Source organism: Thalia democratica, chromosome 2 (assembly GCF_965202585.1).
Source record: "Thalia democratica chromosome 2, ktThaDemo2.hap1.1, whole genome shotgun sequence".
Classification (NCBI taxonomy): Eukaryota; Metazoa; Chordata; class Thaliacea; order Salpida; family Salpidae; genus Thalia; species Thalia democratica.
The window spans coordinates 49,795,071-49,867,159 of NC_139166.1; the positions used below are offsets into that span (position 1 = coordinate 49,795,071).

Consider the following 72,089-nt stretch of genomic DNA (forward strand, 5'->3'; position numbering starts at 1 on the left):
AGTGTTAATTAAAAAAAGTCAAAATTCTTTGAATATTTAAATATAAAAGTATATTATTTCTCTTTTAAAAAATCTTCTATTCTCGCCGAAAATTCATTGATGATTTTCTGGCAATTTAGGGTATTCTTCAGGGTTAATTTTCTCAATTTGCCACCTAAGAACCAATATAATTTTTTTTTAATAATTTAGTAAAAATGACAAGGAATCTATAAACAAATTTACAGACAAATCTATCATGTGGAATATAACTATTTTTTTAGGTTTTTACAAGCGATATTTCTGTTAAAAAATTGATATAATATCCTATCCCTGGTTTTTCACTATGACAAAAAAGACCATTTTGTATGTTCTAGAAAGTTCTTAATGTGTATAGATTCACTTACTTTTGTTTAAAGATCATTAAAGCTCCAAGAATGATGAAAACAGTTAGTATTGGTCAAAACATGGTAGCTTAGCATATGTTTTAGTTATTGAAATAGTTTATTTTTACTATTTTAGCAAATTTAAGGTTTTGTAGTACTGTTATTGAAGTTATTATAGTAGTTTTTGTAAAAGTAGTGTTTTTATTTATGATACAAGATAGCAAAGATAGCCAGAGTATTGCATTTGATTAAAACTAATATATTTTTTGCAGATTTATCACTATAACTTATTTAAACCTAGCAGTATGGATAGTTTAAGTAACATCGAAATATACGAACTGTTCAAAAACCTTAAACCACCATATCAAACTTAGCCTAACTTTGACGCTGTTGCTGATGAAGTGATAGACAAGCTTAAACTTTCAAAATCTAAAGTTAAAGAAGATCTTTATAAGCTATTCAAAGAATACAAACCTATCCAAAAAAACAATAAAAAATTATATAGCACAGATAGAAATATAGTCGATAAAATAGTTATTAAAAAGTCTTCATATTCTAATTTCTTTTCATATTTCCTTTTCAAGGAAAACTTCTCAGTATGAAAATTTAACAGATTGTTTAAATCGATTATGGGACAAGAGTGACTAAGATGTTAACAACACTTTAGACAGACTGAATTGCACTTATTGTTAAGAAGTTGGACATACTGCGCGAAGTTGTTTGCAGCTAAATGAAAAAATTTCATCATGTAGTTCAGAATGGGAAACGTTGTTACATATGCTTTGTGCTACTGAATAAAGTGTTTTAATTATTTTAGAAACTTAATTTCAAAGAAGTTTTAAGAACTTACTGTTTGACTTATATTTTCTAGTGTATTTAAAGTACTTTTTTTAATCACAGGCTAATTTATTTTGTTTTTTGCACTGTTTTGCAACGAATAATTGTTTTTATTGTTTAAAATGTTTACGGTTTTTTTCTTTTGATAAACTAGTACAAATGTAACGTTATTAATAATACAAACTTTGATATTAGAAGATCAGCCTTAAATTAAAAATAAACTGTATTTAGAGTATAGTTTCACCCGGCTTGATATTGAAAATTCATTCATATTCAAACTAAAATGGGAGTAAAAGTAACTCTCTTGAGGTAGCCAATTATTATTTTTTTTTTATGTTTCTTTCTTTAAAGTTTCATTAGAAATTAAAATTTTAATTATTTTTTAAATAAAAACAAACATTATTCTTATTGTAACACTAAGTGTAATTTTAAATTGTATTATAGTGCTTTTTATGACAGTTTTATGTCAATGGCCGCTTGATCCCCGTTTTCAGCCCACTGTGTAGTACTTAACCATACAAGAAGTTTCCTTTTTTAGCTGATTGGTTTCTAGAAGACATATAAAATTTAAAGGTATAAAAAAACTAAAGTCTTACTGTAATAATGTTGGGTATCAAGCAAAACCTTTTCATAAGAGTTAAAAAAAAATTGTTTATAATAAGAGGTAGGCAGGCTTTTATGAGAAACGGGCTTGATATACCTAAAAAGAATCATATTGATTTTTTGAATTAAAATTTACACAAATAAGAACAAATATGTATATTAATAGTCATAAAATAAGTAACAGTTTACTCAGAACCAAAAAAAAATCATATTTTAAACTTTTGAAGTGTGAAAGCCTAAGCTTGCTTCTACTACATTAGATGTTTCAAACGAACGACGCAGGTCAAAAACTTTGTTTGAATTTTATTAAATGAGTGGAAATTTATAAAACTGTTTCTATTACAACAAGTTAATTTAAAATATAGCTCAACTAGGGATTAGAAGCCTATAATAAACAAATGACCATAAAAACTACATAAATTCGTTGCGGGCCTAGGTACATTATAAAGTAATAAAAGAAAACTTTAAAAAGCAAAGTTTAAAACAAATGCTTATTTATGTAGTAAGCTTTTACTGAAAATCATACTAAATATTTCGCACAATTTTATTTAACTTACAATATATCGCCTGTCAGAGATTTTTGCTAGACGGGTTTTAATTTGCGGACTTAAAACTTGTCATATTTATGAGCTCAAGTAGGTGTACAAGTAAACTAAAAGTTAATTTATCAAACACTGATTTTAAATTTTTACATCATATCGGAAGAACCTTGTTAAGAAAACATATTTCTTAAAACATTGATATAGTCACAATGAACCGTGGTATCAGTTCAAAATAAAGCGATTAGTCGTGACTATATTTACCTGGTGAGTCCTAATGAGGGTAAAACATGGTGAAAGAAAGTCAGAGAAATTGTTTTTGATTGATATAGATTAAACTGATCGAAAAATGTTATATATATTTAATATAATAGTTGTTTTGTAAAATATAAGTTTTGAGTGTTTTTAGAAATTAAGGAAATAACGATTATACAGAATTTTATTTTTAAAACAAATCTGTGGCTTCCTTTTTTAAACAGGCTTTTCACTCTTTTATACTCGGAGTATTTTTTCATTTAAAATAAGATAAATTTAATATTTTTTAAAATGTGCTGAATATTTAATATAATAACTTTTAGTTTAACTTTATTGTTAATAAGTAGTTATTTTCGGTTTGTATTAAAAAATAAAAGTATATAAATATTAAAAATACTTTACATCTGTGTATTATAATTTAACTTAGTTTTAGTCGTATTTTTTAGTCTTTTGTTATATATATACACTTTATGTTTTAGGTAAATATGTAAAACACACTACATATGCTGTTAAAAAGTTAAACTACAAGTTTTATAGTTAGTCAAAAAAGTTTTCTAAATTATTTATTTGCAAAAGTTATTAACGTGTAAAATAAAGACAAAGCTAAAACTTTCAATGTTTGATATAATGCATAGCATTTATTTAGTTATCTTAAATAATCTTGTAATGCATATGAAGAGAATGTACATGTTTAAAGCAAGAAAAAAACAATACTACTTAAAAAATATAATTAGTGAAAAAACACAATACAGTAACCTCTCGCTTATTTACGCACATTGTGTCCACAGAAAAAGTGCGTAAAGATACGAGAGATCGTAAAGATACGAGAGGTACCAAATATACTTACTATAATGGCTTTTTTTTGATATTGCTTCTAGTTAAAAGCAGACTGGGAACTTTCCCCCTTTTTTACAATTTGTTTACTTTATTTAAAAATATGAAAACAAAAGATAAAACTATACGTATACTAAAAAATAGGATAAAAATATATCTAACATAATAAGTAGATTTTATCTCTTTCTATATTTAAATGTCACTTATTTGATACTTAACATTCATATTCTATACTACTTAGCAAATTCAATCTACAATAAAGCGTTTGGTTACAATTAAAAAATGGTGTGGTGTCTATTATAAAATTTGTGTTGCTTTATTCATATATAGTGCAAGAGTGCTGTATTATTTTTTTGTGTTTTTAACTCTCATAATTTCATTATACTTTCATTATTTAAGACAGTCATATTTCTTTCAGAATTTTTATTTAATCTCTTATTGCTAACATAATTAATATAAATGTTTATCAATTAGTCAAGGAACATAAGTTTACTAAGTCTAAAGATATAGAGAGGTGAGATAGCATTTATCAACATATTTTAAGTTAAAAATATACAACAAACCTAACTTGTGTAAAAAAAGCTAAAATTTTTATTTTTTGAATTTTTTAGAATTCTAAAATGCGTAACTAAACGAGAGTGCGTAACGTCACGAGTGCGTAAAGATGCGAGAGGTTACTTTAATTAAATTTTTTTGAAGTATTTACTATGTCTATATTATAGTGATATAAATGCAAAAAGCTGTACATACACAAACATTCTGTTTCAATTGTAGAGTAAACTATTATTTCCTTGTTTTTCTAGACTTTTAAGATCATAATAATAAAAAAATGTAAATCACAAAAAAGTAATTTTAGTTATTTTAAATATTTATTTTGGTATTTTTAAAGAATGCTGTGTTAAAATTTATTTTGTAAATATTTTGACTGCGCTAACTTTTGAAAACTAGAACCACTAGTCTAAACTATGTCATGATTACGTATTGTCGTATCGGAAACTGTTTTTATTTCCTCAATATCAAGATCTACTTTTTTAATACTGTCATCATTAACTTTTACCTCATCTTGTCTTCTCCTGTATTTTGGAGTGAATGCAAAAACGAGGAGAAAGCACAGCAGTACCAGGTAAGCTCCTAAGTATGCTGAAGGCACTGTTTTAAAATAAGCATGTATTAACTACAAAGTTTTTTTTACTTCACTAGTCAGAAATGTTTCATTGTCTAGTTGTAATTGTACTTGCTGTAAAAATACTATTCAAATACATTTAATTTCCTTTTTTTGGTTATTTTCGTACTTCAGGATTAATTTTACGAAGAAAATACGTTGCATGAAAACATAGTTTCTGACAAATTAAAACTAACAGCTCAGGTCTCTACCAGCAAAGTTCGTTTCTTCGTCAATGGGACACACTGATTTGCTAAAAACAGCATCCTCCTTACTCATAGGAGTCCCAAACATAGGAATCAGGATTGCGAGTACTATTCCTTGCAAATTTCTGATAAGAGCAAAAAATTTACGTTAAAAAAGTACTTACAGTAACAGAGTTACCTTAACCTAAGAGAAGGTTCGTTAAGTGTTATAGAACTGAAAAAACGCTAATTACTAACTGTAACATATATGTATGATAAAATAAAATCTTTTTTTTATTTATGAGTGTCCATTTGTAAATTTTTTGGTCATGTTTTAATTTAAGTTTGAATTAAATTTTGCATACTTAATGATGTATTTTAGCTGTTATAAAAACACATTAAGTTATACAAATGATTTTTTTATGCAAAGTAATTTTATTTTAACTATTGTTGTAAACAGTTTTTTTAACGCTTAGCGTTCATATTTTATAAAATAAGATCTCACGGTCTATGAACTACTACTTATATATCAATAAAATACCACTTTTAAGACGTAGTAGTTTTAATCTAAAGTTAGTACTAAAATATTTATACGATATAGGCTCAAAGTATGTACAACAAAAAAAAATTACAGCTTTTTTTACTGCTTAAAAATATAATGTTGTGTTAAATTAATAAATATTTTTAAACTAACCCAATTAATTGAAGAAACCCCGAAACAGTAGAAGATGTGGCAGGATACGTACATTCAATGGCAAGTTCAACACCAAGCGGAAATATTCCTATTGCGAAAAAACCAAACACACTGAAGACTATTATAACGTAGTTTCCTAGGTTTATTCCCCAGATCTACAAAGTTTTTTAAAGTAATAATTTGTAAAAATATAGTAGTAGAGATATAGTCAAAAAAGATATGTAAGTTTTAAAGCTTAAATAAATTACACAACTGACAAAGTTTATTATTTATTTTTTTAGGTTAGGTCTTAAGTAGATTTATCACTTTAAATCCATTTTGTTCTTTGAATTACTCGTTTTTTAAGTTTATGATGTTAAGAAGATGTCAACCCTGATCTTAAATAAAAAATAGCAAAGGTAAGAAAATTACTTTTCTAACTCACACACAGTAAACCAATGTAACCAGAAGTTACAAACAAGAATGCAAATTTAATGATAGAAGACAGCTGTTTCGTTTTGTCACCTATCACGCCCATCACCAATGCCCCTATTATGCCACTCATTGTAAGTGCAGAGGATGCAACGCCTGCTAGTTTCTATAGAAAAATATACTTTAGTTAGTTTTGTAGCCGTATATTCAGCACATCATTTTTAAATTTATAAGTTTATACTCGCTTGAAAAAAAGCTAAAAATTATCTTACATTATCGTAACCGATTGGGCACAACATTTGTTCGATTAATATCGCAATGGCTGAGAGCAGACCCAAACCCCCTCCTACAACAGTCAGAAGAATCATCGTGTTCTTGCTTGTTACTATCAGCTGTTTAAAGTAAGTTTAGTTGTCAGCTAATTGTTTTAAGTTGTTTTTGATTAAAAATGCTAGTTAACACTAACTTTAAGATCATGTGCGAACTTGGATAGTCCACCACTGCTACCACTATCCGAAATAGTCGAGTTCATTTCTTGGAAAGTTTCCTTTTTGCCGTAAAATGCCAGCAAAAGCGTACCAATAACTGCGTTAGTTGTGCTAACCACGAAAGGAATCTGTTCAAAAATAAAAATTGAATGCTTGTATACTTATTGTTTTTTTATATAGATACGTTTAAAAAACTTTTGATTTTACCACTATATTAAAAGAAGTATAACTATACTTAAAAAATAATCTAAAAAATGTTACGAAAATTTTTGTATGCTTGTAAGATGGTATATAAAATTGAAGTAAAGGTTACTAATGAAGATAAGTAGCCTAATACAAAAACTATAAAAGTTGAGTAAAAATTACAAACATTAAAAAAAAAAGAAATATTATACAAATTAAAAATTACTTAAAAACTTTTCATTTGAACTAAACAAAACCTCTATAAAAGATTATTAATACACTTTACAACTTTACTTTAAACGTCAGAAAAACAAGTGTTATAAAATATGTTGTTTAATACCAGTATTCTGTATAAAGAAGAATGATTAAATAGATGTACTTTAAATTTCAGATTAAATTAGTTTCAACACCACAGGTTTTTTAAACTAACAAGTGTTAATAAAAACATTTTTCCACTAGAAACTAGATATGGTGACAAACTTCCAGTTATAATGACTCCAAGAAGTGTAGCTAAAGTTTACATTTGTTTACTTACTAAATTTAGATGTTTTTTTTTTCATTGTTTAATCTTTTAAACAAAATTCCAAACAATAAACAGTAAGAAAAAATAACAGTGTTAAAAACGTTGGACTCGGGCATATTAAAATATTAATGCATCAAAACTTAAATTTTCTAGTAATTGTTTTTCACTTAAAATTATATACAATCCTTTAATATAATTTTTTTATAGACATAAAATAATCTAACATCTAATAAAACACTAAATCTAGCAAAAAAAAAGGAATCTCATAAATAAATTAGTTCATTACCTAAAGTAATAGCAGTGTTCATAATAGTTCGTTGGCTTGCGTCAAAGTAAATTTGAACAGTTTTTGGAGGTGAAAAAATGCTCAGAGGCAAAGCAACTGCCATTATTGACTGACCAACAGCAAGTAATTTAAATCTTGAACTACCCTCAACCATTGTGCTTGCGCTATACATTGACAACTTTTAATAAATAAACAATAGAAGAAGTGCTAAAATAAATCAAATTACTATAAATTTTTTCTAAAAAGAACAAAAGTCCTACGAACAAAAAAAGCAAAAAAGCTTTTTAGAAAAATTTAAGGCAGACTTGAAGTATATCAACAACTGAAACGAACCTTACTGCGCGAAATGCTGATCCTACCACCATTGTCCAAGATGCTACTACAAGAGACTTGTTGAGTCCTAGCTTTTCAAGCAACCATATCGATAATGGTCCGCACAAAATCGTGGAAGCTAAGAAAACGACAGAAAGCATATTGATTTCAAAAATACCGCAGTGAAAAAAAGCAGCACTTTGGTAAGATACAGCAGTAAAAGATAGCCATGACTGTTGATTATTTAATAATTTTTTAAGTTAAAAGTATATTGAATTATTTTATATCAAATGTTAACTAGTTTATGTTACTAAAATAAAGTTATTAACAAACTGTCATTAGTTTGCGCAAACTGCAAATATTTGAAAAAGAAATTATAAACAATAACATTTTAGTTTATACAAATTTTCTTACTTTTAATAAGTGGTTAAAAAGTGACTCACTGAAGTCTGCTTAGTTCATTTTGTTGGTGTTAATTTAAAGAAAAGAAAAAAAAGTAACATAATACTAATTACTAGAACTTTTATTTAATGTTTCTCATTTAGATAAATATTTATAGTAAGCCAATTTATTTAAACGACCAACTTTTTAAAAGTGAAATATATAAGTATAAGGAAAAAAGCTTAATAGAGTAAGTATTAGTATTTTAATTTAGATTTTTTGTCAAATACTTATAACTAAAAATGAGTAGCATTTAATTTTAGTTCTGACACAACCAAAACTAAATTTGTAAAACTCTTGAAAAAAAACTTACTACAGAACCCATTAAAGTTATAGTAAAGTGAAACAATGCAATAGTATATTTTATATAAGATGGACTTCCGCCATAATAAGTTCCTTCATCTGTCATATTTTGTTGGTAAGACTTATCTTTTTTAATTTTTAATACAAACTTCTTTAAAAGAATTTAATTTATTAAAAAACATAAGATTATTCTACAAGTTTATTTGTGCTAACGCAGAGTTTAAAGTGTTTTAAAAAATCTGTTCAAATCACTACTTTAATTAAAAGTAGAAAAAAATCCATCTAAAACAAGAAAATGTTAACATGCTTTTATTTTATAGCTTAAAAGGTCTTATTACATTTTTTTTATCAATGTAGTATATTAGTGTATTGTTTTATATATTTCAAACAGTTTTCTATACTAATGTTTGAAAATGGTTAGTTATAAAAATAACTTGCTATTAAAAGATCCGTGCGAAACAATTTAAATTGAATATAACAATAACAATTTAAAAGTTAACTAGTTTAAAAAAAAATTAAGTACTTTTCAAACTGTTTTTTTTTTTTTTTAATTTTAGTTTTATTACTATAAAAATTTATATTAAAAAAGGTTTTCTAAAAGGAAAGGACTTTGTGCAAAGTACTTGGCTAAAAGTATTACCTAATATGAAAGTAAATAAATACAAGTCTTTACTAACAAAAAAAAGCGTTTTGTGTATAAAAAATATCTCTCTTTGACTTCAGTTGTAAAAACTAATGTAAACCTCTAAAATCGAGCTAAGTCTCTACTCTCTAATAAAGTGTTTTGTTGTATTATTCAAGAAAGTTAAAGCATTGTGAAGTATAAATATCTAAATGAAAAAAATTAGTTTAATTTTTCTGTAAAAACTGTAACTATCAACAGCCGGAAAGTAAACATATTCCAAGTATTTATCATATAAGTATGAAATTTGAATTAATAACATAATAAAAACTTATTTTATAATTACAATTATAAGACTTGTACAAAAATTTTAATTCTAAAAGTTTTATCTATTACGACTTAATTTTTTGAAAATTGCTTTGAAAACAGTGGAAAATGAGTTTTCTTATATTTATGAAGAAGACTTAAAACTTAAGACCTTCGTAAAATATTTCTAATAAGCTTTTAGTAAGCTCAACGAAGAAAGCGAATACACAGTTGTGTTAAACACTTTTAATAGGCGTTTTAGAGTTATTCTTAAATGTTATTTAAATTTATTAATAAAATTAAAAAGTATAAAAACTAAAACAACAAGTGAACAACAGTTGTAATACTAAAAAGTTTTTATCATGATAAATTATTGAAAAGCTTTTTTAAACATTACTCAAATAATTAAATTTTTGATTTTAAAAGCAACATTGTAAACTGTTTCAAATAAAGCAAATGAATTATAGAAATTTTTTTTTTAAGTTTAGTTTTTATTAATTTGGATTGAAAGTTCAGATTTACTAAGATTTTTTCGAAGTAACGATAATAAGTACTACTTATGATTTTTATAGATGTTGTTCATTAACTTATTAAGTTTAGAACTTACAGCTTACATACTAATTTTGGTTATTTTAAAGCTATTAACGTTGTTTAAGTTTTATAATTTAATATAAGTGCTTTAGAATGAACATGCTAAACGTTTTTAAAACAAAACATTCATTTTTTAATTATAAAAATATACTGTCTGATATTAGTAGTTTAGTATGATCTATACTTTTAAACTGGTATAGTCGCAAAAGAAGAAAACTCTTAAGCAAAAACTAAAATTATCAAAAATTTTGTAAACAACAATAAATAGTTTATAAACTTATTACGTATTATTAGATTTTATCAGTGATATTTTCTCTGTTAATTTAAGTAAAAAAAGTTGTTTTGTTCAACTTTTTTCCTATTTAGAAAATTATTACAACGTTATAAGGTAAAAAAAAAGTTCAAATATTTTAACTTCTGTTTGTCAAAGTTTGAAAAATTTTAATTTTTTACCTGAAAAAGGTTTTATCATTTTTAATTAACCAAAACTAGTTTAATATATATAATTTCTAATTATTATTTAGGCTCAACGGGTGGAATTTTTAAAAAAAGATGGTACAACCATATTAGTGACTTTAAAAACTATAAAGAGAAAGGAACAGAATTATCGAAGTATATATGGAAGCTTAAAAATAAGAACATCGAATACAAAATAGATTGGGAAATTATCCACCACATTGGCAAAGCAAAAAACCCACAAAGCATTTGCAGTACTTGCATATTAGAAAAGGTCGCGATCGCTAAAGCAGACAGAAGGGATAATCTAAACAAACGGTACGAACTCTTTTATTCTTGCCCGCACTTCCGAAAACTCCACTCCAAAACTTAAATTAATCGTAATACAGGTTTTATGCATGCTTTTTAATTTTTGTAACTATAATTTTCTTAAAGTTAATTTCCTTTTTTTTTTTTTCTAAATTATTCAAGCAAAATTTTAAAATTTTGGTAACTATTATAAGCACAAAACTACTTAAATTTACAATATTCAAGTCACAATAAAATTCAGCTTGATTAAAATGCATCTTAACTTAAGCCTACTTATTATTATTAACCTTATTCTTATTTATTTGTGTTGTTCTTTGATTTTTAAATTTAACTAGAATTTAAACTTTGCCAAAAATTCAAACTTAGTACCATAATTTAACTTGTTTTGTTTTAAGGTAAAAATTTGTTTTAACTGTAAGCTTTCATATAAAGCATTTGAGCGGAAATTTTAATTTTAATAACGATTAAAAGCACAAAATTGTTCAAATTTTCAATAATTACGTCACAATTAAAATAAGCTACACCAATTTCAATTAAATTTTAGGCTCATCTCATTAATTACACTTTTACTTAAGCAATGTTTAGTCTGTAAATTATCTAGAAGAAAAAAGAAAGCTACATACAGCTTTGATTATTGTTAGTATTGTTGTTATATTGATTTTAAAACTTAGCTAAAAATTTAAACTTCTACTAAAACTCAGTCTTAATATTAAAACTTGATTTGTTTAGTTTCTTAAGTAAAAAATTTTCAGTAATATTTTGTTTTTATCTTAATTTAATTGTTCAATTGCTATTTTCCATGACTGTCACATATCTTTTTTTAGATTTATTTAAGCACTGAAGAGGTCTTTGACCGAAACTTAGTTTGTAAAATAAATTTTTGAAAGAATAAATATAATTTCTAATTACTTTAAGTTAAGTTTAGCAAAACAGAACTAAAAAAACTGATATTGTATTTCAAATAAAGTGTACTGTTTTACATATTATTTGTTTTTTTTAAGTTTTAACAAGCACTTGTATAACTGTATTTTCTAAATAAAATGTTTTGGTATCAACAAAAATTTTATAAATATTAAATAAAATATTTTCAAATGCAAAAGAAACTCATGATTAAAGGTCATGCAAAATATATTAAGTGCTGTGGTCTGAATAATCGTTTTTAAAGTCTTAAATAGATGTAAACTATCATGCTAATAGTTTAAAAATAACTTTAATTTATTTTCCTTGAAATAATGTTTAAAGATAAATTATATCTTAAAATAAAGTTTCTTAAAATAATGAAATTCAAGAAGAAAAAATACATCAAAAATTGGATTTCGTATAATTTTTTAGTACAAAATAACTTTATCAAGTTATATAAGAAAAAAATATTGAAAAGTCTGATTAAAAACTACTTTCAAGCTTTGATAAATAATTAGTATATAGCGTAAACTTATTTTAGTTCGACAATATTTTTTTTTGCAAAAATGGAAATAAAAAGTTATTACGATGTAACAAAAAGTATAGGAGGCACAATTTAAAAAATTAAAGTTAGACTTTTAAAAACAAGTTTAATACAAGTTTTTATTTTTACAAAAATAATTCTAAAACATATCATTATTTTAAAATTTTTAGTTATTTAAGTACAAAGAAATCTTGTAATAAATAAAGTCATTTGAAAAACAACGCTCGTCGTATACATGTTACTACTTATACTTCTAAAAATCATAAGTAGCTATCAAAAATTACCAAAAAGTTTATAAAAAGCAACTTTTATATGGTGATAAAGCATATAGAATGCTTTATTTTTATTTAGAACAACTCGTTATCTCGAGAGTTTTTTATGAACATATAAGCAAATTATTTAATTATACTAATTATAATTGACCAAAAACTAGGCTAAATTTTGAAAATAAAAGAGGTTAAGCAAAAAGAAAAACAAATAGTAACAGTTAAAAATCAATAAAAATAATTTAATTTCCTACAAAGTCTACAATTGGTTTGAAAATAAACATCCACTAGTGGCGTTTATCATGACCAAGCCGATTTGACATGATTTAAATGTTGAAGACGAGTTTTATTTTTGTTTTTGATGTAATACCATATAACAAACGCAAGTATTCCAAACAATAAAGGGACTACTGCGATTAGGATTGTTGTTATCAATGGAATAGGTTTTGCTGGAGGGTATATACCTATAAAATCATAAAAGTTAATATCTAATGTAAATCAGTAATGAAACTTTTTTAAGGAAGCTAACAATTTATAAGATAATGTTCTACTAGCTTATAAAAAATATTTTAGTTAATGTATGTACGTAACTAAATTTTCTTAAGATTTTTCTTAAGATCTGGAGAGTGGATACCTATAAAATAGTTTATATTTTTACTGATGTAATCAAGTAAAAATATTTTTAAGAAAACTAAAGATTTTTCAAAACAATTTTTTACTAGCTTAAAAAAATAACAGTTAGTATATGTACGTAAATTAATATTTATTTAGATTTTTGCTATTTATTCAACTTCATTTTACTCTGATCAATAAAATAACTTTTTGTTTTTATCTGCTATCTCAAAATTTTAGCTTTAAGTTATTTTATATTTCTAAAAAACTTTTCATTTACTTTTATTAATATAAGTAAAACAAAATTTTAGAATAGAAAAAAAACTGTTGTCGGTTTAATATATTGATAACTTACATTCCGTTTTTAGTTTAGCTCCATCTGTCAACGTTATCATTCCATCAGGGCATGGCAAACAATACGATTTCATCGCCTCACTTTGGAAGGTGTTAGCAGGACATTTGTCACAACCGCCAGTTTCGTCATTGTTAAACTCTCCAGGCTGACATTTCACTAAAGAAATTTTAAGTTTGATGTAGTTTGAATTATTCAGACAACTTACATGTAGATAACATGATTTTACACTCTAGCATCATTATGAATTTTGAAAAAAATTTGAAACAACTGTAAATTTACTTTAATTAACAAACTTTTGCTTAAACATATGTTTTTTTGTAAAAAAGTTTGTTTATAGCTAGTGTGATTTATTTAATTTTTAAATAGTTATACATGTTTATTTACTTAATATAACTACATAATAAGACTATTCTTAAGTTTTAAGTTTATAATATAAAACAATCTTTGCTAATAATTTATAGAGTTTTTACAGCTAGCAGTATATTGTTTAGTAACTAATAAACTTTGAGAAAACTTTTAAGGTTTTTTTTTTTAAAAACTTTTTGCTCTGAATTAAACAAAAAAAAAACTTAGTTATTATTTTTTAACTTTTACATTACACAGTGTTTTGTTATAAGTAAATTTATGTATGGTAAATAGTACAATACTATACGATAGCAAAAACAATTGCTTTCTCAAAAATTAAAACTTGCAAGCTTAAAGATTTAATAACTTTAAAATATTTTACAATCGTAAAATAATGATTGTTTTGTTATAAATGATTTTTTTTTTAGATTTTCTTGGTTATTTTCTCTTTAATTCTTAGTTTAAAATCTACATAACTTTTTGTTTATTTTTTTTAAGGACACTTTTTCCACTTTTACAAAATAGTTTCATCAAATCATGATTATCCACTTTATAAACTTTGTATTTGTTAAAGTATATTACAAAAAGTTCTACCAACTTTCGCAGTACTTTCCTGTAAAGCCATTTTTGCAAAGGCATTTGTATCCATCAACCAAATCGTAGCACTGAGATTCGTTTTCACACTTATTTTCCTTGCAATCATCTATATCTGAAGTTAGTTGTTTTTTAAAAGTCTTATCACAAAAAGAACTAGCTATTTGTATGGTTTGTATGTATTGTAATCTTAATAAAAAACTGTTATGTTCTTTCGTGTAAAGAAATGTAAAATAGTCTAGTTAAAGTAGATAAGTTTAGTTTATTTTTACTGTATTACGATAGATTTTAATATCGCTTTATCTATCATATTTAGTATATTAGGAAACTATATTATATACATACTAAACATTTATAAATTTACCAATTTCACAATTTGGTCCAGTAAATCCACGGATACAAGAACAATCATATTTTAAAGGTCCTGTATCCGTACAAGTTCCGTTGTTCAAGCATGGAATATTGACACAGTCATCCAGATCTATTTAAAAATTTGTTTGAAATTAAAAAAAAGAATCAATAAACTACTGCAATTAACACGAATTGTATAACCATAAAATAAATTATACGATGGCATGCCATACCACGCTTATTTTTTTTATATTTGTACGTGTGAACAGTTGCTTGTTAGTCACTTATTTATCAAAGGTTAAACTGTAACTTTAAATAAATATATCTATAAAACAAATATCTATAACTAACTATAATTATAACCTCGTTAAGTGACTAAACTAATATAATTTAGAAATCGAATTATTTTTTACAACTATTGATAAGTACACCAAATAGTATCAAATTCAACATTTAGACATTTAAACTTGGTAGTATTCTATATTTTAACAATTATAAACTTTAATTTAACCTTTTTCACAGAAATCACCAGAAACACCATCCGGGCAGTGACATTTGAAAGATAGAATTTCGTCGTGGCAAGTTCCACCTAGCTTGCACGGTGATGAAAAACACTCGTCTATTGCATCTGTCTAAAACGTTATGCATGTTTATTTAAAAGTTTAAAAGCAAAGCAAAAAACTCTATGCTTTCAAAGACTTTATGTTTTATGGTACGTAATATTTGAAATGTATGCTAAAATTAGTGTAACTGAACTAAATGTCGTGAGACCTTAAAATATTTTTTTTAAATCTTATGTTCTCTTAGTATGACTTTTTGAAATTAACGCGGCCTTTAAAATCTTTATCTCATAAATATGACCTGATAGTTATTAAAGGCTGTCGACTACTAATTAAGATGTTATAAATACTATTAAAATGCTCGTTTCTAGTCATATTTTTTATGATATCTACGAAATAAATTGAAAAACTTATATTACTTTTTTAAAGACAAACTTTTACTTAAATTTAAATTTAAAAAGTATATATATATCTCTCAAATAAAAAAATAGTTTAAACTTTTGTTGTTAAATATATCAAATTCAATAAAACTTAATTGTATGTAATACTTTGTTTTTGTTAAAATACCGGATAAAATGTTTAAGAATAATTTTATCGTCTGTAATTATAAAAAAAATTTAAGCTAAAAACTATTTCATTATTACTAAAATCTAACGTTTTATGTAAAACTTACTTGGCAGTTTATTCCTTTATAAGGGTGAGCACACCGACCATTGGGGCACTTTCCACTGAATATGTCACATGGAGCCCCTTCATAACAGTTACAATCGTTCGCGCAACCATCCCCCCACTTGCCATCCTTGCATGCTGTAAGTGTTAATTATTACTAAAATCTTAGTTTTGTTCAGATTAAAGTTTAGATAAAAAAAATTGTATTTACGAATGGCATAAAAAATATTTTATATAAAATCAACTTTTTATATTTAAAATTTAATGTATGTGCGTACATATACTGGATTTCAAAAAAAAACTTTAACAAGCGATTATAAAAATGAGCAACGAGTTCATGTGATAAGAGTTAACCAATTTATTTAAAATAAAATATCTCACGTTCCTGGCAAGAAGGTCCAGTCCAACCACTTGCACAACCCATCGTGCACGAGCCTGTGAATCGATTGCAAAGGTCAGGTCGCTTGCAATGACAGTCTAACTTGCAGTTTGGACCGTATCTTCCTCTTGAACAACCTGGTTTTAAATTTAAACACATTCTTTAATTCAAACTTTTATCTTTTACAGATATTAGCTTTCTGTAATTATAGTGTTGACGACTGCATTTTGTTTTTGGTATTAAACTAGTTTTACCTTAATGTTTTGATTATTTTTTACAGTTTTGGTTTAAAAAGTGAATAAGTATTGTGAATTTCAAACAGGTATTAATTCTGTTAAATTTATCTCAAACACAAGTAAAAAAACTAAAGAACACTCTATACGTAAACTTTACTTCGTTTAAACAAAATAAATAGAAAGCTTGAACCAGTTTTTGAAAAAAAAGTAACTGGATAATAATGTAATAACTACTTTTACATAAAAAAAAAAGATAAACCATTTTTATATTCAAAAAATAAAAACAAACCATCACTGCATGATACTCCTTGGAATCCGGTGGTACAAGAACAACCGTATGGATCGGGAAGACAAAAATGTCTTCCTTTGCATCCTTCTTTGTCATTATGCGATTTACACTTAAATTGACATTTTGCTCCAAACCTGTGGTTTTAAAAACAGTTTACTATCCTTTCTATCTTAAAGTTGTTTTACTTTTATTTAGCTTAGTTTAAAAATTTAAGTAAACCCAATTAAAAGCTCATTCAAAAAACTAAAGTATGAAAAATTTTGGAATGTACTAAAACATTAGTAATAATAAACAGCAACAACAAGGTTCTACTTCTGTACCGAAATTTTAGTTTTATTATAAATAAAGTTCTCATTATATAAAACCTTGAATATAAAACTTTTATTTAAAAACTATTTTTACTAAAAACAATTTTACTTATTGCCACCACACCCCTTTTCACAGTTAGTTCCAGTGAAACCAGGTGGACAGATACATTGACCGGTAATATGATTGCATTCTCCCGCGTTTGTGCAGTTACAGCTCTTATCACAGTCGGGGACTCCCCATTTGTTTTCGGGGCAGCCCCGAACCAAAAGTCTGAAGAAAGCCTGGTTCCCTGCGAACCTAACAAACAAACGATTGATTTAAACTTATTTTCTAACGACTTCTAATAATGCGTTTTACTCGTTTATACTTCAAAAGTCTATGTTGTGCGTTGTTTGAGCAACTTATAATATTTACGAAGTAGTGTATGGCTATGTTTGTAAGAAAACGAAGTCATATTTTAAAAATATAACCAAAACAATGATTACAACTTTTAATTATAGAATAAAATTGTACAGTATAAATAATTTTATAAACTAATAAGTAACCACTATTCTCGACTAATTTTCTGTTTTTTGTCCATCAATGCTAAAGTAACTATTAAGTTACTATAAAAAATTCCTAAATGTTAATAAATGTTTAGTAGTTTCATTACAAAAAACAGCTTATAACATAAGTTACTTTTTGTTGAATAATATTGTGTAGATTTAAAGTAAGTTTCTGCGTTTCTAACAAGTTAAAAACTTTCAGCTACATTTTGTACGGTAATAATTATTTTGTACTTATCACCTTAGACGTACATAGTCTTCTAATCTGAAAGAAAAAAGTAAAAATACCACCATAAAAGCTAATACCCAAAAAATGGTCAAAGCTATATTTTACAGTAATCTCATTAAATATAGTACTTTTAGTTGGTTAGGTTCACTTCTGACTCACACTGTTTTACCTGACACATTTCAATATCTTTTGTATTTTTACTTCCACGGTCCTAACATTTATCAACGATATAGTAATTAAACTTTACTTAGTTTTTGTAACTGTTATGAAGGTTATACTTAACATACAAAGTGTTAGCAAGTAAGTGAACAATTTTGCTGTTGTAGTTATTTCAAAGTTTTGGCGTTCTAGACTTGTTTGTGCAAAAAAAAGCTGTTATAGAAAGTTGTAGTAGTTAAAAATAAACAACAATAGTTATCTTCTAAATCTAAATTTAGTGATTTTTAGAGAAACAAATTTAAAAAAAAAGTATTCTAAGAAAAGGATATAATGTCTCAGATACGTACAAAATAATTAGTTCTATACTTTATCTATATACAGATTTTTTACCTAAGAATGAATTTCAATGTTTCATTCTTTTTTTGTACATAAAAATCTTAAATTTAGTAATAACTAACTTTTGATCACCACCAGCTTTAGATGCTATTTCATAAAATCCAGCATCTCGACTTTTAACTTTTTTGAATTCTTTTACCAGGCTAAATTCGTTTGTCAACTGTCTTCCATTCTGTCTCCATTCATACTTTTGGTTCGGCTCAAAAGAATTGAACCTAATTTTCGTATCTGTGTCGTCCACACTGACTGTTTTAGTCAGAAAATCTGGCCAAATTCCTGCTGAAGCTCCTATATTTTTTAGGAACTTTAGAAATGGTAAACATGATTAGAAAAAATGGAAAACAGAAAATATGAATACATTTATATTCATCTTAGATTTAGCATAATAAAATATGTAGGGTACGTAAACAAAACAAAAAAATATTGAAAACTTGTAAGAATCTAATAGTACTAGATATAAGATAAGTAGTAAAAATGTTATAAAAGAATAACAAAACTATTAAAAAAAACTTCTTGCCTCTGAAACGGAACTTAAAAATACTTTTTTAGTTTCTAGCTAAAATCCTTTAAAACTATTCATTAATACACTTATAAATTATATTTCTTAAAACTAACCTATTTTTAATGTCACTACTTTTGTGACTACGTGGGTCTTGGGATCTTTCGCTTGGCATGAAAAAAAGCCATTTCTCTGTTTTCCTGCTTCAGCGAACATTTCAACCTGCTTTCCAGGCCACTGCTCGGGAGTTATTTTTCTTGTCATCACCTGAGCAGGAAGCCTCCTACCAGTACCTTAAAGTTTAAAAGCGTAATAAATACATGTTTTAGCTGGATCTGCTACTAAAAAAAAACAGTTAAACTTAAGGGCGCGTACAATTTCAGATGCACAAAAACTACAAATAAATAACAATAGATAAAAATAAAATTGTTAGCATCTTATCAAAAATGAATAAATAAAAAAAGCCTACATAACTACAAAAAATACAAAAAACAATAAAGGTTTAAAAGTATATGCATTAGATCTTAATCAAGGTATCAACTTAAGCAAGTACACATTTATTTTTTAATATGGTTAAAACTATATTAAATAGTTGACGTCTCTTAAATTTTTTTGTTTATTTAGGCTTTATGTTTCTTAAGTTTAACTTCCACTTGTTTTTGACTTTAAAAATAGAAAAATGCTTGTGAGTGCTGTGTAATATATACTAAAAAAAGAACATTTCTTTTTCAGATCGTATATTGAAGAAGTCTTAAAGAAATTAAAAAAACACTTAATTTATCTTATTTATTTTAACTTATTTATTTAACTTATTTAACTTAGTTATTTAAAAAGAATTTTCTATATATCAAGTTTTAACATTGTTTATTTTTATTTAACTCGTGTAATTGTTTACGTTTTAGTGTTTAAGTTTGATTTAAAAAATTAATAAATTTTCAGTTTTAGTTTCTTCTTTATTAAATTTACTTTTTCGATACCATTTTAAAATATTGATAATTAAAACAATGTGTGTCAAAGTAAACAGTATATTAGAACTTTTATTTGTGTCACCTGAAGATACGCTACTTTATTAGTAAAAAATTAAAAAAAAATTATAGACATAAAATGAATTAGTTGTCCAAATACTAATAAACAAACTCGCAAACAACGCAAAAAAATTGTGTATTTTCACATAAAAAAGTCTGTTTACTAACTAAGGCTAAGCAGATTCAACAGATGCGACTATAAACTTATAAATAGTTTGTAAAATAAGTTACTAAAAGTATTTATACCATTTAAATAGCTAGGTATAAATTAATTGCTAGGTTTAAAACTAAAAATAACTAAACTTTAGTTTCAACGTATTTTTTTCAAGGCATGATTTACATTGACCACTAGTTCTTAAGAAGGATAAAAACATCACTAGAATATATAAATTTATGGGTTACTTATAACCAACCTGTATCAAATACTCTTTTAAAAGGGTCATAGCCAAGATCTACATCTTTAATAACACATTTTAAATACGTTTTGCTGCCTTCTCTGACTGTTGACACCTCATTTACTAATGTAATATCCAGTGACTCAGATCGTACTAAAAAATTATTTGTTCATGCTAAAAACACTACTTAATACTTTGATTAAAAACAGTTATATAATTTTTTGTTGAAGTTAAAAGTTCTTAACTATTCAGCTTAGTACTGTTCACATTTTGAGAAATACAAAAAAGCTCAATCGAAGTCAAAAACGAACAAACTGTTCAAAAATTAAGTTTTCAACTAACCGTTTTCAGCTATTAAAACAACATTTAGCACCAAACATAAACTAAACATCATAAAAATAAATAATTTGTTTGTGAATGAAGCTAGCTGTTATAATCTATAATTTAGCTTTGATGGTGCTATTATTGATCAAGCACTTCTTTTTATTATGTCAAGTGTTGTCGAGTGCAATACAATGTTCTTGTGACAAAAAAAATTGGCTGGTTTGGACAAGTAGATTAATAAAGTAAGTTGTAGTTTTATTAGGGGTATTTGAGTGTGTTAAAACTTTATTTAAATAAAAGTTTTTTTAACGTAATACGTAAGACATCTGTGACAGCATAATAACTGCGTGATTCTATAACCGTAATAAGACTTACTACAAATGCTAACTTAATTAGAATATTAAAGTGCGTGATTATAAAAATAAAACTTTAAAATCCTTTTTCAGTTAAATCTATTATTTTCTAGATTAAAAAACAGTTAATAATTTTATTTTTATATGTTCAAAATAAGTTAAATACCATATGTAAGAACGTTGCCTTTTGCTTTTTTAATTTTAGTAGTTTGTAATCCAGCTTAAAATAGTAAAAAAGCTACTATATTCAATGTAAAATTGTTAAAAGATGTATTTTTTCAAGATATAACTAATCCAAATTAAAATTTAAAAAAATGTTTCTGAAAACGAATAAACGACACTATGTATTAAGGGTCGGCAGCATTTTAAAAGTCACGGGCAAATTTTTCTTATAAAAACTTGCTCGCGGACTGCACTGTATAAAAAAGGTATTCCGCGGGCCGCAGTTATTTCAAAATATTTGTAGTAACCATCAAAAAACACCACTTAAAACTATAAGTGTGATAAAATAAGCAATATTACACCATTAATAATGAGAAATTGTTATATTAAGAGCCTAACTGTAAGCTTTTACAACAAAAACTTATGTTATTACTGTTTTTAAAAAGGTATATTTTGAGCTTAAAAGTACCTCGCGGGTCGCAGATTTTGGCTTTGAGGGCCGCAGTTTGCCGACCCCTGCTATATAACTACACAGTGTAAGACGACAGTATGGGACATTGTAAAAAAAAATTGTCCTAATCTTATTCTTAAATCGTCCTAGTATGATCTAATCATTATATTTGGTTGTTTTTGTTAGTGGAAATTTATATCAAGTTCTAGCACTACATAAGCAGCACACATTGTTTTGTTAACCAAACAATATTTTTTTTCAATCTAATCACATTATTAAACCTTTTCATGAGTTATTATGAATTCTAATCGTGTTTGAAGCAATCTTTTTATAACAAAGGTTTTGTATTAATACTTTACTAAACAATAAACTATACATAAACTAGATTAAACTTTACGTAAAATTTCAAATACTAGTAAAAAAATGTTCGTTTTGAAAATATCAGAGAAAAATTAACTTTTAACTGACTTTTTTCATAAAATTAAAGATAATTGATAATTTATAAAATACTTGCAAAACTATGTGTACTATATAACCAATGCACAATATTAGAAAAAAAAATTGGTTATATTTTACATGATAAACACCAGTCAGAAAACTTGATTTAATTTTTATATAATAAGTTTATCCTTTAAGTAGTCGGTAAAAAGTCGATTAAAAATAATAGCTTGTTATAAAATTTATCTACGAGAATTTGTAAAAATTGCCTAAGTGTTAGTCCAGTAGTTTAATTGTCACAACATGTACAATGATCATTTAAACAGAAAAAAATTAACCAACTTATTAACTTATGATAAATTTTGAAATAATTTTTAGCAAGTAAAAACTGTAAATATAATAGTTTATGTCATGGATTGGTGCTACACTTTTTAATGAGGTGGTTTCTATGATTGATATTACTTAAATTAATTTATGAACTATCATCAATTTAAACTAAGCTCTACACTCTTTTTTTTTTGCTTTTGACTGTTGTTAACAGTACTATATTTCAAAATAAAATTTTATGGAGAAAATTAACTTTAATAGTAAAATTAAGCAAAATATCTAATCTGTTGAAGCTTAGCAAATAGAAGTTATACAAAGTAAAAACTTAACTATAGTTCACGATGTTTATTCACGAAATAACTAAGTTTACAATATATTTTTATAACTAGCAGAAAAATATTGTTACTATGTAGCTTTTAAATTTAGTAAACATTTTTGTTAAAGTCCAAAATTTTAGATTTTCTTATTTTATTTGTGTATGTTTATAAAGTTTTTCAAATTTATCGGTTTTTTTACTTACTATTACTACATTAATTAACATAAAATGTTGAAGCTTGAACAAAGTGCACAACTCTTTTCTATTTTTAACTTTATAGTTTTATTATTTGTTTTAATATCATCCAAACGTTTAAACAGTGTCTTCTTAAGTTATTAAACTTAAACATTTAGTTATTTCGATACATTTAATGTGAAGGTTATCTATAAAAAAATATATATAAAAAGTTGTTTACTTATTTTTTACTTTACTTAATTTACTCTACTTTATTTATTTTCTTAATTTTTCCAAAAAAAAAAATCGAGTGCAAATTAAAAGGCTAAAATATCTGAAGAGTTAATAAAAGTATTTAAGTTTTATTTTTTTATAAAATTTTATTAAAAACTCTGAACTTATTAACTCTGAAATTCTGATTTGAATTATATGAGGTTTTTTTTTGAGTCTAAAGAACAAATGAAAACTGTATTTGAAAAAGTTTACCCAAAAAAAGTATTCTATTAATGTTTTATATAATGATAAACTCAAAAAAGACCATAGTTTTGAAAGTAATAGTTCTCGGTTGTATTTTTGCTTTGAAATGTTCAAAAAATTGTTTTACTTGTTTGATTTTTATAAACTCATTATTTTTAACATCATTAATTTAAAGTTTGATGTTTATGTCATCTAGCAAGCTTTATTGTACATGTAAAACAAAATAATACAATTGAACAAAAAATTAACTGCATTAAGCATTTATATCTATACAAAAATTTATTATTAATTAGTTTATTCAACTAAATTATAACATTTTAAAAGTTTTTATAACAGAATAAATACTATTTTAAAATTAAACAAAATCAGTATACATGGGATTATTAATACGTTTTAAAATAAAACAGGGGAACTATAAATAGGTAATTTAATTTTCCCGCAAATACACCTAGAAAATTTCAGTCTCATCTACATGGTGATAGAAAAACTTTGCAGATTTGCATGACTGGTTTTTAACATTGGTAGTTACTGAAGCATTAGCAACTTTATTTGTTTTAGGTAAACAGCAGAAAATTTGTGTTTTTTACCAAAGAGTCAAGTTGAACTTCAGCATTTATACTTTCATAAGTTTATTTTTATACATGTTTTACATCTTTTAGCACTTTAAGCTGTTGCTAACTTTTTAAGTTGTTGCTAGTGAAGTTTTTTTTTTTGTTAAGGTTAAGAAAAGTAATATTTTACATTTTTGCGTTTAGAATCTGAGTTTTGTTTTTTAAGCTTCAACTATTTTCAATCAATTTATACATTTTCAACTATTTTGAGATTTATTTTTAAATTGTGTATTTGTTCAAAATTCCAATTTAGTTAAGCAAAAAATTTTGTTAATATGAAAAATTAAGATAATTAAAATATAAGTAATTTTTGTTAAAAATAAAAGCTTAAGAAACGCCTTTATAAATATTAAACAGTTAATTAACACTTGAATTTGCAAAACTGATAGTATAACACGTCGTTTTTTGTTCTTGAAAGTATGCTTGTTAGAAATATAATCACCAATAAAGAAAATTATACATTAAATATATTATACTGTTTAAAACATTTTTTATTAATGACACCAAAAATAAGTTAAAAAATATTAAGTCTTAGCGACTTATTATAGAGTGAATAATAAAAACTACACTACTTTATTGTTTAACTTTTATTGCGTTACGCCGTTTTCCTACAGAGCAGTTCATTAGACACAAACAAAAGCTGTAAAATAAAATACAGAGCGATGAACTAAAATAAAAATAGACAAAAAATTAGAATATGACTATCCACTAATATTTTGTTGATAAAAATAGTATGCTATTTACTATACATTATCTATATCCGTAATAATAATTAAACTATGATCTTTTTACACTAAGCTTTAAAAACTAATAAAAATAAAAAATAACGTAAAGCACTTCTAATTTCTATAAATATTCTTAAAATAGTTGAAAAGCAATATATTATATAAAGAAACATTAAAAAGTTAAACTTAATTGAAACTTGTTAAACCTGTTTTTTATAAATTTTAAGCACAAGCTTAAAATAATTATTACATGGTATCTATATAAGAAACAGACAGCAAGCACTAATATAAAGTATAACTATGTTGTTTTTTATTAATAGTATGATTTTATTTTACTTATAGCTTTTTCTATAGTCAGAAAGCTAAACATATCCTGAAAATACAAAACTAAACCAATTAAAGTGGTTAAATAAAAACTTTGATTGACAGTTTTCCAATACTTTATTAACTTTATAACTTTTGAACGTTACGCCAAAAACAGCTTTTTCTATAAATTTAAAACTAAACATTTAAAAATGTAAACTATCAGCACTATATTCATAAAACTGTAACCGCAGCTATTAAAGTAAAAATAATTAACTCAAAACCAAAACACAGATACGATATAACAAGCAAACTGACATGTTCAGCAGAAATGGTCACCTAGCAACGCTGACGCTTATCATCATAGCAACGACTGCCAACGCTAACGATGCCGGTCAAAAACACCCGATGCTCTACTTCGGCTGGGACGACGTGGCAGTTTTGCAGCAGAAAGCCGCCACCACTCACCTGAAGATAAGCAGGCAGATCACGGAGGCGGGGGCGGCGCTGAAAGCCAAGCCGGAGTACTACTTGCCGCCGGAGACAGCGGAGAAGTTCAACAGCCGGTGGAACGAAGTTTACGGAAATAATTTGTGCGCGTTCGCCATGTACTGCCTGCTCAACCCGACCGACAAGAAGGCGTTTGAACTAGTAAGCTGTTTCAACTGTGTGTTTAAACACCCTAAGAGAGCGTTTTATGTCTTTTTTTTTTGTTATAAAGAAAAACGTTAATTTTTAAATTAAAATCGTTTTTTATTAAGTTTTGAATTATACTAGTACGCTGTATTTTTAATATTAAAAGAAAAAAAATTAAAGGTCAAAGTCTTCATGGCGAGGCTGGCCAGCTACGAAACGTGGTACGTAACCTCCTCCCCGAATGACGAAGTGCCCATCGGGCACACTCTGACGGGCCTGGTCACCGCCTACGACTTCCTGCACGACCGACTCGGCGTGAAAGCTAGAGCAAAGTACCTGGAAAAGATAAGAAAGGAGGCGGACAACTTAATGGTGCTGTACAAGAAGGGCAGGGTCGGTTGGACCCACCAGCACGTCCACAATCACGCGCCCACCGTCCTGCTGGGAATGCTGCTGTCCGCTCTGGTGTACGAACCTGTAGATAAGCAGATCGGTTCGTAAATTAGTTATATAGTTTGTTTGTTATATATAGAAATAAAACATGATATTTTGTGTTTTTAAAAAGACTATTGCTTTTTTTTTGAGATGTTGACAGAAACAAAAACATCCAAGTTTAAATAAATAAAAATTTCATAATAAATTTACTTTTTAGTTTTCGTTTTAATTTTGTTCTATATATGTGTTGATTTAATTAAAGTACTTAACACTTAAAACATTTATGTAGCTGCCCCATGGAAAGAGGCATCGACGAAGCTGTTTGAGCGAACCCTCTACATGTTCTCGTTTGTTACCGACGGCTCAATAGACGAGGGGGTCGCTTACGGCAGCTACACGACCAGGGGCCTGTTCCAGTATGTGTACCTGGCCAAGCGCCACCTGAGCAAGGACCATACCGACAACCCGTGGCTGCGCGAGCAATTGATGTTCAACTACGCCACCGTGCTGCCCGGCTTCCAGCGAACCGTTGGCATCGCCGATTCCAACCACAACTGGTTCTACGGCCCCGAGTGCCAGCTGGTCTTCTTGGACGCGTATGTTTTACGGAATGGGTGGGGCAACTGGCTGGCGGACCGCGTCCGCGAGAGCCGCGCCAAGAACCAGCCGCTGGCGCCGTCGTCCAGTCAAAAGTGGTCGCTGACGCACCTGGAACTTGTTTTCTACGACGACGAGATCGCCCCCGTGAAGCCCCCCACTTCCCGCCTGCATCTCTTTCACGACTGGGGCGTTGTCACGTACGGCGGCGGGGAGCAGATAGGGGCGAAGGCGTCCACTTTCCTCTCGTTTAAGTCGGGGGTGATCAACGGCGAGGCGGCGTCGCAGTTCGTGCGCGACGGCATAAAGTTTCCCGACGGTGAAACCGCTCAGCCGGGCTGGTGGCACTTCAACGCAGGGCACGAGCACCCCGACCAGAACTCGCTCGTGTTCGCCCCGAACGGGCGCTACTTCGTCGCCGAGTCGCTGTACGGCACCAAGCTGACCAGCATGAACGCCGCGCTGATGTTCTCGCCTCACGTGACCGAGGACGCGTGCGAGGCGCCGTGGGAGGGGCAGGTGGGCGAGTGCGGCAAGTGGCTGACCTACAAGCAGGACGATGTTGTGAGGGGACAGGTCGTCACGGTGACTGAGCACGAGGGGATGGTGCACATTGGTGGAGACGCCACTCTGGCTTATAAGTTTGTGAAGTTTTGGGTGTTGTTCAAACAAGTAAAAAATATGTGTTGAGAATAAGCGAATTTTAATTTAAGCTAATTAATGCTTGTCATTGAAAAACCAGAAATTATTTTAAGTTAAGTTCTAAATTTGATTAAAAATGCTTCAATAGCTTTTTTTGGATATTTTATTTAAATTCTGTCAAATTCATACCCAATTAGTTTTAAAGAACTAAAATTTAATTCTTATTAAAATTATTTAACTATTATCTTATTTATGTGTTTGATAGCATAAGTATAAGTTGTATTATTTTTAAATTAGATTAAACATTCAGTGAAAAATTACAAAGGATGTAAAAAAAGTTCTGTTAAACTTTAGAAACAATTTTTTTTTTAAGTTTAAAATTAAATCCTAAGTTTTAGCTTTTTAGACTTATGTTCTACTTTTTGTTATTTTTCAGAGAATCATTGGGTCTTAAATCAGTGGAAAGGTCGATGGTTCTTCTTAAACCAGATCTACTAGTCGTAGTAGATACAGTTTATTTTAAATCGGATAGCAAAGTTAAGAAAATGAGTTCCTATTTTCAAAATGTCATGCAGCCATTCAAAGCCTATAAACACCGGTCGTACAACGGTAAGTTTAACTCTACATTAAAAAAAAATACACATAAATAAAAATTTTGATATACATTGAATTTTAAATGCTATGTATAAATAGTCAATACAATTAACAATAAAAACGTGCTAACTAACAAATGACGTCTTAAATTATTTTAATACGTAAATTTCATTCAGAAATTCTTTTCTCGCGTCATAGTTGTTTTGTTTCAATGTGCGTAGTTTGTCCTATAAAACTTAAATAAAATAAAATCAAAGAAAAAAAAAACGTGACAATTACAAAAACAACGCACTTATACAATCATAAACATAACAAGTAACTAATAAACAACTAAACACGAGCCGTCTATTTATAGCAGGTATTAAAATACAACAAAAACAAAATGTTTTATTAAATATCAGGAGTGCAAGTAAAGTACCCGGAAGGGGCCTACTCGTTCTTCTGGTTCACCTCCCACCAGCACCAATCTCCCATGGCAACCACCTCATCCATAAACAACAGCCCGAGCTTCCGCGCCAAATCCATCAACCTCGTCAACGTCACATTCGAAGGCGTGCACCAGCAGGGAGCCGATGACGTCATCAACGTGGCTTACGTGTTTCACGGCCCACGGCGAAAAGTAGGAGCGGCCAAGTTCGACGCCAACTCGTCACCGCACACGGCCAGGCTCAGCGTCAGCTCTGACGACGTGACCTACCGGCTCGAGATGACGTCGCTGAGCGCGGTTCCAGAGCGCCGCGTAGCGGACATCGGTTTCAGGGGCTACCTGAGGCTAACGTCGAAGGGTGTGACGACAAAGTTCGGCATGGCCCCGGCGCCCGTGGTGAACAGATGCAGTGTGAGGGAGGGAAACAGAGCGGACGGGGACAATTTGGTCAGGGCCATGATGACCAGCTGCGATGCTGCGCAAAACGAAGTTGAAAAATACAAGAAGTCAGAGGAATCTGACTCGGATGGCAGCAGTGAGTCGATTACGATGAACTTGTTTGAGTTTTTGGTGCTCAACCCGCTGCCGTTCTGGTGTTTGCTGGCAGTCGTTGTTTTGTTGACCGGAATAACGCATAGAACATCTGTTAACAAGTTTGTTTTATTTATTTATTTGTTTTTTGTTTTTCTCAAATTTGCATATTTTTTCAACATCTTTTGTACAAATAATAATTGTATATGAACAGTGTCATACTTATGTGCACAACTATAGAAGCCCTAGCTAAATAAAAAAAATTGTTTAACTATAAAAATAACAATATAAACTTTTTATTTAATTCATATTTAAAAAACCTACATAGTTTTATAAATACCATGTAGAAAAACTAAAATTAAAACAGTGTAAACTAATACATTTTTGTATAAACTGATGTAAATTATTCAACAGAAAGTTTTACATAAACTTGGTGATCATACTACTTATATGGTGCTTTCTTGGTCTGATCTTTTCGTGCTCAACTCCAAAATATTCTGTAGAGAAGAATGAAAAATCAATTGAATGTAATAAGTAATAACTTGTTTATTTTACACCTTTAAAATTTAGTCTTAAACCTTATAGAGTCCTCAAACTTAAGTACTATAATTTTTACACTACCTCTAACGCTAAACTGTAGATAAAAGGTTTAGTTACATACTTCTCTAAAATATTTATGAATTACTGCGTTTTATAAGTAACAAAACTATCGCTATCTCAAAAACAAAAGTTATACTTTGTTAAACAGTAATACTATTGTTTTTTTAGATTCGTTTCAAACTTTAAATTAGTTAGTTTTAAAGTTTAAAATAAGCTTGGTTTATAATTACAAACCGTTATGTTAAGTAAATTTAAAAAAACCGAGCAGTGAAAACTACGAGTTGGAGAAAACTTCCACTATCGTCATCACGGGTCTACCGTTCACAGGAGCCGATCTCCTCAGGTTTGCCTTCGCCAACGTCAGTGACTTCCTGTACGTCCCGGAAGGAGGCGAGACCGGCCTCGGTATCCCATCTCCGACCCACTCCCTCTACGACACGAGCAAGTTCGATATGTGCGTGTGGCCTGCTTGGACTTCCGACGTCAGTTTGAACTTGAGATAAAATAAAATGGACGACTAAATTTAGTTATGAGTTTGAATCAAAAGCTTTACTTGCTGAATATGTTTGATAGCAGTTAAAATTTTGTAAAAACTAAAGTCTGTTTGAAACTGTGCTAAACTTTGTTTTTTTTTTCTATGAACAAGCTGTGAAATTTAATTTCATTTATTCGATTAACCCTTAAGACAGTTAAAAAAATAAAATAAGATGTTATATTAGTTTTTATTCTTGTAACTCTACAGAAGTTTTTTAAACGTTTTTTAAGGGTTAAAATATATTACTAAGTTTGATAAAGTTGTTTTATTCAGACTGACTCATTTTTGAGAACTCATGGTTGGTTTCAATCAATAAAAACTGAACCTTCTTTACTTCTTAACAACTTGCCAAATTCAGTATTCAATATTCAAAATATCAGAAAAAGGTACAGAAAAATGAAGCGAAAGGGGACTTTTGTACTAAATTTTTCTACTGGTTTTTGGAACACAAAGGTTGATTTTAGAATGAAGTTTGTACTCTTATAAAAAGTATTAAAAAAAAGTAAATTACTTTCTAGATTTTATTCTTTTTAGTTGTTAACAAGGCTTTTTAGTAAAATAAAATATTACAAAACATCAGTATAATATTTTCTAAAGCTCCACTACTATCACTCATTGTTTAACAACGTTTTAATTTTTTGAAAATAAAATAGTAGATCAATTAGCTAAAGCTTTCTTAAATTTAAAACAATGATAAATTAAAACAAATGTATACGAATTTGTTTAATAAAAATTAACTAAGTTTTATAAAAAAATTAACAGCTCTCTTGGTTAAGGGAGGCATTAGGAGTTGATATGAGACCAATATTAGTGGTCAGAGATCCTAGAGATTGGATATATGCGCTTACAAACGAAAACATAAATCACAAGAATTCATACAGGTTATTAATTCTTTGCTTTAGTCTTTAAGTTCAACGTAAATTCTAAAACATAACCATGAAAGTTATAGTTAAAATCTATTTTTAATAAAATATACGTATAAAGATTATGTTTAAAAATAACTGGTAAAATTTGAGTTAGCCTTTAAGCCAGAAGGCTGCCTTTTGTAAGTAACGGGCAAAAGTTAGTACAATACTCTTAATAGGTCGAGTTTGTTAGAAAAATGCTTTTACGGGCCGTCATAGTTTATAAAAACTGTAATTAAGTTTTGTTTAAAATAATGAACAACAAATTAGTAATGAAATGACCAATAAAATAATACGAATGTTTACTCATAATTAAATTAAAAAAACATTAGCAAATACTTATCATAAAAAATATCAAACTTGCTTGGCAGAAAAAGTTCTTTTTAAAGTAAAGTCTACGCTGCCGGCTAGAATTTTCTGCTTGACGGGATGGATCTTGCCGAAGGGTATTAGTTTGCCTACTCCTGTTTAAGCTGTGTATTGTACATTATTTTGTGCTTTTTTAATTGCTTGTAGAAATAATTTGTAAATGTATTATTTATATGCAATCAAACTTAAACTAGTATACTATTACTTATTTTAAAAATTATCATTCAATGATAAAACTAAAATTATATATTTAGTTTAACTTGTTTGTTTTTTTTAATTGCTTATTAATTCATGGAAACCTTAGATTATCTCGGATTGTAGACATGTTCCTTCTGCAAGGTACCAAATCGTGCGCGAAACCAGCTCAAGCCCCAAGGTCCCACGAGCAGGCAAGTTTCAAACGGAAAAGTGTCATCGAACAATTGGCTCGGGTTTGGGCGATTGCCGTGTCAGAGGCCGTAAGTCAGGGACGTTCAATGCAAATTGTCAGGTATGAAGACATGCTTTTGGACCCTGTCAAAACTTTCCAGAAAATCGTTTCCTTGTACGGAGTAACGCTTTCCCTTCCGCAAATAAACAAAGTTTCGAGGTATGCAACAATTTATAATGTAAACTGAAGTTTATAGAGCTTTTTAACTTTAAATAAAAATTTTAACCTTTTTTTAAGTATAATTGTTTTAGATATAAATTTTGACCGTTTAAGAAACACTCTTAATAAACATGCTAAAAAACTACTTCATTTTAGTATTTGTATTGTTTATGAGGATTTCTAAATATAGATAAACGGTTAACTAAATAAGGTTTAAACCCAAAAAGTTTCAAGTATTTTTAGTAAAGAAATTAAAAACTGAGTTTTTGTAGTTAAATAGTTTAATTAAAAGGTTTTTTGTTAAGAATTTTTAACTTGTTCTTTTGTTTAAAATGCGAACTTATAAAAGTAATTCAAGCTCTAAAAACAAAATAAACTAGTAGAAATATATATTATTTTGTAAATTTCTCAGACACATACATAGCGGTCATTTCAACCAGCGTGTCGGAGGTCCACTGAAAAAACAAACATCTGGTAAGTGGCGAGACAAAATGTCAATTGATGATGTGAGAAAAATAGAAAATATTTGCGGTCCTTTAATGCAGGCACTTATGTACACATATAGATGAAAACGACCAAACAAAATTAAAATGCCTCAGAAGTGCACGGAGTGATATTTTACATTTTTTTAGGACAAGGTGTTTAAAGTTTGAATTTTAATTATAGGTTAGTGTAAAAGGCTAGAAGTCATCATTTAGATAGTTTCAACCCTTGTAGGTCTGATTTTTTTCTAAATAGAATACCTCTATTCTTCAACTAGGAAGTTGTGTTACTAGAAAAAAGTATTTTTAATTTCTGTTTTATAAAACAAAAACAATATTTTAATGCTTTCTACGCTGTTTAAAAGTGCTTAACAAAATTTTATCTATTTAAAAACTCTTTTATTAAACTACTAAGTTTAAAATTGTTTTAACCAATGGTAATTCTAACTATTTTAAATTGATGACAGTATGTCTCAACCATGTTTTACTCATGTTTGCTTATACAAGTTTTTATAAGATACTTCAAATATATAGAAAACACTTACTATAACTATTTTATTAATTTTATTTGTTAAACTTTTGTTATACTAACTATTGAACGTTTAAACTACTTAATTTTTAACTTTAATATTTTATTTAATTATGTTGACAACTTTTCTTTTTGGCCTATAAAAAAATATCTAATGTTTTTTTCTATTTGTTTAGAGCTAAATGATAAAAATTAAAATATATTAAAGTAACATTAAACATTTTAAACAATGATAAATGATAAAAAACAAGTTTAGATAAAGATATTTTCAATACTAAAGTTATCTATATTTTCATTTACAATTTTGTTTATAGTCTTTCTTGCCAACAGATTAGAGAAAAAAACCTTTAAAGTTTCAGACTGCTTTTTTTCAAATATATAACAAGCCTTTTCTCTTAAGCAGATATATATTTGTTTTATTTCGAAAACTTTAAAAGTTTACTTTATGTTTTTTTTAAACATTTGAAAATATATTACACTCAATCTGCTAACCTATTTTTAGGTTAAAAGTAAAAAATATTTTGAGTCACAACAAAACAAAACTAGCATTAAATTTAAAAATGAATTATAATTTATAACACTTTTATAAAAATAAAACAAAAGCAGTTTTTATCGTATAGTTTTTTTTAGTTTATATTAATACTTTTGTGAATCAAAACTACATTACCTTAATAAAGTATGTATGGTAGTTCTAAAGTCAGTGTATTTTGTAATCAGTAAAGTTATCCTGTTTTTTTACTATTTTATTTTTATGTTTTTGTTTTTAGAAAGAATACCTTTACGTAAATTGAGTTTATGTCTTTTAATAATCTTCTAAACTATAAATTGGAACATTATATATTTTTAAGCTTAGCTTCAAAAATTGCTTGTTTTAATTTTTCATTAACATTTTTGTTTCCAAGTAATAATTTCTTTTTATGGTTAAATTTGTTTCCAAGTTCAACAAAAACAATCTGGCTAATTTCCTCACAATTTTTTTTTATTCATTAAAAAGAAAACAACTATAATACAGTTACAACTCAATGGCATTTTAATTATACTATTTAAATACTAAATTGCTAAAAATAACTTCATTTTACAATGTACTTGCTTTATTAAACTGACGGACGTATATCTGTCTTATTTCATAACACAGTTTTAACGAGTTTTTTATAAAGCTTTTCTTTTCGTGAAATAAAAAATATCAAAGTTTGTCTTGTTTAGCTGTTATTCTTAATTAAATTGTAATTTTGTAGCGTAAATCTATTGACTCAGATGTATAGTGTCTAATGTAATTGCACGTATAAAAATTTAATTAACTTTATTTTAAATATTAAATGGGTTTACAAAACCCAACTTAATAACACATACACTAACTTGATAATAAAGAGAAAAAATATAACTAAACTATGAGAGTTTTAATTAAATATGAAAAAGAATATTAAGTCCCTAACAAACTAAAAAATATACTGTTCCAATTGTAATAGCACTAAAGAAAATAGCTTTAGTTTTGAGAAAAATTGCTTTTAATTTTTTTAGACTGTTTTTAATACATATGTGTAAATAATGAGTATTGGTTAAGTGCTTGACGTGCTTGGGATAAAAAGCAAGTCTTCCAGGTCAGCTGAAAAACGCTGTAAAAATATCTAAATGAATTGTTTAAACAAAATGTTTCAAAACAACAATAGAATCTTGCTTAATCCAAACATATTTTTTGATATGTTCTCTAGTATGTTAAACTCAACTTTTTAATCTTTAAAAAATTACCTCACCAAGTTTAAACATAAATAATTAACTCAACCATCCCCCAAAAATACTAAACTAACTACCGGAAACAATAAAGCCGAAGACTTTAAAAAAATTCTAATAATGAAGAATGGTTTTAGTGTAAAAAATGTATACCAAAAACTAAAAAAACATTAATTTTAGCAAACTATAAACATAATATAAAATGTTACAAGATCCGTTTATCAAAAAATAACAAATGAAAATGAGATGTATTATATTTAAACCCACATTTAGCTTTACTGAGGTTCTAAAATAGGCAAGTAATTTTTTAATTTAACTAGTACTTTTTTAAAGAAAACCTTCCATAATAAAAATTCAATCTCAATAGTATTAAACTATCAAACAGTTCCACAAGTAATTTTAAAAGCAAAAACAATATTACTTAATAACAAAATTTTAATTTAATCAACAAAAACGGTAAAAATAGCACAGAAGAAAAACTTTGTAATTGCTGTAAGGAACCCTGCCCTTTAGAAAATCAGTACCTAATTTTCAACATAATCTATAGAGAGATAATAACATACAATAAGACAATATGACATTACGCCGGACCAAAATTAACAAAATGTTAATGAACTATGAATCTTCATTTAACAATATAAACAAAAGACATATAACAGAAATAGTAAATTACATCTGGGATTTTAAAGACTATAATACAAACTTTACGAAAAAATGGGAAACATCAAACAAAACTAAACTTAAATTTAACACTCATTTTGGTTGCAGACATTGTAACTCAAAAAAAAAATCAAATTCATAAAAAAAAATCACTAAACAATTAAAGCGAAAGCAAAATATAAGTTTCCTTTTCCAAAAATTATTTTAAAACTAAATTTACCACACTAAACTTTAAGTAAAATAAGCCGCGTACACGAGCATTTTAAGATAATTTTCTATTATCATTTTTACACAATTTACTTAATATTTTTTGTAAGTATAATATTAAGATAAAGTAATTTTGTTTAGCTGCTAAGAAATACTTAAAAAAAATTTATTGTAAAACTTTTAATAAAACGAAATACAGCGTAAATTCAATTTCAACTAACTGTACAAAAAATCTTAATATAAAAACTGTTACTACGTCATAGTGATTTTGATATTCTAAAAGTTCTAAAGTTTAACAATTTGCACTAATAGTCTAAAGTTTTTCTGATGATCAAATTATGTTAAAAAAAACTGAAAAAATGAAACATATGTGAAAAACTATGTTTTTTATATAACTATATTTTTATCTCCAAATTTAGTCTACCACTATTGAATAACATTTTATAAAAAACTACAAAAGTATCGATAGATTTTTAGACTAAAAAGGTTTTTTTTTGATAACCTTATTTTAAAAGTTTTCCTTATTTTAAATAATGTATTATTATTAAGCTTATATTACCTGCTAAATATTTTAAACAAGTTCTTTGTTTTCTGTTTTACTTTTATAAGGAATTCAAAGTATAAATAAACTTTAGATAATATTTAAAATTCCAAATAAAAATAACTCAATTTAATAATTTAAATTAATCGAGTACAAAAGCTACATATAAAAAAATTAAATGCTTCTTGTGAAATTCTAAAGCAATGTTTCTATCAGTCGGGATTTTGTAATGTTTACAAAAAGTTTAAAACCGAATTAGATTTAACCTAAAAGTTTAAGACTAAAAGTCAAATGAGCTATTAAGACATTTTTAAAGACTTGAACACCATTTATTTTTTAACGCTTTAACATATTTTAGAAAAATTAGTTATTAATGCCTTCAAAAATGTAACAATAAACTAAAATGTTTTACTAAGTTATTTTAATTACGACAGACTGTAGATACAAAAAAATTAAAACATACTATATTTACAAAAGTTAAAAGAAACCTTTTTTATTTCTCTATTCAAATCAGTTTAATGAAAAAAATTATGACGAAATTTCTAAAAAGAACTTATAAAGTTAATACGAAAATTTTGAATTCTTGTATCTTTTAAGAATGTATATCCTACAATCTACATCGTTTTTCTCACAAAACTAGTTATTATAAAAGTATACTACTTTTATTTGAAAACTTGGTAATACTTTAAAATGCTTCTACTTTGTTTAAGATTTTTTATGAAATTGTGTTGTATTACGAAAAAATTTGTTATGTAAAAAAATAATCAAATGAGTGTTTTATATGAATTGTTTTATTATAAGCTGCTTATAGATGCTAGTAAACTCTGCCTGTAACTGTTTAACGTATAAAGCATTCTTATAAAATAACCGAAAATGAATACTGTAATTTTTGTGGTTTAGTACAGATTGGCTTATGCACACTGTGGCATCGGCTATTGTAAAAATAAGATTTTGTATCTTCAAAGATATAACTCAAAAAAAATTAAAATATATTGTTTTGATAGTATTTGAAAATAAGCAAAGTTTACATGATTACTAATAGTTAAGTTTTTTGTGATGGTAAGTAGTTTAGCCCTGGTAGCTAAAAAAATAGTTACATTTAACTATCTCAGCAAAAAACCCCCTAAAAAGACCAATAAAACACCATTAAAATGTGTCTTCTATTAGTTTGATAAACTATTGGTTTCTTATTGAAATAGTGAACATTGATGATATATGAATATTTATATATATATACCCCTTATTTTCTTTTAGTTGAAATTAAATAGTAGATTTACTGTTATGGTTAATTTTTTAAAAATTATTAAAGTAGAACTAAAGAGTGTCTAGTAGTAGTTTCAATGACAATCTTATTTAAAATCTTTATATAGGTTTACCTTAATAAAATATTTCACAAATTGTTGTTTTAAAACAACTTTTTAGTTTTACAGAATTACCAAATGCTCAATTTCTGTTGAAAATCACAGAAAATTTTGAGTTTTTTTGAAAAAACTCTTCTTGACTTTGGCTAGATTTTTTTTACTCAGACTGTCTTTTTTGACTTAAATGAGTTGCTACCTTGGTTTTAGCTAAATTATGTTCATATAAATTATAGGATTATTTAAAAATCAGACGTGTTAGTCCTGAACAAGACATTAAAAGGTATTATGTTGTGAGTGACTCAATAACCGATAAGTTATTTGTGCACCAGGTCCTGGAACTAAATATTTTGAGCATTTTTTTTTGATGTTTAATAAACTAATAACATCATTTAACAAAACTTAATAATATTTATAGATGTTTTTAATAACTACTGCTTATCAAAAATGTTCAGTATTTTTGAATATTTAGCAAATATCATGGTAGCCACTAAACCTAGGGTCCTCGAGTATGACAATTTAGGCTTAAAAACATGGAAAAACCTGGTTTGAGAAGTTTTGAAAACAACTTGGAATTTTGAACAAAATTCACTAAAAACTTAGAATAAACCTGGAATTTTAAAACTATTTTTACATGTTAAGTAGTAAAATTATGACTTGTCCAAAAAAATTACCATAAAAATATTTTTTTTTCATTATCAAAATTTTTTATATAATAACACATTTAAAGTAGCTTTACAGTATCTTTTTAATGTTGTTATATTTAATTTTAATTATTACCTTAAACTTCAGTTTAAACTAAAAATATTCTCAAAAACCTCGAAGAAATTTCTTAAAAATAAGTGGCACCCTGTAATATGTGCTTTACTCCGTATCATAGTTGCCAGATTTAAGCAGTTAAAAGCCAAATAAGTTTAAACAAGCAGATATTTGGTATAGCAACATTATCATTCTGGTAACTCAGCTTCTTAGTGACATAATACTACTTTTGTACCCATATCCATAACAACTCTATCTAAATTTTATCATTTTACTTTAATTATGTATATTAAATTTTTGATTAAATATTTTAAGTTAAAAAAAATAATATTTGTAGGGATAACTTAAAGTACCAGTTAAGTCCATAGGGAGTAAGGAGCATTTCTATATTTTGATTGCATTAAAGGCATAAGGGGGGGGGGGTAAAACACTTTTTTTGAAATGAGATCTTATTTTATACAGTTTTTACTAAGCTACAAGATGCTTTTTACAGATTATAAAAATTGAAATAATTTTTGAGATATAGCCGGTCAAAGTCGGAAGCAACAGTAGGTTCCTTATGGGAGGCGCAAACTAAAAAAAAAAAAAAAAGACTATTTCACTAAAAATCTATCTCCCCTACGTTTTTTGAGATAGCTACCTAAAAATTTCAGGAAGTGTTCCTTGATGTAAATTAAAATAGTTCTGTCAGAAAGAATTTCTAAAAAAATAAAATAATAAAAATTTTATATGAAGATAAACAAAAAAAACAATTTTTTCTTTGTTTTATGGTTATAGAATTATTATTTTTATTTTTTTTTAATTTTTATTACAAATTTACTAATAATCAAGCTTCAATACTTCAACTTTCATAATAATAAATGTAATATTGAATTAGTATAGTTTGGAACTATTGATAAAATAAAATTGAATTACTGATGAAAATATTATAAAAAAAAACAATTTCAAGTCATAAAAACTAGCTTGAGACTTCTAAAAGAAAACTCAACCCAGCCTAAGTTTTGGTAAAAACACTGGTAAGCCATATTAGCCTGAGTGTTTAAAAATTTTTAAACTAGCTTGAGTAAACTTGGTGTGTGGTAATTGTGATTAACTGTCCAAACTTTTTTTTTGTGTTTCGTAATATAAAGCATTTTTTAAAAATAGGTCAAGTCAAAGAATATTTATCTTTAAGTTTTAATAAAAGCGAAGGAGGTAAATTTTTTTTACAATAATTGAACTACAATCTTAGATTGAAGCTTAAAGTATTGATCATACAATTTAACAAGTCTTACAAATAATTTACATAATAAATACATATTCAAAATTTTAAGTTAACTGTTTGCTAATAGAGATCCTAGGGGAACAAGTTCACTGGAATATATAATAACCAACACCAGGGTTGCCACACGCTCAGAGAATTTTCAAGTTATAGAAAATATCAGGGAAACTCAAGGAATTTTGGTTTTTTTTAAGCGCAGGGAAACTCCTGGCAGTTTTGATTTTTTCAAAAAATTTCAGAATTTTTTTTTCTAGATCTAGAATAAGATTTAGTTAGTCCAGTTTGAATATTTTGTTCAAAAAAATTAATTTTATTAAATTTTAAGTGCTTATTTAGAGTTTTTGAGCCTAGCGGCTAGTTGTCCCATATTCTTAGTATTAACATTATAATTTTTTTTTAAAGTTTAAAACTTATATTTATCATGACTGAAGTTAAACAATAACAAACAGTTAAGAGATATAAAAGTTATGGTTAACTATGCATTGAAAAGTTCTTATAAACTTTTTATTTTTAGTTACTTATGTAGTTTAATAAAACTATGTTGTGCTATAAGTCCTTATTAAAAAAAAAAATTGTTTACAACTACTTGTTTTCAGTAAAAAAAATAAAAAAGGAGTATAGATTAGTGTTGTCTTACTTTTACATTAGAGGTTAAATTTTTATTTGTAATTAATTACAAAAGTAGCTATAATGGTAATTAATTTTTTAATGTGAATATTTTAATATATTTTACAGTTTATTTTTTGCAGATTTAATTAAGAAACTTTCTAAAATATGACTAAAAATCAGTTTAAAACCTTTAAAAAAAAGTTGGCTGCATAAAGTTTGCAAAATGTGGAATTTATTATTATAGAATAATTAAAGTTTGTCAAGTACAATTTTCTATTATGTATAAAGTTAACTAACAAGTTTACACAAAATTGTGCACAAATTTTGTTCTTTAATCTCAATTGATTTAACCTTTTAACATTGAATTTTTGAAAACAGTTTTTTTTCTTCATAAGTTTAGTAAGCATCTAATGCAGAAGCATACAAATACAACCTTCCTTTTATTATTAGATAAGAAAAGTAAGCATGAGGTATTAGAAATTTGCGCCAGACGCAAAATAAAAAAAAGTTTAAGGATTTAGAAGAAACTCAGGAAAACTCAGAGAAGTTTAAGGTTACACAAGAAAGATTTTTAGACTCACAGAGTGGCAGCCCTGTAACACATGTTTCTGAAGTAACTTTATCATGTTTCTGTAGTAATTATTCTATTTTTAATAAACACATTTTTATATATACTTACTTAATCCTTCTATTCTTTCCTTACAATATTTTTATTTTAACAGAGCTCTGTTGAAGCATTAGGGTATAAACATTAGGGTGCTTATTTTTACAGCTACTTTTGTAGGTGGAAAAATTTTATGTTTTGGAAATATCATAAAACAGTTTAAAAAAACTGGAAATTTAATAAAATATAAAAAAAGTGATAAAAATTACATAAAATCAAGAAGTTACACCATAAAACTTTCTTTAAACTGTTTTAAATTGTTCACCGTGTGTTTGTGTGACAATTAGCCCAATTTGAAAAGTATTTGAGCTTAAAAATCCAAGGTGTCAATTTTTGGATTCCATGCATTTTAAATTAAGAAGGTTTTTGGAAAATTGGTTGGTGCAAAGGTGAAAGTTTCTTCAAATCATCTAAAATTTTGTACATAGTGGTTTTATAATATTTCCAAAACATAAAAAAATTCCAGCTGGAAGACCAATAGTAGTTGTAAAAATAAACACCCTAATAAACATGTTTAAATAAAAATAAAAAATGGTTAGGAACCATTAAAAAACTACTGTCTCAGTCTTTTACAAAACACAAAATTGAAAAGATCTTTCGTTTATTAGTTAAATATTATCAAATCTTATTCAAATAGAATGTTCTTTTTGAATAAGAATTTATTATATTTAAATTAAGAATTATATTTGAAATTCTAATTGATAAAGATTTGCTAATGTTTATTTAATAAACGAAAGATATTATAAATTTTGTGTTTTGTAAAAGACTGAGACAGTGGTTTTTTAATGGTTCCTAACCATTTTTTATTTTTATTTAGTCAAATTTTCAAAAATTGTCCAGTTTTCAAAACCAAAAGAAGCAGACTACCTTCATTCCAACATTTTAATTGCTAATAAACATGTGTTAGTTTAATAAAGAAATAGTAAATGTGTAGATTTGTTATTATCATTATAAATGTCTTTAGTTTTGTAGATATATTGAATTAAGAAAAAAGTTAAACATAACTAAGGATTGCTTTGTTATATGTAAACTCCTTAAAAACATGGTAAAAATAATATAGTTTTAAAGGTTTAGGTAAAAAACAAAGAAAAAAATGTATTTATGAATAAATTTTTATGTGTAAAATAGTTAAAACTACATTAGACAATAAATAAATATTATATAAAATATAAAAAAATAATATTTTCTAAAGGTGAATTTATTATAACTAGATTTAAAGTAGAGTTACAGTAACTTTTCAGATATTTTGTGCTATTTGAAACATTTTTTATCTTAAATTTTTTTTTCTATTAAAAAGTGACAAGGAAATTTCAGTTTGAAAGAAAATCCAAAAACCTTGAAATAAATTTATAAAAAAAATTTGAAAATAAAAAAAAGAGGTTAAAAACCCTAATTCAACAATTAAAAAAAAAATTGTTCACTAGATAATTGTGTTATAAAACTTTCAAAACTGTTATAAAAGCAGCTATGTTGGTCACAGCTCAATATAAACTTGAATATAACAGGATATTTTGAAATCTTCTTAAGAGTTGCATTTAAAATCCATCAACAACTGTAACCATTAGTACTCTAGCATTTAAAACATATTCCTTATAATAATGGAGCATCTTGTTAATAATCTGAGCTGTGCAAAGAATTGAAATAGTTATTGTTTTAGTATCCTTTAAAAGTGTACAAATGTTTGTTAAGATTATAGCACTTTTTATACATATTTATAAACCTAAGCTTTGCAAACAAAAATATTTTGATTAAACACTTATACAATTAAATTAATTAAAAAATGTTTATATTTTGTTAAAAAGTGGTTGCATTTGACATAAAATAAGTATATTAGTTTTATTTTGTGATAAATGACAAGAATGCCACACACTAAGGCTACTTATTCTAACTCGGTAGACCAGTTTTAATTTATACTCAGGCCAACTCCAGTGTGATATATTTTGAGGTTATTTAAGAAAAGTTTGTTGATTTTTACCTATCCTTGGTTTTTTTAGACCTTTTCTTTTCTAATTAAAAATAGTGTTATTGATTTGTTTTGTTGTTGTTTTATATTATGAAGCTAAATAAACTTTTTTTTTGTTTTTTGCTGAAAGTTTATATTTTTTAATTTTCTTATAAACTCAGTCCAACTTAGGCTATTTGCAGGCTAACTTTTGGTCACTTAAGCTGTTTTTTTGTATAAAAGAGTGTTCTTTGTTATAAAAAAAACTATTATAATAGCCAAGACAGTATGCTTATGATAAAAATAGTTTGTTATGTAAAACAAAAATGTGACACTGTGCAATCTTATTGTTTAGTGTAAAAACTTTGTTTGTGATTTTTGAAAACCATTAAAACAGTGTATAAGTAACATAAGTGATTAACCATTAAAACAGTGTATGAGTAACTAAAGCCAAGTTCAAATATTTTTTTACTATTTTTGTATTGGTGCAAGATTGTAATTATTTTAAAGTGTAAGCTATATTTTTAGTTTATTTTTAATGCAGGGTTGCCAAAAAACCTAGGATCCTTGAAAAACCTGGAATTTGACAATTAGGAAAAAAATCTGTATAAACCTGAAGTTTGAGAAATTGAAAAAAAAATCTGGAAAAACCTTTATTTTGAACAAAAAAAACTAAAAAACCTCAAAAACTACGAAGTTTAAACTATATTTACATGTTAAGTTACAAAATTTTATTAGATAAGAAAAATCTATCATAATGATGAAAATAGTTTTTTTTTCTATATAAATCACGTTTAAGTAACTTTACAGTATCTTTTTGATGTTGTTTTAAGCTCTTTTTAGTTGGATTTTAAAGTTACTACGGACTTTTTAAACAAATCCATATATTTTTGAAAAGTTAAATGGGAATCATCTTTTTAACTCAGGGGTCAGCAGCCTTTTATAAGTTTCTGACCTTTTTTTTATTGAAAAAAGTTGCATGCTGGCCACAATCTTTAAAAAAAACAAGCTAGACAAGATGATTTAAAATAATTGTAGTAATCAACAGGGTGGTTACTAATCCTGGAAAATCTAGATATTGACAATTTAGACTATAAAAACCTGGAATTTGAGAAGTTTTGAAAAAATCTGGAAAACCTAGAATTTTAAACAACTTTTACGTGTTTAGTTGTAAAATTTCGGTTTTACACAAAAAACTGTCATGTAGATAGATTAAAGATAAAAAAGAATTGTCATCACCAAATTTTTTTTTTATAAAAAAAAATATTTAAAGTAATCAAACAATATCTTTTCAATGTTATTATTCTATTTAACACAATTTTTTACTTTAAACTTGATTTCTAAAAGTAGACTCAAAAACGTGTACTTACAAAACCTCAAAGAAATTTCTAAAAAACCAGTGGCCACCCTGATTCAATAAAAAAATGCTATTTAAAACTTTTAATTTGATAAATTACTGCAATAATAGCTCTCTTATATAAAATGTTATTATAATAGCCATAACAGTATGCTTATGATTAGAATAGTTTGCTTTGAAAAACAAAAGTTTAACACTGTGCATGTTTATTGTTTAGTGTAAAGTTTTGTTTGTGATTTATGAAATCCATCAAAACAGTGTATAAATAACAAGAGTGTTTAACCATACTTACTGTCAAATTATAGCGCAATTGTAAGTTTTTCCTAAAAAGTAAATCCTGGGCTAAGTTTGCTGACCTAAACCCTCTTAAAGCTTAATGCAACGTTTATTTTCTAGTTGTAAAGGTCTACATGATTTTGATATGTAAAACAAAATTATTACAATTTTGTAGAAAAAAGTGCTAAGCTGAATCAAATCAACATCTATCAACAACAATATAATGATATTTTAAAATAGGATTTTAAATATACATTTTAAAATTTTCAAATTATTTTATATCTGTTTAGGAGCTTACTTATAGAGGGCGTTGATAAAAGATTAACAAGTTTTGAATACCATTTTAACTTGAAAGTACTTTTATTTTGCAGATTATCATACTAACTAGTAAGCAAACAAAATTTAAAATAAAACAAAATATGGATAATGTTACTGACAAAGGTAAAATCATTGAAGCTGAATTAGAGTTTAAAACTAACTGGAAGTTGTGGAGATGTCAATTTCAACCAGGTAAATCATGGAATTCCTGTTTACAGCCATTGAATATGTGTATAAATGACAAATCTAGTTTTGACAATGTTTGTAATTTGTTAAAGAGAGACTTTGAAGATACAGAATCAAAAATTGATTATTTTTTCTTTTTCAAGTCTGGAATAAAACCAATGTGGGAAGATCCCAACAACAAAGGTGGGGGCAGATGGAAAGTTGCAGTGGACACTTCTGAAAAATTACAATCAAAATGGTTTGATGTTTTAAAGTTGTTAGTTGATGAAGCTTTTGGAGATTTAGTAAATGGAGCAACAATAACTAAATGTAAAAATGAAAGAAAATTGTCTATCTGGGTGTCAAAAGATGCTGATAAGATAAACACTTTTATGTTAGGTGATCAGATGAAAATTAAACTAGATCTCCCTAAATTTCAAACACTTATATTTGAAAAATTTTATTAGATTGTAGAGTAAGAAATATTTAAGGTATTTTTGTTTATAAACTATGTTCTTTGTAATTACTATACTTTTTTGTTTATATACTATATTGCTCAATATTTCAAAATATACTCCTTACTAGTTATACCCCCTAACTTTCTAGAATTGCTTAAAAAGGGCAATATACCTGTGACTAGCATACTCTATGAATTCAAATTATATGTACTTTTTTCATTATTTTTTAAATTTATCTTTGGACATAAAGATTAAAAAGCCTTCATAAGTTTTAAAAATAGTACTTATTTTATCTTTTCATACAAAATCTTTTTAATTTTAATTTTGCTTTTTTTTGTACAAAATGATTTACCTCCTATGGTTTTATGCTTTAAGCTAGTTTTTAGCAAAACATTATATCCATTTCTGAAAATCATGATTGTTTAGATTAACTAAAAACAAGTTTTACAGTAATCTTCCTTTATTGTACTAACATATGTTTCTGTGTGTTAACGAATCAACACACTTCAACTGGGTTGTTAATTGGAAAGAAAACCGCTTAAGAACATGTTTAGATTAACTAAATTTATGTTGTATAGAACTATGCATTTTGCAATATTGAAGCTTTTTTATCTGTTAATTTTTTAGCATTGAAACTGCCACTAACTAATCAGTTTGTACCCGATATGAGTATTTTCTATCAAACTTAGGACTAAGAAAGTTAATCTTTATAAAGTTAGGTATTTTCTGCAAAAACAGCTCTACTATTAGGAGCCAATTAAATTGATAATAGTAAGTTAGAGTATACACTATAGATACAGGGTTGCCACTTTACCTGGAAACCTGGAAAAACCTGAAATAACCTGGAATTCGACAATTTAGGCAACAATAACCTGGAAAAACCTGGAATTTGAGAAATTTTGAAAAAAACCTGGAATTTTGATCAAAAATCCTGGAAAAACCTGGAATTTTAATTAATTTTAACATCTTCAGTGGTAAAATTTTGATTTGACACAAAAAATCTATCATATAAATAAGATTTTTTTGTCATCATCAAAAATGTTTTTTATTATAAAACACATTTAAAGTAATTTTACAGTATCTTTTCGATGTTTTTTTACTATTTAACACAGTTTTTTATAATGAAATTAATTAAAAATAAAGATAGACTTAAAAATGTGTACCTTTAAAAACCTGGAAGAAATATGGAAAACCTGGAAAAATTTTTGAAAAAACGAGTGGCAACTCTGTAGATAACTACTTTTTTTCACTAATTTTATTAATATACAAGTTTATTTATCTGGTTTTTGCAGTTATATTATAATAAAAATATATTTCTTAATATAAGAAAATTAAAAGTTTAAGAAATTTTACACATGTTATGCTTATGTGTGTATATATTTTAATATTTTATTTTTGTTTGATTATTTTAAATAATTTTTTTTATAAATATTACTGTTTGTTATTAGATTTATAAAAAAAAGTTAATCCAAGACAATTTAAAAAATCAAAAATTAATTATTATTTTTTTTATAGTTTATATCAACAACTATTTTACATTTTCAGTTTTACTTAGTAGTTCTTTCAATATTTATAAATTGTGTCAAGATGCCACCAAAAAAGAACAAGGAAAGTAAAAAAACTGAAAATAAAAGAAAAGACAAAGTAGTTCAGGTAAAGTTTTTTTAAATTAATTTTATTTAGTATTTAGACTTTGTAACCTATCTGTTTTACTTTAACTTTTAAAAACAAGTACAAAAAAGTTAATGTTTAGTTTAAGACCCACAGAATGTATTTTACTTTTATATTTTCAAGCTTTAATAAATATATGGTGTTTCTGCTTTATACATATTGACTTTTGATAATTAAACTAGATAAAATCACAAACATAACTTTTTTTATCTCTAAATCTCGATTAAAAATAATACAGCTCAGTTAGTAATAAACTTACTGCTTTGGGTAAATAAAAAAATTAATTCAAAAATTATGTTACATTTTTGAAAATTAGATGAATTAGGGAGTAATGCACATTTTTATATGTAGAATTAATTTTAAAGACCTCAAGCTTACCTTATAGAATTGTCTCTATTAATTGAAAGTATTGCACTTTCCAACTCTGTAATCTTTTATATTTAAAACTAGTATGAATTATAAGAAGTGGTGAAAATCATAGTTCAATAATTTTCTTTACAAAAAAAAAATAAGAAAAGATTTAAAAAAGCTATACAATTTTACAGTTTTTAAGCAATTGCTTTCAAACTCTGACGGTTTGACCTAACTTTATAGTTAACAATGGTTTTACAAAAAAGGTTATACTTTAAGCAATATAAATTTTTATTTGAAAAAATTAGCAATATTTTGATGTTTATACTACAGTTCTTCCTTGCTAATCTGGCTATGTTGGGTAAGATTTTTTTGTAGTTATGACGGGATTAGCTTTTGGCTGGATAAGAAGAAAACATTGCTTTTATATAGAAAATATACCTCTTTTGTATAATGCAATGCATATAAAAAAAAGGCAATAAATTTTAATGTTAGTTGTTGTTATTTTTTCAATGAACCAAATAATTATAAGAAACAAAAAATAAACTAAACACAAATTTTATAAGTTTTGTAATTAATTTAACAAAATCAAATCACACTATAAACCATCAATTTGTATCAGTTTTAAGTTTTACAGTGAAATTATTTAGTTTTGTTGAATTAATTAAATAAAATTCTCTACTGAAAATGACAGGATTAGCTAGAAATTGGATAAGCAAGGAAGCACTTTACTAATTTTCAATATAAAGTTGTCTTAAGAATCTAAAGTTAAAATGGTAATCCACATAGTTTATATTGAAACATAAAAAATAGATGAAAAGACAACTAAAAAATGTAATTAAGTTTAGCAAGGTTCACATATTATGACACTGGAAATATATAAACTTTATGAAAATAGTTTTTAACAATAGTTTTATTATCTATATCAGGGGTTGGCAAACTGCGGCCCGCGGGCCACTTTGATTTTTTTTTAATCTAGTTTAATATATTAATATTCTCAAAAAACAAAAATAAAAAATTAGTGTTATCTTTAAAGGATAATCTATCGCCTAAATATTTTTTTGGTCGAAAAAAAAATCTTTAAATATGTTTTTTAAAGCACATAAAAATGTTCCTTTTTGACCTGCCGACCCCTGTCTTATATTATAGTGTGCACAGCTTCTAAAAAGTTTGAAAACCACTGGACTGAATCACCTATACTACTTTTTAAAATATATAATTTTTAAAATGTATTACAAATACTATCAAGCAAAATTTATTACAATAACCTTAATGGCAAAAACTAGTTGGTAAACTTAAATGAAGCATATGAGTATATGACATTTAAAGAGAAAACCATGCTTTAAAAATCAATTATTAATGTTAAATATATGATTTATTAGTGTTAAAACAAAATTGTTGAATTTTAGTTAATGTTTTAGCATTAAAAAAAAACACTTGAATAGTTTTAATAAATTAAAGATTTTTCAAACTTATTACTTACATTTTTATGTTCTGTATTTCTTATATTTACTGACTAAATTTAAGTTTTAATATTAAGTATCAACTAATGAAAAAAGTATTAGTATTAAAATGCAACAGTTTCTTTATTTCGTAACTTTTATTTATTTATTTTATGACTCTAAAATAAATAATATTGTACAAATTTGGTAAGAAAAATAAATTGTGAATATTAAAAACTAAAATGTTTTGAATCAGTTTAGACTTAATATTCACTGCTTATTTTTCAGTATATTATCATGCAAAATAGCATTACTGACTTATATTTTTTAAATACTAACAGTTATGTTGCAGGACAAAACTTTTGGTTTGAAAAACAAGAAAGGCGCAAAGCAGCAGAGGTTTGTTAAGCAAATTGAGCAGCAGGTTAAAAACTCTGGTGATCCTCGCAATAGGAAGGTTAGTTAAACTTTTTTGTTAGTATATATATGTATATATATTAAAGGTTTTATAAAAAGTTCTGGTCGATTTCAGACTAGGTATTTAAAATTCAGCTAACAGTACAATAAACTGTATCATTACTATGTCACAATTATATAAAAATTTTCAAAATATAAATTTCTGTTTACTATTGTAATAAATTGTAGCTTACTGAGGAGTACATGAAATTTTATATTTCATGTATGAAACAGCTGTATAAATTTTAGTTTTTATATAATTAGATAAATATATATATATATATATATAAAGTTTATTTCAAGATGCAAAAACTTGCAGGACTCGAGTTTTGTGCCTATGCACTCCTCAACTGCAAAGCTCAAAATAAAGCACAAAACAAAATACTCAAATGAAAGTTTGAAAATTAAGCATAACTAGATTATAAAGTAATTTTGAAACTGTCAAAAATCATGCAAAACGGCTTTTGCAAAAATTAACTTACCATTGGACAATAAACTGGCACGAATTCTTAAAACTTCAGTGAGTGACTACATATTTGAACAGAAAGTTGAATAATATAAAAATAAGATAAAAAGTTAAATAAAATAAAATTTAAATTCTTATAAGGTGAAATTAAAACTTATTAAACTTCAAAAGCGATTTTTTTGTATGTCTACAAGACGATACAAACTCGCTTTTTTTGTTTAAGCATCTCTTATCTTTCAGTGCATATACAACGGCTGTTGCTTCTTTGAGACACAGCCTACAAAGTAGAATATAAGTATTAAAATTTTATCTTATTTTTTTATTATTCAATTTTCTGTTTAAATATGTAGTCAAACACTGAATTTTTATGAATTTGTGCTAGTTTATTGTCTATTGGTAAGTTAATTTTTGCACAAGCCGTTTTGCATGATTTTTTACAGTTTTAAAATTACGCCATAATCTAATTATGCTTAATTTTCAAACTTTCATTTGAGTATTTTGTTTTGTGCTTTATTTTGAGCTTTGCAGTTGAGGAGTGCATAATAGGCACGAAACTCGAGTCCTGCAAGTTTTTGCATCTTGAAATAAACTTTTTATTAAAAAAGCCTTAAGGTGGGCTCTGTGTTGAAGAATTTAATTTATTAAGTTAATCAACTTATTTCTATTTTTATACATATATATATATCAATACTACACTACCTTTTACTAATACAAATGTTTCACTCTTCTGTTAGACAGAACAGATCCTCAGTTAGTTTATTACAATAGTATCTTAAAACATAAATCAAAATGTACATGAAATTAAGCAAAAAAACTTTAAGGATTGTTACGTCACTAAATAAGTCATTAAAAAATATAATACACACTAAGTTTTCATAAACGTTCAAAAATACTAAAAATGAAAACTTTAAAAATGTTAACAATTACTAAAAAGTTCATTTCGTTTATTTAAAGCTAGATTTGAGTTTAATTTTGATATCTCATGTTTTTCCATATTGCACAGAGTGCAGCCATGTTTTAAATTGAATTTGTTTTTTGTTCGTGCTAAAATTTCCCATTTAATGCTAAAATTATTATTTCTATCTTTCAAATCCCAAATATATTTTGAAAGCGTTGTTTTTAGTCTGTACTAACTGTTGTTAAAAGAATATTTATGCCGTGTGTTACTTTTAAACGATAAATCTGATGACCCAACATATTTCTGATATAGTTTAAAACATTTTTCTAATACAACCTTTTCCAAACTTTTCAAAATGCATAAATTCTTAAATTATGGCCTTAACAAGAACAGCGTATTTTTTTAAACTCTGCTTACTGTATAATAAACTTTATTATTGCTACGTCATAATAATTATATAAATTTTCAAATTCTAAATTTCTGTTTTACATTGTAATAAATAAACTTTAGCTTACTGATGAGTATATGAGGTTATATATCTCATATACGAAACGGCCGTATAAACTATTGTTTTTTATGTAATCAAATAAATAAATATATATATGAAATAAATTAACTGAGTTAAACTTCACTGAGCCCATATAAAGGGCTATAATAATTTATTGCAAGATGTAAATTTAAAGTTAACAGTATATATTTATATATTTTAATGCTTTAAATAAATTAAGAGTTTTGCTATTGCTGTAAAATCTTTTTTTTTTCAACTTAGCTTAAACTTTTTTCACTTAAACTTGTTTTTAGGTTATAAATTGTTAAAATTAATTTTTTGATTTAAAAAGTGTATTATTATACAAATAAGGATGTAAAATTTTAGAAGGAGGAGGAAAGGCGCGCAGAAAAGAAAAAGAAGGAAGAAGAAAAGAAGAGGCAAGCTGAAATCGATGCTCTTTTCAAGCAAACCATCATTCAGCCTAAACTGGCCCCAGGTATAGATTTTTATGTAAATAAGGATTTCGGCTAAGATTTGATTATTCTGAGTAAAGTGTTTTAGTTTTAAAACATATTTGAAGTATTTTAGTTTTTGTAATGGGCATAAGTAAAAAATGAAACCCTAATTATAAATTTTTTATAGAAATTCATTCATCTTAATGGTGTTTAGCTTAGTAAAAATTATTAGTGGGATATTTGATGTATAGTTTATTTAGCTATAAATGTATAAAAAAACCTTAAGTAATTATTCAATAGTAATTTGCATCATAACGAAATATTAAAAACTTCTGTTCTACTAATACTATGGTTTGGATATGATTTCTCAGTAAAAAAGTAATAGATCTTTCATTAGAAACATTCCATTTCCCATCAATTTTACAACCAAGAATAGATTCAAAATGAAAGTTCAATAAATCACGTTTAGGTGGGTGTTTTCTTTTCGAATTTCTTCCACTTTCACTCTCATGAGGTTGTCCATCTTGTTAGTCTCATCATAATTTTTACCTTCAAAAGTAGCAATATACCATGTGTCTGATGACCCTTCCCTAGTTAATGTGGCATAACAATGCCCTACAACAACTTATTCAATTTTCTTTCTGTGTGTTAAGGGAGGAAGCCTCGACAATCAATCGTTTGTAGGTAAAAATCTCAGAAAGTACTCATCATCTTCTGAAACAACAGCTCACAAGTTCAGAAGTCTTTCCTCGTGAGTATTACCATTTACTTTAAAAAAATCAGGATTGTATAACACTCAAGGTTTGTGTGACTCTCCAAAGTAAATTAACTTATTATGAACAATAACTTAATTTTGATCAGGATGAGATTTAAAAGTAGAATACAGCTCTTCAACGCTCTTTACAGGCCCACCCCAACTTTTACACAGTTTGAGACGCTTCTAACCGTATTGATCCCTTTTCTTCCTTTTTCCTATTTTTATTTTATCTGTTCGAGCTGTAGAGTTATAATTTAGTGTACAACCATACTAAAAACCATAATTAAGTTTATACATAACTTTACTAAATGCTGTTATTGAATAACGGCGACTCTATATAAAACTAGGCATGAAAATGAATGAACTTATTGTATTAATAAAAAAATTGCTAACACTAACAAATATATAAAAAACATCATATTTTAAGAAATACTTTAAATCTGGCCAAAACTTCTACACAACAATTAAATCTAAGAGGAATATATTTTAAAATGTATAAATTAAATGGAGAGCTATTTACTTAGATTTTAAATCAAAAAATTGCTTATAAGAAATAACAATATTTAAAAAAGAACTTTATAATAAACAACAAAAAATACAAATGTCTTCATGTTAGCAGCAGCAAGGTCGTCTAGAATACCCCTACTTCTCTATGTGGCTGGTTTATATAGCAATGTTCTTAACTTTATTCAAAATTACATCAGGAATTTCTTATCTACTCTTTATTTTCTCCTTATCTTAACTGTATTAAAATTACTGCAGTATTTTCATGTGTTTCTCTCTGATATTCCCCCTTAAACACAAAACGGTTTCAAATACAATTTGCTGTACCGTTACAGAGTTTTAAATTATTTTGTTCTGCTACCCACCTTTACTCCATATCATTTAGAAATTAAAAAAAACTTAATTAAAACTTTTTTCTTGTTTAGTTTGAAATGAATCAGATATAATTAATATACAATTCTTATAAATACTTTTGCTGTGAAGCATTGGTTCCTAATTTTTGCCACTGCTGCTCGCTTTCCAAATCCAGCAAAGTGCCTTTCAGATTCTTTGAGATTGATTGGGAGCCTGCTAGTTCTTCATTAGTTAATAAGTTAAGCTCAGTAGCACGTGTGGACTTGACAAACAAAACTTACCAATTCCATATCTCTACCTGTTTGGCGATCAAAAATTGGGCGGCATGAAGACACATCTATTATAGAACTTTACAATACTTATGTTTATTTAACTATGTATTATGTTTACCTAGTTATTTCAAACGGATAGTCCATTAGATTTTATTTGTCATGTGACAGTTTTTTATAATATTATTTTTAAAAGTATCAGTCATTTTGCAGAAATTATAAGTAATGATACAGTGTTTGTTTTATTTTGCAATGTTCTTTATTTCTATATTATAGTCTTTATTTTGCAATCAGTAACTTTATGTTTAATGCCATACAACATTATCTTGCATAGAATAAATTAAATTTTTTTAAATATTTCGTTATTTTGTTGTAATGCAAATTGGATAGTTACTTAAGGTTTTCTTAAACATTTATAGCTAAATAAATTATGACATCAAATATCCCATTAATATACATACCACATCACCTAAATTCTAAAGATAAGTAAGTATACCTACAAAGATTCATTTTACAATAAAAATTTTTAATTAGAATAAACAGCTGTGCTTTTTAAATTTTTTAAAAAGAACCATTTTACAGACAAAATTTGCATATGTTGTGTGACTATGACGTCATAGTACATCAATAACAAATTAAATTTCTTAAAATGTATTTCTTTAAGTATGAGCTTTCATTAAAAATTTAAATTATATGTCTAGGACATGTATAAGTGATTATTACTATTTAAGTCGTAAAATCAAAAAATATGTTATTTTAAAGGTGCAAATTTTTTTGATTTTAAAATTCTTAATTATAAAGCCTAAACACATTCGAAACATATGTTTACATTTTACAACATTGTAATTTACGGGGGAGTGCCCCGGAGTGGTGGACACATTAGTTGCCATGCTAAACCATGGGGAAGGTTTTCTAGAGGGTAGCTTTTCTACATCTAGACTAGAGGGAGGTTTATAATTAGGGTCTATTTTAGCTATACTTTTGAGTCAATTAATAAATAAAATCAAGATAAGGCAATGTAAAATAATGAATTTATAAAACATTAAAAGCAATACAAACAAATACAAATCTAGAGAAGGCAAATTAGTCGAATATAAAAACTTAGCAGTGAATAGTTTAAATTAGTATCAGCCCTAATAAAATTGTAGACATCACAAGTTCAAATCTAATGAGCTAGAAGTGAACTAATTTCACTTACTCAATGCCAAATACAGAACTTGAGTTCCAACAGGCAACAAGTTCAAATCAAATGAGCTGTAATAAACTGATTTCACTCACTCAAAACCCAAGTACAATATTTGTAGACTGTCAACGTTGAAGTGACTGCAAACCAGTTGTATGTGTAAATCAATTTGTTTTTCTTTTTTAATTGCTTAATGACAATGCAGTTTTATACATAACTATAAGTGATTTGCAATTAGCAGTTTGTTGATTATGATTGGCTGTACAATTTCATTTTGATATTCAAGATTAATATCAGGGATGCATTACAACATGACCAAAAAAGTGTGCTGTACTCCCTACCACTAAACGATACTATATTTGTTTTATTTTCAAAAAGGGTTGTCGAAACAAAAATATTTACTATAACAGCTTAATATAAAATACATAAAACTATAAGAAATAATGTTGCCTAAATACTTTCCACAGGAGTCGATCCCAAGTCGGTGTTGTGTCAGTTTTTCAAGATGGGCAAGTGCGCTAAGCCTGCCAACAAGTGCAAGTACAGCCACGACCTCGCCGTGGAAAGAAAATCCGGAAAGAGAAACATATACCAGGCCGAAGAAGACGAGGATAAGGAAAATGGTTTAAACATGAAACCAAATTATTTCTCGACATAAGATATTACATATACTTTTTTACACTTTATTGTTGTTTTTTCTAATTAAATAACTTAACTTTTTGTATCTATCTAACAAAAGTTTTTTTTTTAATCTATATTTTTAACTACCATTAAAATGTTCAAATAGTATACAATATTTACTTATGAAATTATTTTTTTTAAGTTTTAGAATTGTTATAAGATAAACAAAACATGTAAAAACATTATTTTACACCACTCTATATATGCAATGCATTTTATAAGTTTGTAAAATTACTTTTTTTTTATTCAGACAAAATGGAAGATTGGGACGAAAAAAAGTTGGCTGAAGTTGTGCAAAAAAAGCACGGAGCTCACAACACCAAAATAAAAAAGAAAAACAAAACTGCAATTGTAATTTTAATGCTTTTTTGTACTCTTATTCATTTGTAAAAAAGTAAAATATGTATAGTTTAGGCAAAAAAAAAAAAACTATTAAAGAAATGATATTATAGGTTTTAAGAGTTGTGTGATTTAAAAATTATTCAATAATAAAACTTAGGTCTGCAAACACTTTTTACGGGCAATTGAAAAGAAAAAGTACGGATGGTTTTGGCAATGTCCAAATAAAGATATGTGTATTTACAAGTGGGTTTTGCTTAAAGCAATAATTTAAAACTGAAACTAAATATTTTTTCCGTTATATACATAATGTCATCAAACATTTATTTAAGTGAGATTAGTTGTAAAGTTGTATAATATTTTTTATCGTCTTAATGCTAAACACTATTTTTAATCTAAAAAACTTAAGTCTGTACAAGACTCGGGTCAAAAATACATGCGGTGTTCATTTTGAAAGTCTTAAAACTATGTTTTTTTTTGTTCTGACAGACACGCTCTTCCACCTGGTTACGTGCTCAAGAGCGAATTAAAGAAGAAGGACGACGAAGAGAACAAGATCTCCATCGAAGAACTCATCGAAAAAGAAAGAGCCGCCCTCGGTTCAAACACCACCAAGGTTTAAATTTTCATTTTATTTATTTCAGTACGGGTTCATTTTGAACATATTATAAGGAGTAAGTTGAAGTTGTAGTATTTTATTGAAAGATATTTTCAAAAAGATTTCAATAAAGTTAAAGTATAACAATGTCATTATAAACTTTTGAACCCGCAAAGAGCTATTTTTATATTTTCAATCCTCTGAGAAAGAATTTCTTAAAATAGCAAAGTTTTCGAATGTAGATTGTCACATCATTTACTACTTTGACAGGTCACTTTACAAACCTTCCTCGCTTGGAAGGAGAAAAAGCGCGCGGAAAAAATAAAATCAAGAGAACAGCTAAAGAAAAAGAGGAAGAACGACTTCAAATCTGGCAAAGCTTTGGTAAGATTATTTTTATTAAGGGGTTTTATTGTGTACATCGTTAGTACAATTTAGTAGTTTGTTATAATAATTATGTAAACTGATATCATAATTTTTTTTTATTATCTAGTATAAGTTAATTTAAAATAGCTTAGAATAGCAAATCTATAAAAGGACCATTTTAGTATTCAGTAAAAAATATGCTTTTACTGTTACAAGTAACAATTCATCTAATCAATTTTTTAACATTTATTTTATTAAAGTCTTCAAAGTAATGCTGCTGCTTAATTTATAAAATCGTCCAAGTATATAATATAAAAACTCGATTAGAAAATACTTTTTTTCTTAAATTACCCAAGGTTATACATAGGTTGCAAAAAGATATATACTAAACTTACTATTACTTAAATATTAATACAGTTAGTCTCATACCAAACAAACTTTCACAGGTGTATTAAAATTTGTATTTACTCTACTGCAGTCTCTACAGCTATGCTGATTATTATATATAAAATTAAAATCGAAAGTTCTTTTTCTCACACAAAACAAACTGTCACAGGTGAGCGGAAGGGAAGTGTTCGAGTTCGGGGGTGACGTGGGAGGTGACGACGCGACGGAGGGAGGGGACGTGGTGGATTACAAGCGTGTGGAGGATGAGGAGGGCAAGAAGGTGAACACGAGCATGTTCGTGCCCATGGAGGTGGACGCCAAGCTGGCGAAAGTGGACAGGTTCGTGCTCAACCCCAACATGAAGAAGCTTCAGGGACAGGCTGCTGATGTAACGACCGGTATTTGTTTTTTTATAATGGTTTAATGTGAGTAATTTAATTGCTAACAACTTTTTACATGTAAAATGTACAAGGAAGAGAGTAAATAGTCTATAAGTATTTAATTTGTTTTTGATAGTAAGTATAAAAACTATATAAGCTCTGATGAACCTTGTTTAGGTTAAACTTAAATTTGTGACATACTATTAAATGAATTAATATTTATTTTTAACTGTATGTAAATTTTACTTTTAGACGCAGCTGACGGCGACAAACCCGCCCAAGACGCCCCCGTCACAGAGAGCGATACCCAGCAACAAAACTCCGACGACAGAGGGGAAGGCCCCGAAACGAAAGCAGCCGACGACCTGACGGACGTTCCGGTGGACGAGAGCCTCTTCGCGGAAGAATTTGGCGATGAGTTTGACGACCTGGAAATATAAAAACAATTAAGTATTTATTCTCTCTGCTTTTGGTTAAAGTATTTTAATGCATTTTTGTTAGAAAATAATTGTTTTTATCTGAATTTCAAATAATTTATTTTATCTAGGTATGAATTTTCATTTAGTCAATATTTTGTGGCTAAGATTTAAAAGTTTTTACCAAGTTGAAAAACAAATCTTTTAATTTTTCGTTCATACGCTAACTATAATTTTATAAATCGATTATGTTTTAAAAAAAATCCTAACTCTAAATAAAAACTAACAGTTTCTTGGCTTTTGAATTTCGACTATAAAAATAGTTATCTGGTTGTGTTCTACTTTAAGTAACGGTATTACTAAACTTAGTATCTGGTGTTTTGTGAATTTTTTTAAAACTTCAAAGTGTGTTTCGGAACTTTTGTGAAATTCTCATCATTTTCAGTAGGTTGCACAAAATAAATATAGCTAAAAAACGTCACTTCGTTACGACCTTAAACAAATAATGTTTGCAAACTGTATGCTAAGTCAGATAAATCAACGGATTTTAAAATATTCAACTAGCTTTTTTTTCAAGTAGTTAGTAAATTTTTGGTTTTGTGCTGGTTAACTGGTGTTTCACGTAATCTTGACTTTTATGATTTGTATTTGATTTCATTTGTTTAACATCTTTTCCTTTTCTCGGGTATCAAGCGCGTCAGGCTAAATCTTTTTACTTTTGTAAAAATTTCAGTTTTTTCAGTTCAAATTATTGAAAGTTTAAGAATTTTTTCGGGTGTATAATTAATTAGTGGTTCTCTTTTTAAACAATATTAGGCTTTTGAAGGCAAATTGTTTTTAATTGTCAATACAATTGCTTGAAAACTTCTTTAAAAAATTGAAAGTTGTTTTTTATTTTGTCTTAAGTAGGTTATACGAAGATGTTAATTTATTTCTTGATAAACGTTAAGTTTTTGAAGGCTAAATGATTATTTACATAGAGGTGAGTACATTTATCAGTTAGAGGAAATTACCACAAAGTGAATGTATCTGTGATCAGATCATTTTTATCTGTATTTGGATGTTAATTACATGAACATATTTTTTACCTATATAAATAACAATCAATGTTTTTCATAAAAGTTATAATAATATATTCTCTGCAACTCATCAGAAACTTACTGCAGACATTTAAAATAGAACATAAGCTTTTTAAGTAAAAACAATAAACTTTAGAAAACTACTTGAGTAATTAGATTGCTGTAAAAAAAACAATCAACAAAAATCAATAATGTAAAATAGTAATCAACGCAAAAAAGAAATATTTTAAACTACATAACAGAAATGTTTAACACAAACAAAGAAACTTTAAAGTAAAGAAATAACTAAGGAAACTTTTAAACAAATTAACCAAAGACACTTTTAAACAAATTTTTTACTGCCTTTACTAAACCAGAGAAAAACTTGATGTCAGATACGAATGAAATGTCAGAAGTCATTAAAAAGAATGATAAAATCGTCTTAGTGGCGCCTGACAAAACAGAGTATTTGAGAAAAATGTTTGAAATAATGGATGATAAATCAAGATTTGTTAAAATCGGCCAGCGAGTGATTTTGAAAATCTAAATAAAATTGAAAATGAGATAGTTGATATACTAAAAGAATTGTTATCCAAGAAATAAATAAGCCAAGAAACGTTTAATGAGATTAAACCTATAGGCTCAATAAGACCAAGGTTATATGGTTTACCAAAACTGCATAAAACGGTAGTTCATTTGAGACCAATTTTATCAATTACGAAGTCTCCTCAACACAAGCTAGTAAAGTTTCTTCACTGAATACTTGAACCAGTACTAAATCATTATTCCCGCTTTGTTGTCAAATATTCCTTTGAAGTAATTGAGCGGATTAGGAATATCAATCCGGAAAACATTATCTTCCTTTGACGTGATTTTACCTATTTTTTATTTATATAGGTAATAAATTATAGTAGACTTATGTTTTTAATGTTAAGAAAAATTATTTATAACATTTTTGCACTGACACTTAATTTTGCCATGTTTTATTAACTTTATAAATTAAATTTTGTGCTTTCCGAGATTTTTAGGATGGATGTTTAAATTTTTTCCGTAACACTATCATATTTTCGTTAATTTACAAACTAGGGATTTAAAACTATACTTATGATTAAAGAAAAAAATTGTCACGAGGCGTTATCAATTAACTTAAAATTTTCGGAAAGTTTTGCTAGTTTTGTTTATTTTGTTTAACTTAAGTATCAAGTAAGCTTTATTTTTATGAAACTCTTATTAATCTTCTTTTTGATGTATTAAAACTATGTTGTTTTAAAGAAAGTTCAAATTATATAAAAATAAATCTCGGCTATGTGTATTGTGCTCCAAAAGTTTCCGAGCCCAAGGCCAGGCCGTAAAATTCTAGTTGTTGCCCAGCACAAAATCTCACTTTTAAAAGAGTTCAGTGGCTCAACAGAACAACTAGGCTGGTAAAACTGATATTATTTATTGCATGTAACTTTGTTGCATGGCCTGAATAGCAATTAATGTCAGACCTCCTACTCGGCTATTTGATTACAGTTTTGTATCTCCTATAATAAGGTTTCCCAAAATGCTTTTGGCTACCTGGGGGGAATTAATAAGTAAGACTTGGAAAATTTATATGGGTAATTTATTAGTAAAGGGGTGATATCTAACAATAGGGGCAATTATGTTTTAAGTTTCTGTCAGGGGGCGCTTATAAAATTGAGTTTAGGAAACGCTGTGCTAGAAGGACCTAAATAAGGAGTTTTTTCTACTTAGGTGTTTTGGTCTTATCCTTAACTGATTTTCCCAAAAGGTTTACTCCCATGTTTTAACTGTAAGAATTTTCAAGGCAGTGTAGGCTGGCAAAGTTTTACAGTGATGGTGCCAATCAGCTCCAACCCATCAGAAATAAAATAGTTGAAGTTTTAAAATTTGGTTTTTGTTTATTATGTAATTTAAGAACTAAACTAAAAGTAAATTAATTTTCAACCACTACTACCTGAATGAGTTAGATTGAAAATTAAGACCTATTAACTCAGTATGTTTTGTTAGATGTTTAAAATAGCGGAAACCCAAATAACAGGAAGGATTAATAATATTTCTTGAGTTTCTCTCATTATACCAATTCTATATTCCACGTGGTCGGTTTATATATTATTTGTACAATATTTTTTTAAATTTTTTTAAAGAGGGTCTTATGAAATAAAAACTCTGGTCTAGGACTTAATTTTTCAGTAAGTATTATCTAATAAAAAGTACTTTTTTGGACAACCTAGTTTTAAAGAGTTGTACTGAAGAGTTATAAAAAAATATTTGAAAGTATAGATGTGAGTGATGAATAATTGTGTCAGGCCCAAGTACCTTATACAAAATTAAGTTTAATTGAAATTTGTGCTTTAAAACATTTGTCTATGGGTTTCAAGTAAAGCCATTTCAAACCAATAAGTCCCTCAAGATACTTTTTGTTTTTAATTCGGGCCATAAGTGATTTTTTTTTTAAATTTATCTAAACCGTGGCCTACCCCTCTACTAGATGAATAACGGTCTTAGTACAAAACCAATAGTATACATGTTAGAAACGCTAGATTCAGAGAAGCATTAAATTGTGGTAACTCTGCTTAAAAGAATTTCTGCTAAATAAGTGTTTTTTTTTTATACTTACTTTTTTAAGAAATGTTTAATTTTTTCTTTTAGTTTATGTTACTTAATCTAAAATACTAAAGTAAAAAACTATACTTTGTATGACTATACGAATCATGACTTTGCAAAGGTTTAGTTAAAATATATTTAAAGTTCAAAAATTTTGTTTGAAACAACCAATTCAAAAGTCTTAAGGTTCAGCGTTTTTGTAGTAAATAGCTACAGTTTTTTATTTTTTCTTGCCTTCGCCAAAACTAACACAAATGCAATTTTTTATTGTTATTAAACTTGTTACTAAAACCCGATTGTTGCATTGAAAAATTAATTATCTTATGAAAAAAACGCTCTTAAATAGTTCCAGACTACTAAGATAAGGCAATTTATATTTTAAATAGCAACAATTAACAAACTTCAAACCTGCAAAGCAAAACTAGCCAAGACATGTACTTTATAGTAACAATTAAAGTTAGCCCTGATTTATGGTACATATAACTTTAGAAATAGTTAAGACTTTTTATTTGAATTTTATTTTTTGACTTTAATCTTAAGACTTTGTACTTGAACAAAAAACTTTTATCTTAAGCACTGACAAGCTCTTTGAGCAAAACTTAGCTTGCCAAATAAAACAATTATATTTGTTCTCACTTTATAAAGTAGAGACTTTCAATTGTTCTCTCTAGCAATTAAACCTAAAATAGTTTTTAAGTATTTAAAAAAGTTAATTTTATGTCATTCATAAAATTATGTTTCAAAAACTCAAATTTAAAACTTAACAGCAATTCTAGTTGTAGAGTGTTAAGAGCAAAACATCAACGCCAAAAATATTTCAAAGTGGGTCAAATTAATGTAGTCTTAAAAGTATATAAAATAAATGTTAGTTAGGCACTAAATCAAAGTTTTATTTATTATACAAACTAACTTATCGTAGTTTTTTGTACACTGTATAATTTCCTTAATCCTAATAAAAGTATAAAAGTTTAGCTTTTTTATTATAACTTCGTACAATGTTTCTTAAATTTAGTCCTCCAAAATTAATAATACACAACTAATTTTTTTTGAATAGTTGAATCCTATAACTCTTTTAAACATATTTACTTCTAATGTACGACAAGCTTAAGTGTGTTTATTAGAGATAATACGCATCATTTAGCAATATCATCATCAATATAGTTTTGTTTAAAATTAAAACAAAAAATAATTTAAATTGTTTTTATTTGCATATTATACTAATTTTTTTTTTAATTTTTATGTTTATTTCATTAATGTTTAGTTTCGAATAAATAAAGTAATTGCAGTAACCTCTCGATTATTTACGCACATTGTGTCCACTGTCCACATAAAAAATGCTAAAAATACGAGAGGTATCAAATATATTTACTTTAATTGCTGTTTTTTGATATTGCTTCTAGTTAAAAGCAGACTGGGGATTGTCCTACTTTTAACAATTTGTTTACTTTATTTATAAATATGAAAACAAAAGATAAAACTATACATTTATCAAAATAAAAAGGATTTAAATTTATGTAAAATAATAATACTTTTAGAAAAATTTTACTGATTTCAATAATAAGTAGATTTTATCTTTATTTTTATGTGACTTATTTGATACTTAATATTTATATTTTATTCTACTTAGCAAATTCAATTTATAATTAAACATTTGTTTACAACTAAAAAATAGTGCGGTGTCTATATAATAATTTGTTTCTATAGCCTTTTACAAAAATATGCATTTGGTGCTGTAATGGATTTCTTCTTTTGAACAAAAATGTTTAAAATATAAGAAAAATTTTTAATGAAAATTGTTTATGTTACTACAACTTGTCTTAATTTGACCTTTGCCCCCATAACGATAAACTTTTCTTGCATTGTATTACAGATATATTAATGTAATTTTTGAGTAGGAATAAAATTTCATACCATAAGAATTTGAGGAAATGATTTTTTTTATTTATTTAAAGGTATATAAGGATGGTGTTAAGACACAATCTAAATAAAGTACAATCGGCTCCTTAGGGAGGGCACAAACTAAAAATGCATAAATATTAACTTCATTAAAGATCATCCCTTGTGTTTTTCAAAATATTCACTTAAAATTTTTGAAAATTCTTCCTAATATTATTTGGGAAATTCCTATTGTAAGTACTTAAAAGTAAGAAAAACTAAATAGTCTAAAGATATAGAGAGGTGAGTTAGCATTTAAAAACATATTTTAAATTAAAAATATTCAAAAAACCTATTTTGTGCAATATTCAAGAAAAAAAAAATTATTGAATTTTTAAGGATTCTAAAATGCGTAACTAAACGAGACTGCGTAACGTCACGAGTGCGTAAAGATGCGAGAGGTTACTGTAAACACTAGACATAGCTACAATAGACTTGTTTAAACTATAGTTCAACATACTAGTATTAGTAAAGCACAACTATGTATCTTAGACGGTGTAAAGACAAAAGTTTGTTGAACGCGAGAAAAAACTCAACACTAAATCATTTTTGGCAAAGGACCTGGTGTATAGAGAGACCTTTCATTCATCGAGCTACTCACCAACTACTTTCTTCATCTATATTGTTTTAAACGAAAAAAAAGTAGTATTTTATATTTGAAATTTTGTGGTTTTATAAATTTTATAAGAAGAAAAAACACACATTGAAAGAGAATAAAAAGATATTTTTGTCAGAAAAACTGATGATGAAAAAGAAAGTATTTAGATGGAAGAAAATAATTTTGTTTACAACAATAAGTTACACCTCTTTACTTGTAAAAATCTGTAAATATAATTTTATACCTATAGATTTAATTATAACAGAATAATCCACGTAAGCAAACAGTAAAAGAAATACAATAAAGTTGTTTATTTCAATAATTTCGTTATAAGAACTAAGTAAATACCAAACTAAGATACTTCAATTTAAATTTAGTTGTTAAATTAACTATTAAGCATTTTCAAAATAATTATACCAAGGACTTTGTAAATGTATTTATACAAAGAAATACTAATTCAAATTTTAGTATTAATCAAGTATAATTAAATTAAAACAGTAATGTGTTCAAAAAAAAAAAAACTGTAATGTATAAAGTTTAACTACCAAACCTTATAAAATAACTTGGTACAAAATTTAAGGAGTTACAATAAATTAAACATTTAATTATACAGTTTTTATAATTTTTTCAGTATAGTTAAATTTGTTTATTTTTTTCATTTGTTTTTATTTTTATTAAAAGTATAATTATTACTTCACTAGCTCTGATCTAGCATGGTTAAACAAATAAATACTTTCTTGTTTCTCACTGATATAACAAAACAATTTTAGAAACTTATCTTACTTATAATAATTTTCAGAAAAGCAGGTTTTATTGCTATTTAAGTTTTAAAGAAAAAACATTATCTTATCATGTAAAAAACTTACTCTATTTTTTTTTGTGAATTAAAAACTAATAATATCTAATTAAATCTAAGTTAGTAGTTGTCTTTATCCAAATTATTTGCAATAAAATTATGAGTTGTTTACATTTTGATGAAGAAATAACACTTCTTAAAAAAAAAAACAAAAAAATATTTTGAGAGTTATATAGAAAATGTACTTATTAAAGCTTATAAACATAAGTTAAACAAAATTTGGATATTTTTTTTAGAAAGCTTTGTTGTAGTTTTTTGGACATTTATCATACTTTACTAACAACTATTGTATGTAAAATAATTTATTTTACGCTTTAAACGAAATTATACTCTGTGGTAATTTGTTTCACAAAATCGTTGATCTGTGAAAAAAAAAACTTGTCACTGGTTATTTGTTAAGTCAGTTTCCCATCTTCTATACTCCAGAGACTTCAAGCAAAGTTTAGCCAATCTTTTTTAATAAAATAAATTAGGCATATTGATCGAATACATATTAGATTTTTAAATTTTGTTTATATTGTTCCGATTTTGTTAAAAATTTTAAGACTTAAGTTTGGAATTCCAGTTTAGGACAAGCATACAAAATAAAAAGTTTTGTCAGAGTAGTTAATATATTACTTTAATGACATTTCAAAATATGGTAAAATGATATTGATGCAACTAGATTAATTCTTTTTTTTTTCTCAACTGTCAAGCTCAACTAATTGCGTACTTTGTACTTTAAAGGTGGCGATCAAAGTTCTCAACTTAAATAAAAGGAGAATGATCAATTATAATTTTTTTTAACAATACAATGTTTCACTCGTTTGAAAACGAGATCTTCAGTTGTTTAAAATCTTATTCAAAGCTAAACTAATGACTATTTTGTTAGTCTAGGGCAGGGTTTCCCAAAGTGGGCGATATCGCCCCCCTGGGGGCGATTTTAGTAATTCGGGGGGCGATAATTAGTAAGGGGGCGAAAGGGTGGGCGATAACTAGTAAGGGGGCGAAAAGGGGGCGATTTAAAAATTTTGGGTTGTCATAAAATTTTTATTTTATATCTTGCTATTTTACTAATTTTAACTTGCTATTAAATATTTGAACCTGAGGTAAAACTTAAACAAAAATTTTTTTTGTGCTTATGTAAAATATAGAGAAAAAAATCAAGTACTTACGGCTCCTACTTTAATGTTAATTACATATATTTTCTTATTTAACAATTACATAGATCATAGACGATCGGAATTCCTCTCCCTATTTTTTAACCTGAAATATATGTTATTTAGGATCATAAATCGTTTGTAAAAATCTATGTTTTCTATATTAACTAAACCTCATGATACTTCCAATTGTTTTTTGAACAGTTATTAAGTTAGAATAAGAAATAAAAATATACAGGGTTGCCAATTTACCTAGAAACCTGGAATTTGACAATTTAAGCAAAATAAAAATCAAAAATCTGGAATTTTTAACAATTTCAACAAATTGAGTAGTAAAATTTCGATTTGACACAAAAAAGCTATCATGTAGATAAAAATATAGATCCTTTTCGTGGCAGATCTTTTTGATGTAAACGACTCACAGGAAACCTTCTCAGACTTACAAACTGGCCTTGAACTTAAAGTAATTTTTTTCCAAAGAACGATATGAAACCTTTTGGACTCTACAAAAACTAAGGCAAAAGTATCAAATCATTGAGAGGAGTTTAGATTGTTGTGTATAGTTTTTCCTTCTAGATATGTTGTTGAGAAAGCTTTTAGTTTAGTTATCAACATCTTGAGCAAAAGATCTAATCTAGATATTTGTAAAGGAGGTGACTTGAGGCTTTATTTGACTGATTTAGAATCAGATTAAAAAAAGTTGCAAGCAATCATGAACCTCATCATTCGCATTATATTAGAATTCAGTAGCAGCCATTATTTTATGAAAGTTTTTATTTATTTATTTATTTGATCTTTTAAAATACTTCTTATTTAATCAAGTTTTTATTGTATTTAAGTAGTCTTTTTATATTAAAAATTGTTCTAAGTTATTTATTCTATAACATGTTTGCATAATTCCTAATAAATATTAATTACGGTAGACTTCCTCTTGAGTTCGCACTTTTTAACCAAAAAAAAAAGTGCAAATTTATATTTTCTTAAACTTAACTTAAATAAAGTCTATTACTAACTAAGTATTAATAAAACAAAAAATACACAATATTAAATAGCTTATATAGATAACATGTTTAAATTTATCATTTTGTAAAAAAAATGGTACCAATTTTTGAGTTTAAACTTTTTGATTTTGTTCAAAGTGCGAACTGAAGAGGAAGTCTACTGTATTTATAAATTTTTTTTTGTTTTCAGTATGATAATATCTTTGTTTTGACCTGCTTAATTTTGTAGTTTATATTTGTCGATTTACATTACACTAAAAGTTTTTATAGCATAGTGGTTAAAGTATTTGTTTGAAAGAAATTTATTTGACATATTTTTTTCATTACTTCTTTAACCTGTATAAAAAAAAATTGGTAACCATTAAAGTTTTTATTTCAAAAATTATTTTTTGGTTTTAAAAGAGTTTAGATTTGATGTCTCTATTATGACTTTAAATTTTTTACTTAAAAGATTGTTAAACTCAAATTTTTTTTCTAACTTGATTTATTATTGTTAACATTAATTTTTGAATAACTTGATTTATTATTATTAGAAAATCTATAAACAATAATTTTAAACTATTAATACAACTGTTTTAGTTTTATCTTATTTTTTGATATATTAGCAATTAGAATATGTTGTTTAATTTAATATTTCAACAAAAGCTTTTAATTTTTCACTATTTTTTCTGGTAAACTATTATAGGATAATAACTAGAGAAAAAATAAAATTAAACACATTTAAATAAGCCATCAAAAAGACTGCTACAGTGACAAAACAAAGCTTTAACATAATTAAAAGAATTTTTTAATTGATTACTTTCTGTTCCCAGAACTAACTGTAAAACATTTGATTTTTTTTGAATTAAAATTAAGAAAAAAAAATTGTTAAAATTAAGGTTTAGTTTCCTATAGGCATAGAAGCCAAATGTAGCTGAAACGCCGAAAATTGGTTAAAAAATGAGCTATTTTCCACAATAGCTGTTAGCTTAGCATAAACCTCTTTTAACCTAAATTTTTATTTTTGTAGCAGAACGGCCTTAAGGGGCGTCACGTAAACGTAAAGGGGAATCTCGTTATACAAAACATTTTGAAAAATAATTTATCAAAGTTTATAAACTGTAGTAACAATGCTTGTAAGTACAAGTTGTAAGGTTTAAAATGATAAATTTAAACTGTGACAAGTTAAATCATTGTAAAAGGTTCTAAAGGAACACTGCTCTTCAAATAAAGTAAATTTGGAAATATTTAAAAAATGCTCATGCTCATAACTTTTATAAAAAAAATCCTCAGTATTAAAAAGCCAATTTTTAGTATGTTTTATAATTTTAATTACTTATATATATTTTTCATTTTTTCAGATAGAAAATTAAATAACTTATTTAAATGTTAATTTAAACTTATTTAAACTTTTTTATATTGTTTTACGAAAATAAGACGAAATAAGACTTTCAGCAAAATAGTAAGCTTAGTAAGTTGTTTATGAAACATTGCCAAATCCTTAATTACACTAAAAATAGAAATTTTTAAATTTACAAAGTGTTCAATTTAATGTTAAGAAGCAAAATAGAGGAGGGTGGAGTAAATCTGATGGTTGTCTACCATAAAAAATTAAAATATCCTAGAAATAAAATAATAAATTGTGATTAAAGTCTTAGAATACTTAAAGATTTTTATCAAAAAGTTTTCTTTTTAATTAAATTTTTGTCTTCTATTTTATATGTTTGAATGTTATATTGAATTTTCATATGCCTTACTTAAATTTCAAATTTTATGATTTCATTCAAGTAATATAGTTTATAACCAAAACATTACTATATTCAAATTACTATTTATTCAAACATAAGTTTATCATTTTTTCAAAAACAAAAATAAGGTTTAACATTTTTATTTAGTTTTTAGAAATGTCTCTTTGACTTAATTTTTGCACATTTTTGCTGGTCACTCTTTACTCAAAAAAAAACAACAGATTGAGTCTTAATGAAATTGGTAAATAAGATTTCTTGTAACAATCTATCTGCAAATTTTAATTTAATTATGTCTTGCATTATAAAGTCTAGGACTGTTTGTATAGTAGCCATATACAAAGTAGCCTACAAATGTGCATAATTGTGTTAACCATTGAAATGATGAAATTGGTTAACCTGTGTTATTAAATTAGTCCAGTTTTATAAGCTAACTCTTATTAAAAATATCTTTGAAGACTCTCCTTTTGTAACAACTAAATATTTTAACTGTATACTTATTAATTATTCAAGAATTATCTAAATGACTGACTAGTAAAAAACACTTTACTTATTATTTTAGAACTTAACAGTTATATAATGTTTTCTTTTTAATATTTATCATTTTATTTACTCTTTTTAGCTCTTCTTTGATTTCTAAAATAAGTTCTTCTGTTATTTGATAAATATTTTTGTTTCAATTTTGGTTTTGATAAGTTGTGTTTTTCAAGAATTCTAGAAGTTATGATTTTATAGCTTAAGTTTAGAAGTGTACAAATTTTTCTAAAAACAGCTGTGTTTAAATAAAAACTAAACAATGTCTTTTATTCACTAAAAACAATTAATCAAGTATTATGCAAAATAATCCTGAAAAAATTAAAAATAAGTTTTGTGTAATAAGTATAACAAAATAATAGTTAAATAATTGATCTTAATCATCTAATTGTTATAAAAAAGAATCATGAAGAACAGTTTTAATAAAATATTCATTATAAAATTTGATGGATTTGCTTCATTAAAAAAGTTTTCAGCTCACATTTCTCATATCCTACAATATATGAGCAAACAAGTAAAGTTATTGCTTTTAAAGCATTCAAATAGTCAATGAAAATGTACTTTAATTTTTGTGGTGGACTTTAGATAAAATGTTTGTGCTAAAAATTAATGTTTCAGTTTTAAAGTTTGTTTGTATCATGTAAAAATTTAACATCAGTAGATTAGTTTTTTTTATAGTATCATCCATCAAGTCTATACTAAGATATTTTATACAACTAAAAACAGTTTCAATTAACTTTTAAGATATATTCAGTTAAAAAAAAGTTTCAGATACATACTGTGTGTGGCACTCTTAGGCTAGTATGAACTTTTTTTGAAATCTCATGCTAGTGCTGATATCCTTTAAGTATCTCATACCAGTTTTTATGCCTTAATTATTTCTTATTTCTTACAAATATTGATTTTTTAAATTCTTCTGTAATTATTTAGGTATCTTTTTGTATTTAAACTTAATTAGTATTATTTTTAATCAAAAATTTTATAACAAAAACGTTTTGTTTCTATTTAATTATAAACTCTAACTAGTCTGAGGTAACACAGACTGACTATTTTGTCTCAAAGAGTGTCAATTCTGATTATTATTAACTCAGCTAAATTATAATTACAATAACTTAGTAGTTAGAATAATTAAAAGCAAAGTATACATTTGTAAGTTGTTTAAAAAGTAGGAAAAACATCTTTCTAACTAACTAACGAATTTTTATTAAGTATTAAGTAAAGAAAAAATAATAATATTTATTTTAATAGCTTATTACTAACAAAACAATGTTTTACTCCTATATTTGCATACAGGAGATCCTCAGTTGTTGTTAACAAATTTGAAAAAAAAAGTTTGACCAAATAAATGGAAGTAAAATAAAATTAAAAACAAAATATTGAAATTGGCATTTAAGTCAAGAACTTTAAATTGATTAATTTAAAAAAAGTAACAATATTACTAAAAAAATATGTACAATTATGATTCCCAATATTTATTTAATCCAAAATACTAAAAAAATATTATTTGTTATTTTATGATAGTTAACTTTATAACAGCCTATTTAATATAAAGCACTAAAACATTTATTTGTCACAGCTGGTTAAAAGTGATAACTGTCAAAATTGAAGCACCTACTAGGAAGAATAAACAAAAATACACTTCTAAATGGAAATCTGTTCCTGAGTTTAAAGGTAAAGTAGTTGATTATTGCTTTACATAAATAAGACTTATCTATTAAATATAGAATATGATTTTACTAATAGACTGGATTAAGCCTGATGTTTCTAGTTCATACCACGTAATGGTGTAGATATTTTATGAAGAGGTTTAAGTCTTAAATACCATGCTAATACTAGCCAACATTTGAAAAAAAATTTAAATTTTAAATTAATTAATTTAAATTAGTTTTAATTTTTACAATTTAGTCTTATAATATTGAATTTTAACTTAGCTCCAAGTTGCTTTTTACCAATTTAAAAAAAATAAAATTACTTTTTGAGATATAGCAGGTCGTATTGGACAGCAACAATAGGTTCCTTTTGAGAGGGGCAAAGTAAAACAGCAAAAAAAGACTACATCACTAAAAATCTATGTTCACGTATTTCGAGATAAATGCCACAAACTTTCAGAATATGCTCCTTGCAATTTAAAAAAAATTGTGTCGGAAGAGAATTTAAACAAATAAAAATAGATAATTTGTGACAAAAAAACAAAAAAAAGGCTGTTTGTTTTTTTTTTATTTTTTTATAATTTTAATTTTTTAATTTTTAAAACATTCTTTCTGACAAAGTTTTGAAGTACTTTAAACAACATATCCTGAAAGTTTGAGGTATTTATCTCAAAAAACGTAGGAGAATATAGATTTTTAGTGAAGTAGTCTTTTTTTTTGCTGTTTTAGTTTGCCCCTCCCTAAAGGAACCTATTGTTGCCTCCCACTTTGACCTGATATATCTCAATTTTTTTTATTTATTATTAAAACCAGTAAAAACCATCTTGTAGCTTAAAAACTCAATAAAATAAGATCAAAATGTGAAAAAAGTGTTAACCCTCCTATGCCCTTGATACTTTTATTAAAATTTGTTTGCATTTCTTGATTTTAAAAATAACTAAATTAATTTTCATACTGCTCTACTATTAGCATGTAGTTTTCATAGATATTCATGATTAAAACTTCAATAACAGGTTTTATCCATTATTTTTTTCATAGAATGGGCTAGATTATGCATGCTTGTTTTCTAAAATATTATCATTTTGTATAAACTTTACCGGAACACAGTAAGCTGAGAACGGGTTAAAGCGGCCATTGGTTATAATAAAATAATCTTGCTAAAAAAAAATTCTACAAAGTTTTAAACATAGTTTAACAAAGTTTGATTCTTTTTGTTTTAAAATTGGTTTTGTTGATTTTTTGCTTGAAGTATTTAAGAAGTTATGTAAGTTTATATCAAACTAGTTTTTGCCTATACAGTTTGAAAACTACTCCGAATTCTTAATAGT

The 72,089-nt window shown here is 26.4% G+C and overlaps 4 protein-coding genes and 1 long non-coding RNA gene across 7 annotated transcripts; 3 read left to right on the forward strand and 2 right to left on the reverse strand.

The window, feature by feature from the left end:
* Window positions 1–4,388: 4,388 nt before the first annotated feature.
* On the reverse strand, window positions 4,389–7,835 carry LOC145828653 (uncharacterized protein B0416.5-like). The gene is made up of 7 exons (XM_082936409.1): window positions 7,668–7,835; window positions 6,349–6,498; window positions 6,155–6,274; window positions 5,896–6,048; window positions 5,472–5,626; window positions 4,790–4,923; window positions 4,389–4,579 (listed from the first exon to the last, which is right to left on the reverse strand). The coding sequence occupies exons 1-7, from the start codon at window positions 7,833–7,835 to the stop codon at window positions 4,389–4,391; spliced, it is 1,071 nt and encodes a 356-aa protein (XP_082792535.1).
* Window positions 7,836–12,085: 4,250 nt separating this feature from the next.
* LOC145830158 (uncharacterized) lies at window positions 12,086–20,807 on the reverse strand. Its single transcript, XM_082938056.1, has 13 exons — window positions 20,702–20,807; window positions 20,378–20,512; window positions 19,056–19,232; window positions 18,503–18,728; window positions 17,220–17,408; window positions 16,803–16,936; window positions 16,280–16,414; window positions 15,903–16,036; window positions 15,181–15,301; window positions 14,683–14,799; window positions 14,323–14,433; window positions 13,380–13,535; window positions 12,086–12,876 (listed from the first exon to the last, which is right to left on the reverse strand). Exons 1-13 carry the CDS (start codon window positions 20,751–20,753, stop codon window positions 12,713–12,715), a joined length of 1,851 nt encoding a protein of 616 aa, XP_082794182.1. The 5' UTR covers window positions 20,754–20,807; the 3' UTR covers window positions 12,086–12,712.
* Window positions 20,808–25,320: 4,513 nt separating this feature from the next.
* LOC145830157 (dermatan-sulfate epimerase-like protein) lies at window positions 25,321–33,006 on the forward strand. 3 transcript variants are annotated; one of them, XM_082938054.1, is made up of 12 exons: window positions 25,321–25,671; window positions 25,837–26,149; window positions 26,381–27,329; window positions 27,767–27,939; window positions 28,326–29,004; window positions 29,297–29,416; window positions 29,751–29,964; window positions 30,291–30,470; window positions 30,780–30,898; window positions 31,596–31,880; window positions 32,293–32,354; window positions 32,426–33,006. In XM_082938054.1, exons 1-12 carry the CDS (start codon window positions 25,339–25,341, stop codon window positions 32,443–32,445), a joined length of 3,447 nt encoding a protein of 1,148 aa, XP_082794180.1. In that variant the 5' UTR covers window positions 25,321–25,338; the 3' UTR covers window positions 32,446–33,006. The 3 variants fall into 3 exon arrangements, with proteins under 3 accessions (XP_082794180.1, XP_082794178.1, XP_082794181.1); XM_082938052.1 differs by having other exon boundaries at window positions 32,293–33,006; XM_082938055.1 differs by lacking the exons at window positions 30,780–30,898; window positions 31,596–31,880; window positions 32,293–32,354; window positions 32,426–33,006 and having other exon boundaries at window positions 29,297–29,409; window positions 30,291–30,429.
* An 11,627-nt stretch (window positions 33,007–44,633) lies between these two features.
* LOC145829791 (uncharacterized) lies at window positions 44,634–45,036 on the forward strand. The gene is made up of 2 exons (XR_014369580.1): window positions 44,634–44,763; window positions 44,901–45,036. It is a non-coding gene; the product is annotated as an uncharacterized LOC145829791 (long non-coding RNA).
* A 194-nt stretch (window positions 45,037–45,230) lies between these two features.
* On the forward strand, window positions 45,231–58,033 carry LOC145829790 (zinc finger CCCH domain-containing protein 15-like). The gene is made up of 11 exons (XM_082937657.1): window positions 45,231–45,965; window positions 46,782–46,847; window positions 49,011–49,115; window positions 51,353–51,464; window positions 54,958–55,113; window positions 55,422–55,522; window positions 55,671–55,756; window positions 56,000–56,126; window positions 56,379–56,492; window positions 57,031–57,259; window positions 57,494–58,033. The coding sequence occupies exons 2-11, from the start codon at window positions 46,782–46,784 to the stop codon at window positions 57,679–57,681; spliced, it is 1,284 nt and encodes a 427-aa protein (XP_082793783.1). The 5' UTR covers window positions 45,231–45,965; the 3' UTR covers window positions 57,682–58,033.
* Window positions 58,034–72,089: the final 14,056 nt, after the last annotated feature.

What these genes read in the sequence shown, in the direction of transcription:
- LOC145829790 (XM_082937657.1), top strand. Translation starts at nt 46,782, where the DNA reads ATGCCACCAAAAAAGAACAAGGAAAGTAAAAAAACTGAAAATAAAAGA. An exon ending in AAAGATATGTGTATTTACAA is followed by an intron (nt 55,757 to 55,999) that starts GTGGGTTTTGCT and finishes TTGTTCTGACAG; the next exon opens with ACACGCTCTTCCACCTGGTT. An exon ending in TCAAATCTGGCAAAGCTTTG is followed by an intron (nt 56,493 to 57,030) that starts GTAAGATTATTT and finishes AAACTGTCACAG; the next exon opens with GTGAGCGGAAGGGAAGTGTT.
- LOC145830157 (XM_082938052.1), top strand. Translation starts at nt 25,339, where the DNA reads ATGTTCAGCAGAAATGGTCACCTAGCAACGCTGACGCTTATCATCATA. An exon ending in TAAACACCGGTCGTACAACG is followed by an intron (nt 27,940 to 28,325) that starts GTAAGTTTAACT and finishes ATTAAATATCAG; the next exon opens with GAGTGCAAGTAAAGTACCCG. An exon ending in AAATCAATTGAATGTAATAA is followed by an intron (nt 29,417 to 29,750) that starts GTAATAACTTGT and finishes AAAACCGAGCAG; the next exon opens with TGAAAACTACGAGTTGGAGA.
- LOC145828653 (XM_082936409.1), bottom strand. Translation starts at nt 7,835, where the DNA reads ATGCTTTCTGTCGTTTTCTTAGCTTCCACGATTTTGTGCGGACCATTA. An exon ending in GTTACATTGGTTTACTGTGT is followed by an intron (nt 5,627 to 5,895) that starts GTGAGTTAGAAA and finishes AAAACTTTGTAG; the next exon opens with ATCTGGGGAATAAACCTAGG. An exon ending in TGCTGGTAGAGACCTGAGCT is followed by an intron (nt 4,580 to 4,789) that starts GTTAGTTTTAAT and finishes ATTTTAAAACAG; the next exon opens with TGCCTTCAGCATACTTAGGA.
- LOC145830158 (XM_082938056.1), bottom strand. Translation starts at nt 20,753, where the DNA reads ATGATGTTTAGTTTATGTTTGGTGCTAAATGTTGTTTTAATAGCTGAA. An exon ending in TGGACCTTCTTGCCAGGAAC is followed by an intron (nt 16,037 to 16,279) that starts GTGAGATATTTT and finishes TAACACTTACAG; the next exon opens with CATGCAAGGATGGCAAGTGG. An exon ending in TACAGGAAAGTACTGCGAAA is followed by an intron (nt 13,536 to 14,322) that starts GTTGGTAGAACT and finishes AAATTTCTTTAG; the next exon opens with TGAAATGTCAGCCTGGAGAG.